Raw genomic sequence first — 72,089 nt, forward strand, 5'->3', positions numbered from 1 at the left:
AAGACATTTTTCGAGATTTTTGTGGTAATTTCTGAAGTGGCTCATTTTTACATTAATAGTATTGAGTGCGTTATAGGGTATTTTCTAATAATCGGTAAACAAAGGAACTTTTTGTTTACTGAACAAAAATGTGAAGCTTTTAGCAATGTAAGTGTTGTGTCATAGTTTAGCAAATTATAGGTTATGTTATATTGTGAGGACATAAAGATAAAATTATTATTTACAAAAATTGCTTTCACATGTGTATATATGCTTAATTCTGCTTGATTCAGAATAGAAATGGCAGATGCAGATACGTGAAAGAAGAAATGTAGGCAGTATAGCATTGAATACCTAAAATATGGATGCAGACCAGCACCACCAAACCAGCAACTGCTAATGCGTCCTTTATGTGAAATGGTCTTCTCTAATGACACCACGAAGTCTCCCAGAATAATTGAACATTTGAAGAAGGTACATCCAAACAAGGTAAATAACAAATCAACTTTCTTTCGATCCCTCCGAGAAAAATTTCAAAAGCGACCAACAGTTTCAAACATGTTTTGCAATGCTTCACAACAAAACAGCGATGGTTTGCGTGAGTCGTACAACATTCATTGCGGATCGCAAAGTCTGGAAAACCGCATGCTATTGGTAAGGAACTTTTCCTGAGTACTGTTTTATAGAAGTCACCATTTAACATAATTAAGACGATACCTCTCAGCAATCATTCTGTACAAAGGCGAGTAGATGAAATGGATGCTAATGTTGAAGAAACGCTAGGATTAACTGATTGGCTTCAGGTTGAAAAAGGAGTTAGGCAAGGATGTTTACTATCCTCATTGGTTTAGTATATATTCAGATGATAACATCCGTGAAGCCCTAGATAAGCTGAGCACAAGATTTAGGATAGGTGGTAGATTGATCAGTAATCTGAGATATACTTATGATACCGTACTCCTCTGAAATGAGAAAGAAGAAGTAGGACAAATTCTTGATAAAGGTATCAAGCTCAGTAATAAAAGTGGACTTGAACTCTATTCTAAGCAAGACAAAGATTGTGGTTCTCAAAGGAAATACAAATAAGGATTCTCGTTAGAAACAAGTTTGCATTTATAGAGAAAGAATAGACGTACTCAACAAGTTTGAGGACCTGGGATCCATTATTAATGTGAAGAATTGCTGTTCGGAAGATGTCAGAAGAAGATTAGGAGTAGCTAAAACAACAGTGTCAGAGATTTGTCTAAACCATACGGCGTCTGTGGATGCCCAGTGAACATATTACATATGACACATGTAAGAGAAAAGCAAATATAATTCATTACTCATATAAATATCGCTCAACATTAAATTAGTTATTCATCTATTCCCATTTTTTATCTCTAATAGTGTTTACTCGTACAAGACAGCTGCTATTGAGAAAAATGATATTATATGCATGTTGTATGACTCGTTGTTGAGAAACACGTGTTTTATTTCTGCCTGAAACTCATAACATATTGAGCGCAGTATATAGGGGAAATCAATTATATTTAGTTTTCTCTTACACCTAATTCGATGCTTGTTACGATTTTTCTTTCACTATTAATAAATATTTCAGAACAAAAATACATATAATTAAATTTTCAATTTTGGAAACTGCAGATGGGATACTGAATACTACATTTAAAAGTATGCTGGTGGAAATCGAAGAAGCACAGGATCTTTGAGTTATAGTGGATAGAAATTTGAAATTTATAGGACGTGTTACAAAAGTGATTAAGACAAGTCAGGGGACTGCTGCAGTATTAAGACGAACGTTGATCAGCAAAGATAAAATGATAATGATGCCAATGATTCCACGTGTACAAGGTCCTGAACAGGGCAAAATTTGGATTACTGTGCTCCAATCGGGTGACCGGGTTCAGAGGGGAACGAAGATACTTTGGAGAGGGTGCAGAGGCAGTTGACAAAAATGATTTCAGGACTGTGGAATGTTAGCTATGAGGAAAGATTGACATGTTTAATCTCTTGAACGGTATTCAACGGATGGATACCAGAGAGATTTTTCAGATAGTGGAAAATAAGCGCCTCCGAAGCAAAATTTGAAGAACGGTGGTACGTTACTCCTTTGAATTAGCAAAGGCCTAAGTTCGATTCTCGTCGTGAGGTGAGGGATCTTTATATGGACGTTTTCAATAGAAGTTGAGTTAGCGGGTCTCATGCAGTGGTATCAGCGTTTTTCTCACGGAAACTCGGGTTTTTCTTCCCTCATACACACAAATCGACACTTTAGAACACACGCAATTTACAGATAACAAAAAATTCTAATTTAGGAAGTGGTGAGCAGTAGATGGCGTTGTGTAGATGATTGGTAGTAGACGTTCGGTGTGGTGGTGAAGACAGAGTTGTACAGTATGAGTCATGTACAAGAATGATAATATCCATGGCGCAAGATTTATGCAGCAGTGACTCATCTAGTATGACTTTGACTTTCACCATCTTCCCTGGCTATTACAAATCCCAGATCTGAAACCTATTGAGAATGTGTGAGTCATGATAGAAAAAGAGATCTGCAAACAAGTCCACTTCCGTCGAAACTGAACCAGTTAAAGGACTGTATGGTGAATACCTGCTGTGTTGCCGATGTAGGTATTGTCGAACACCTTGTGGAATCTTTACGAAACCGAATATGTGCTGTTTTTCGAGGTAAAGGAAGTTCAACCCGGTATTAAATAAAAGTTTCTAATTCAGTTAACGGTGGGAATTATATTTTCATTTTTTGTGGTATTTTTATCACTTTAGCAATATATCCTTGAAACTTCAGTTCTCTATTCACTAATATCCTCAAATCCCTCGGCCCCCTCTCATCCTGTAATACAGCCTCCAATATGATACAGAGCATTACCTTTCCGAGATCCATGGTGCAAACCTTACATTTATTAACATTTACTTTTAATGTATAGTAAATCTTCACTTTTCTTCCCACATAGCCAATCTTTTCAAATTGCTCTTTACCACCGCCAGTACATCTGCATCATTCCTAATAATTTTTATAATTTTATCAACTTTTTATCATCTACGAACAGCTGAAGATCCATTTGCAAACTACTCGCAATATCATTAACAAACAATATAAACAAGTGTAAGACGTAGGACAGAACCACGTGGGGCTCCACTGGTAATTCTCTTCCTCAGAGACAAGGCGCCTCTGTACACCACCTTTTGATATCTATCAGAAAGCCATTTTCTTAACCAATCAACCTACTAATTATTCCAGTATACGAATAATTCAATTCCAGTATACGAATGACTCCTACCCAAAAATGTAGTCAGGTTATTATAATTAGCACAGAGGAGAAAAAAATTATCTTCGGGACTTGATATAATTTTTCATTGAACATACTGTATATATAGGCTGACCATACACACTACCGTGTTGAATGGGACGGTTCCATTTATTTATATTTCTTGGCCGTCCCGTTGTTTCAATAAAAATGACAATTGTGTCCCGTTTTAATAAAAGCTATAAATATATTTCAATATTGGACAATCATAACTTGTTATTCATAACCCATAATCGTACATCAATATCACGGATCCCAGTAATTTGTACACCCATGGATTCACATTGTTCGATACCAAATATCGATATCTTCAGTGATTTATTCAGAGAAATTAAAAAAATGCATATCGGCAACTTGAGCGTTTCTAAAACGGTGTCTGTTTTGCGGTAATGTTAGTTTTTGTTTTTCGTGTATGTTAACTGTTCGCTTTGTTATTCAATGCCGGTGTTTTAATTTCATATTTTTTTAAGGTTTTAAGTCTATCCTGGCAATTTCAAAGAGGAAAAGCTGCAGTTTTAATGACAATGTCCAGAAAGCATTCAAAATTATTAAATTGGACAATCTGTGTAGCAATGGAACAAAAGTGGTATGCCGACATTGTATTGTTCATTTTTCCGTTGCTCACGGAGGTAGAAGCAAGATCAAACAACATCCACGTAGCCAGAAACATAACAATTCTGGAAAGTCTTTGGCTGCAGTTAGCAACATCAGCTCATTTATGGTGAGAGATGATAGAGAAAGCGATAAACTTGCAGCAAGTGAAGCTCTTATTACGTTTCCTACTATGCGTCACGGCCAAAGTTTTTGCACAAATGATTGTTGGTAGACATTGACAAATAAAATTTATGAACCAAATTATCCTCAGCACGTAAGAAATCAGAAGCAGTGATTAGCAATGTTTTATCACCACACATATTGGGCGAAGTAATAGAGGATTTGAAAAAGAAAAAGAAGCATTTAAAGACTTCAAACGTTTTCTAATCGTTGTGCGGTACATTTTGCCTAATTGTGGAGTTCAAGACAAAATTATAGACTTTATTTCCTTACCTGAAATGCAGTCCCCCTGTACGTCCACCTAAATATTTGTATGAGTTCTGTCACTGAAGAATAATGGTAAGCTCAATATGTTTATGTAACATTTTTTTTTATCGTCTTACGTTTTCAGAATATAAAATATTACGTAACCGTTCGTCCCGTTTTTTCCATCCAAATGACCCGTTTTCATCTCATGGAAATATGGTCAGCATCTACAATTATGCATCTACAATATTATGCATCTACAATATTACAATGTAGATGCATAATAACTTTCGTACTTTGATGTAAAACAAGCACATTGCATACATGAATAATAAAGGTGCATAGTATATTCGTATTAAGAATAACGTTTCATTGAATAAAATTGTTACTAAAGAGATGCTTGTCAACGGTGAGTGATTACATGAGTGTTTATTTTTGTTTTGTTTTTAGAAAACTAACGAACACTAACTAACTAAAACTAACTACATATATTGAATAGGTGGGCTCGTTTAAGCCCTATGTTACTTTTGGAGACAGTTCGATTCTAGTCGCTGAGTAAAGGAATATTTTCAAAGTCTTTTTTTCGACCGGTTCCCGAATTTTTCGATCTCTGTCAGTGGCAAGGGTTTTTTTTATCCCGGAATGTTCTCCGGGTTTTGGTCAGTAAACTCAAACAAATCGACCGAAGAACCCAAACTATTTTTTTCAGACATTAAAAATATTGTGTTAGAGTTAGAGATCACGAGATGGCGGCACTAGTTACCGGTCTCTTCATTTCTTGCCGCTTAAATGAGTGCTTTCCCTGATCCACTTATCTCTGACTGGATACCAGAGGAGATTGAACTCGTCATTCAGTGTCCAATAAAAAGTAAGGTGGACTAAAACGGCCTCGCCTACTCCTTATAAGGAAATAAAAGGCGTTAGCTGATATATTATATATAAATACTGCAGTGATTCATTTAATACTGAATAAGTCACTGCATCCACTCACTTAGTTTACATGAAGCGAGTTTAATGGGTTTATTCTGGTTAAGTTACTAGATTCGAGTTGAGTAAGCTCTTAGCAATAAGTGTGGTTAATATTTCTGGTTAACATTCACGATTTCAGCATGCATTTTATAGTATTGCTGAGTCTTTTACCTCTCAGTTTTTCTACGAAGTCAGACCAAAGAAACATGAAAGAGTAGGCGGCAAGGAATGCATAGCAATTGACAACGAAGTACGAAAAGCAACTGAATTTGCTTTGCTAGAACTGAATGAGAAATCAAAATCACCAAATTGGAAGAAACTAGGACAGATTTTGAAGGCAGAATCTGAGGTAGGATGTTATTTATTGTTAGAATGTCACGTGTCGAAAATATCAGTCTACATGTAATTGTTTTTAGCTGCTAACATCTCTCTCTCTCTCACTTCACTACATGTACCCCCCATCCTATTTCTCGAACCAACGTTCTCTTTCTATGCAAAGTCTCATCCATGTTTGTTGAGTAGTTTTTCTTAATTTGTTGTATAAATGAATTCATTCTGAGACAATCCGAAGTTCTTTTCTGATTTCATTTAGCATTTCTCGACGGTTCTTCTCTAAAAATGCAATTCATCTGGAAACTTCTGTGCAATTGGACGAATGTTGCATTGTCTCGGTTTGTTACATTTTCATTGTATTTTATTTTCTGCTTCTATTTTTATTTTATTTTATTTATTTTTACTCCAAACGTTATCTTTCGCCCTGTTCTTCGACTCACGAATAGTAATTTAATTATGAATTGTTAGGACAAGAAATTGGCCTCCATACATTATATTGCAGTCGAATATTATAGCTTTATAATTGTATAGCGTTATAGTGTCTCAATATTTTTTATTTCAGTGTCTTTTAATAGCTTTCTATATTCTTAACTCCTGCTGAAGTCAATCCCGACGAAAGATGTTGCTTTTTGAAATAAATCTCAATTTGTTATAATTCTTGGATTTTTATTCAGTTTATATTACAATTAACATATCCAACCTGCCAGTTAATAGTGGTAGTATTCATATATATATATATATATATATATATATATATATATATATATATATATATATATATATATATATATATATATATATTGGTATCCAAAGTCAAACGACGAACTACAGTTTTACCTGAAAAAAATGTTCAAACCTGCTGCCAAATGTGGACATAAATTTATTGCCAGCTTACCAAGGAATTATGTTACTCAAAAATGTCTTATAAATTTTGTACAAATGTAATTGCAATAATTTACAATAATTTACGTACTTAACAATAATTTCTTAAGTACGTAGGTACGGAACTAATGTACATTGCTTACAGAAAACTATGCAAGGAGACTTTTTAGTATGGAATACGATCACCACAATTTGCGATGCAGTTCTCTCAACTTCGTACCATTCTTAGGACCACGTGATTCAGGGGTTCTTCAGGAAACTTAGACCACTCCACCTCCTTCAGAGAAAGGTTAATGCCTTGTTTTTCTGATTCGAGAATTTCGAGCAGCAATGCGTCCCAAACGCTCTATGGAATTGAGATCTGGGGAGCGTGCTGGACATTCGATTAGAATAATATTTGAATCCTTGGTCGGAAGAAGTATCTCCATTGCTCGTGTACATTGTGGTGTGGCGTGGCATTGTCATTATTAAAAATGACAGACTGCATCATGGAACAGTCCAACTCGACTTTGACGAACTTCGTTACTTTATCTTTAACCACCAAAATTTGTGGGCAGGTGCATTGTCCTGATGAAAGATGTTTTTTTTTCTTCAGCAAACCGATTTTTTTCTCAAGATTTTTTTTCCGTTTGGTCTGGTTAAAAGATCGGAATAATATTCCCGGTTATTGTTTTACCCTTTTCAAGATAATTAATAAACAAAATGCGTTTAGAATCCCAAAACACCGATGCCATGACCTTTCCTGCTGATGAAACCGACTTTGTCTTCTTTGGCGCTGAACAACCGATTTCTGTCCATTGTTTTGACTGCTGTTTGTATTCTGGTGTGTAATGGTGAATCTACGTTTCATCCATATTAATAAATTGACAAACAAAATCAGTTTTATTCTTGTTGAAACGCTCTAAACACGGTTCAGAGATTTTCAATTTCAATGATTTTGACTCGCCGGTCTTCTAATCAGATATCGTGCTCTTGATAAATGATTTCTGTTGTTGTTACACTTTGTGGACGACCTTTGCGTCGATCATCTCATCTTCAAGGCTGGTACGGCCACGTTTAGCTTGGCTGTACATTTTTTAATTGTCAAAAACAGAAGAGAAGAGTGCCCATAAACTTGTACGAAATTTGAATGAATTTCTTTTGGTATTAGACCATCTTTTACAAAGAATTTTCTACCTCTGCTGATTTGTTGGTTAAGCATAAATGCTTTTGATATTCCCCTTTCTTTTTGAGGGGAGAGTTCTTTGAGTGGAGAGTTATTGAGCTTTAAGCTCGCCCTGGAAAGACAGTGAGATTAGTTGTGTTCAGCGGAGCATAGAATTGACTTATGCCTTTTCTGTTTGTAGTAATTCTGCTTCATTGTAGTCTGAAGCTTGCTTGATCAGCGGGTTTGGATGATTGCTTTTCTTGGTGAAGACCGTTTCTGCTAGGTCATGGAGAAGGGATGTGATGTAGAGAATGTTGACTTTTCTTTGTATCTGGGAGTTTCTAATGGACAATGGAACATCCATAATCATTCTCAGGCATTTGTTCTCTATCCTTTGAAGCTTTTAAATATTTGTATTCGAGGGGTGGCTGCATGCAGGAGCTGCTTAATTGAAGACTGGACGTACTACTATCATGTATATGAGTAGTTTGTTCCCGGTATCCAGTTTACTTCTTCTGTTGATCATGGGATAAAGCTGAGCGATTGCTTTGAATGTCATCGAGATTATGTGTTTTATATGATTGATGAATCAAGTTGCCTACTAGGATATGTTTTTGCCGGTATTACAATTAATGAATCAGATGGGATAGAAAACTATTTTTAATGTTTGCTCGACTAGTTTAGTTAAAATTTTGGTTTAACATAAACTATGTGATGGAATTTACGTGAATAAGTTAAAAAAACTACACAAAGTTAAAAATAACTTAAAACGTTCACTCTGCGTCCTCTGTGAGGACGCAGAGTGAACGTTTGTTGATATATTTGTTCCTGTGTTATACTTCAAATGTAAGTAATTGTATTGATATAATCATCTTTAAAATGTGCTTCAATGATTTGTCTCAGTAACATAAAAAATTAGAGTGTATAAGTTATCGAAATTGATTCAGTGGTACCTGTAAACTAGTTCTTCAAAGAATTGAAGCCACGTGTTGCATCAACCGCCTTTCTCACCTTGAAGTTACCTATTAACCCTTCAAGGTCAACAGCCGAGATATGTCCACGGCTAATTGTAACAGCTGTAAAGACATTCCTAGGATAAATTAAGTTATTAATGTGGTACTGTAATGCTAAACTCTATAGAAAGTTAACCTCTGCGAGTAGTTTTAAAAAATCTCCTATCCAATCTGATGTTGTTCAACGGTCGCCATTGGGCTAGTATACAAGGTAAGTACATAGAATAAATAGGCTTAACGTTAAGCACTAAACTCTAACATAATGGGAATCCGCTGCAAAGTTTGTGAAGAGACATCTATTGATGTTACATCTATTATGAAGTGTGCACATTAGTGCAAAAGTAGTTATCATTTTCATTGTGCTGGTCTCAGTGAAAGGCAATTTAAAAGCTCTCCAAAGACAGGAAACAAAATTGGAAATGCGCTTCTTGCAAATGCCGCGATCAACAAACACCGGCCACTTCTTCCAGGGGTGATGACTCGTCCATTCTAGAGATTAGTCAGACGATACGTGTAACCGATTTAATGGGATTAATAAAAGAATTAAAAAAGACATCAACGACTTAAGAAGTTCGACAGAATATTCCTTGAACAAAATAGATGATTTTCTTGGTATCATTGCTGGCCTAACACAAGAAGTTAAGGAACTGAAAACAATGAACTATGAACTAGAAACCGCAAATATGGAGCTGAAAATAATTCATGAATCTGTGAATGACTTGAATTAACAGGCAATTAACTCAAACCTAAAAATTATTGATGTTCCTCACGAGCCACGTGAAAATGTGCATAAAATAGTAAAGAAAATTGCATGTAAAATCAAAATCAGCTATAATGAAGATGGTATTGAGGCTATATATCGTGTTCCCAATGGGCCGAAAAACAGACCAATGGTTATCATTATAAAATTTAAAAGTAAAATAATCAGAGACAAATGGCTGGACGGAAACAAAAGTATGAAATATACACTAAGTACAACTGATATATGTGACAGTTTTAAGGATAGTAAAATATATTTAAACGAGCACTTGACTGGAAACCTAAAACATCTACTATTTATAGCCAAGAAATGTAAAGAAGAAATCAACTACAAATATCTCTGGGTCAAACAGGGCAAACTTTTCATGAGAAAAGACGACACATGTAAAATATGGGGTATCAGATGTGAAGAAGACTTATCACTTTCTAATCGGTATTAAAGTGCACTTGCAAGTACAGCACAAAGATAGTATAACCGAAAATATTCCCCACACAGCAATTGACTCTAGAGTATTGAAACGTAATTTAAGCACTGTCTCCTGGGAAGATATAATGAGGGAAACAAATATTGATACCTCGTATCATTAATTTATTGCAATATTCAACAATAAAATGCAAGACTCGATTAAAGTTAAAATAATAGACAAAATGAAAGAAACAAAGCCCTGGATTACACAAGAAATCAGACGCTACATAAAAATTAGAGTAAAGTGTATAAAAAGTTTAAAAAATACCCGCACAATCAATATTATGAACACAGTTTCAAGTACTACAGGAATCTGATATACCATAAATTAAAAGAAAGTAAAAACGAATACTACAGAAATGAATTCCTAAAATGCCAAGGAAACCCCAGAAAACAATGGAAGTCTGTGAATAAATTAATCGGCAAAGATACATACAAACAAAACCTCCCCATACTTAAGATATCGATAGGAATAGAGAAAATAAAGACACGGGATTAACTGAAGAATTCAATAACAGTTTTGCCACAGTCAATGAAATCATTTTGAAAAATGCTAAATCCACCCCTCGGAATTGCACTCCCAAGAGACTTGAAAACTCCATATATCTTTTCCCCACTTGTGAAAACGAAATCAAAAATGTTATTGCTAGCCTAAAAACAACCAAAACTTCAGGATACGATGTTATTAACACAAACATTGTGAAAGAATGCCTATTGTACTTCATAGAACCCCTAATGTACATTTTACGTTATCACTGATGACAGGCACGTTTCCATCAGATTTTATGAAAGCGGTAGTTGTACCTATTTACAAAAGGGTAAACAAAAATAACTTGGAAAATTACAGGCAAACGTTTAGCACAGAACATTCTTTACTGAACTTCACAAACACAGTTTATACCTCCCTTAACGAACATAAATTAACACTAGCAGTATTTCTAGATATACACAAAGCTTTTGACTCTGTATCACATGAAAGTTTAATAAAAAAAATTTAGAAGTCATAGGAATACGAGGTACTGCCTTAAACTGGTCCAAAAATTACTTAAATGCCAGATCAAAAATTGTAAAAATAAACAACAGCTATAGCAGCTCCAAAAAACAGTAGCCTGCGGTGTACCGCACGGATTTGTCTTGGGACCAAATTTATTTAATATTTTTATCAATGATTTCTGCAATCTTAAACTAAACAGTAAAATAAATACTTTTGCAACTGATACAGTACTAATTTTCTCTACAGACACAGCGGAACAAATGAAAACCATCGTGAATGCTCATCTCTTGAAAGTAACAAATTGGTTCCAGTCAAACAAACTCAGTCTGAATGTCTCAAAAACTAAATACGTAAATTGTAACTTGCGAAATACAACTGGAAAAATGGACTTCACTGCACAATTAATTTTGCATGATTGGAATTGTAGGACAAATTCAAATTACAACTGCGAGAAAATAAAAAAAGTCAGTGTAATAATTTACTTGGAATTAAAAATTGATAGTAATTTAAGCTGGAAACCGCATACTACCGATGTCGTAAATAAAGTAAGGATTATGTTAAACAGACTTTACAACCTAAACAGATTCTTAAATTTAAATATGCTAAAAATATTATATTCTACCTGGATTCAATGCACACTACAATATGGTATATTAAGTTGGATTGGAACTATCGCACTACGCTGAAATCTTTAGTCTCGACTCAGCATAAAGTAATTAAAATCTTAACCAGAAACAAATATAAGGATACTGCAAAGTGTATTAAATACACCATACTAAACATACTACCGCTTAGATATTTAGATATCTATAGGGTACTATTATTCATACACAAGACAACGGATACGGAAATATCAAACAAGATACTTTCCTTAGTACACATAAGGGCCTGAAGTATTTAGTTCCAAAAGCAAAAATAAAGAACCAATATACAAACATTATACTTATTAAGCGCCAAAAGTATTCAACTCACTACCTTTAACAATAAGAAATGAAACTAAAGAGAACCCAAACAAATAAAAAACTCTAATCAAAGAGTATTTATTTTCCCACAGAAATGTGGAAGCTCTGTTCAAAATAATTGTATAAATTATTGGTTTTTAGCATATTTCTATTCAAAGATCCAGTCTTATGCGTAAAACGTAAAATTGAAATGTCATTTAACTGTTTTGTTTTATTTTGTTCATAAATAATTGTTATTCAACTTTCTCTGTATGATGAAATTTCATTTTTTCTGCGATTTTATTATGTAATTATATAATAATGATAATATGTAATATGTATATTATATGAATGTACATATGTGTATATAATGAAAATGTATTACATATATTTTTGTGACTTAATGAATGTCGAAACCGGGATGAGCTGTTGATCTTAGGTTACACATATGATTGTTCAACCTATTGTACTATTATAGGAAGCTTACAAATAAACAAGTTTTTTCTTTAAAAAAATGGACTAATTTGTCCAGCATAATACCGAGATATTTGACTCCGCTCTGCCATGGGATCTTGACAACTAGCAGGTGTATGTGTTCCTTGATCTGAAACTTCTTTTTGGAGAACAGGATGGCGGAACACTTCAGTGGATTTGTTTGGATCCTCCAGTCCATCAGCCATTTCACCAATGTGGGAATACTGTTTTGTAGACTTTTGGTAGCTAGTTTAGGACTGAGAGATCTTGCTAATAAAGCGGTATCATCAGCATATAATGCTGTGATTGGTGCACTTAGATTTTGTGGAATATCAGCTATGTAGATAGAAAACAGCAGGGGAGCGAGAAGAGAACCTTGCGGCACATCTGCCAGGTTCTTGCGCCTGGTTGATACGGTTTCATTTATTTTTACTTGCATGAATCTGTCTTTAAGGCAACTAGCTATGATTTTTATTAGATTAGTTGACATGCTAAATTTGATGAGTTTGTAGAGAAGACACTCGTGCCACACCTTGTTAAAAGTCTTCGCAGCGTCTATAAAGACCGCAGCAGTGTGGAGGTTCCAGTTAAATCCTGTGGTGATAAATTCAACCAGTCGGTGTATATGATGTGTGGTGCTATGGTTTTCTCTGAATCCGAACTGCTCATTAGGGATAATACCTAGTTTATCTGTTGCTGATTGAAGCCTTGTAAGGATGACTTTTTCTGCAACCTTACCTAGGCTGGACAGTAGGATGATAGCTCTGTAGCTTTTGTAATATCTGAAAAAAATTACAGTATGCCTTTCCCTCACCAACCTCTCTCGTTGTTGGTGTTGTTATGTGCTATTCAGTAATTTCAGCTCTCTCGGCATCTTGTTTGGGTAAATTAAACGTTCAAAGAAGAGTGTTATTGGTGTAAATGACGAGGTAGTTAATAAGAAGTATATATATCTAAGGATTATAAGGAAAATAATTTATTTTTAATTAATGTTTATTGAAAAATACAGTGTTTTTAATACATATATATTATTACAGGACGTAGCTGGAAAGAACTACTACATAACCATGGAAGTTATCGAAACAATTTATAAGAAAAGTAATGTCCCTGTTGAAAAAGCAAAAACCTGTGCTATTCAGAAAGATAAAGTAAGCATATTTATTTCCAGTTAATAATATTATTATATTTCTAAATATATATTTTGATGCTGCACTTCATCACTTGCATATCTGAACAAATAGATATTATTTTACATACATGAGAAACGTTAACAATATTATTATTTTTTCTTTTAAGTGATGCATCTAAGATTTGAATTTGATTGATTTGATCGATAAGATTTGAGTAGAATTTGAAATACGGAGCAATTAATGTTGATTAAGTTAAATATCACATCTGAATTCAGTTTTATTCTCTCTTCGATATATTACCATCATGATTACGGGATTTCCATTAAGTCATGGAACTCATTGCAGGAAGTCTGCAGTAGATCCCACAGTCTTTTAATTAACTTCCATCACTGCTAGTTTCTTTTCCTTCAATTATTTTTCACAGTGACATATCTCTTAGCTTTTAAATATCATAATCCAGCCTTGGAAACCCGCATTAATTTTGTTATCAGATATTTGTAAACTAACTCCCAAATTCTACTAATACATTTTTCTTCGTGTTCTATCAATGGTATCAATATCAAACTTCTAAACCAATTATAATCATTGGCCTTGAAATTTCACTTCAATTCCTTTCTTCTAGAAACTGTCATTTGCCCTCACACCATTCCTAATGACTCTCCATAAGTTAAGTGCGTCCTCATTTTTGTGGGAAAATAAATATTCTTTGATTAGAGTTTTGTATTTGTTTGGGTTCTCTTTAGTTTCATTTCTATTCTCTCTCTCTCTCTCTCTCTCTCTCTTTCTCTCTCTCTCTCTCCAGCTGATTTGGAGGTGACATCATTTCCACAATATTATCCTCTGATTCATTGATCAAATTTAAAACTATTTATCAAGATGTTCTCTCAACCACATCTTTATTGAGTTAATTATCCCTCAAGAATTTCAGTTTTTCTTATTCTGAGAATGAGGTCTCAGCATCTCTACATTACCTGCTTTTCACTACCAGACCTAATCTTCCAAAAGATCTCATGCACATCTTTCATCTTCATTCCGTGATCTATAGCAACACCTGACTAAGTATTCTGTATTTCAAATTCCACTTTACATCATACTCTTTTAAAACTTAATCACCCTTTTGTCACCATTTTCATTTCAGTTCTTCACTCTGAAAGAATACAGCCCATCTAAGCATACGTGTTAATTAGAGTGTAATTAAGATAAAAATTAAAAATTTGAAGAGTTTCGTTCATTGTAGAAATTGTAGAAATATGCATGTCTGTGTCTTTGTGTTCTTAACTTTAACGGCAACTTCATGTGTTGCCAGTAATGATGATTCTCTTTCGATTAAAAGTAAAAGAGTGGGAAAATTTCAAGGAGATGACTGCTTCTTCCTGCAAGAGAAAAACTTAGAAAACACAGCAGTGAATGTTAAAAAAAAGAAACAAAAAACCATTTCGTTTTGTAGATTTGATTTACAACTAAATATTTTACTGTTCGTAATCCTTTTGCTCTTTCAATTTATGTTTTTGGTGTTAGAGAATATATATATATTATAATGCAAAATTTTTGAACAATATTATTCAATAAAATACATCCCATTGTGTATACTCTTATCTTGAAGAGCGTCCCGTGGGTCAGTTGAAGAGACTACAATTGATGACAAAGCTGAGACCTCACATCCTTTTAATACAATATCACGGATGTGCTGTTCAGTGCATTGCTGAATTGATTTCGCTGTCTCGTGTGTATGTATATATATATATATATATATATTTAAAAGAATTGAATGATATAAACCGAGAGAAAAGGAAAAAGGTTTAAAAGTATCACACGACTAATTTCGGCTTTTGACAGCCTTCTTCAGGTGATTTTATAAAAACAAAAACATTAAACATTGAAGATAAAAATTGTGAACAGCACAGGAAGTCACTATACATGTTTAACGTGAAAACGTTGTAGTTAACGTATTCAAAGCTGTTCCTTCGTTGGCCACATTGTTGGGTGAGTGCGTGCGTATTGCATCTCGTGAGCGCCAGTATTTGATCACAGCAGAATGACAGTCTGAGAGGTTGTAGCTTAAATTATTATTTAAATGTACAGGGTTGAGGATGATTTCTCTAGATTCTACAGTTTTTCTCTCCAATTCGTCATGGCAATGGAAAATGTTGTTAGATCTTTCCCAAAAGGATTGTATGACCATGGTTTTCATCATCAGAATCGGCCGAAAAAAGGACATGGCTGGATAAAGCACTTGCTCGTGTTCTCTTGTAAGTGATGTCCTTCCTGTGCTCGTACATACGCAATTCAGTAAATTTATTCGTCTGGCCAAAGTAAGGAATGTCGCAGACTCACCATATCTTGTACACACCGGGATATTTTAGATTGTGATGACTAGGATTTGGACGGCTAACTAGAGAGCGGATTTTAGGAAGCGGAGTAAATTAAGTTCTAATGTTATATTTTTGAAAACCTTGACTACTTTTTGAGTAACTGAGCTTATGTATTGTATAGGTGTATTGCCTTTAGCATTATTCTATCTTCAGTATGGCGACTAGTAGGATTGAAAAGGTATTTTTCAGTAATTGTTTGAGAATAACCATTCAGTTTGAAAGTAGATCTAAGAAAATTGATTTCTTTACGAAGTTCATCTGAATCGTCAAGAAGAGAGCGAGCTCTATGTCACAAAGAAGAAATAATTCCAGGTTTCTGAGGAGGGTAAATGATTGGATTGACTATGGAGATATCTATTGGTGTGTTTGTAGGTTTTCTGTAAATTGAAATTTTATTGTTAAGAACTGGTCAGTTTCACCTCCTGGAAAGGCAGGGAACCATTAGTTTCAAACTCAGCCATGAATGAAACTAATTGAAACTAATGGTTCCCTGCCTTTGCAGGACGTGAAACTGACCAGTTCTTCTTAAAAACTTAAACTTTCGATGCACATGACTAATTGGAGAGAAAAATTGTAGAATCTAGGGAAATCATCCTCAACCCTGTACATTTAAATAATAATTTAAGCTACAACCTATCAGACTGTCATTCTGCCGTGATCAAATACTGTGTCTCACGAGATGCTATATGCACGCACTCATCCAACAATGTGGCCAAGGAAGGAACAGCTTTGAATACGTTCACTACAACGTTTTCACGTCAAACATGTATAGTGACTTTCCTGTGCTGTTCACAATTTTTATCTTCAATGTTTAATGTTTTTGTTTTTATAAAATCACCTGAAGAAGGCTATAAAAAGCCGAAACTAGTCGTGTGATAATATTAAACCTTTTATATATATATATATATATATACTATAAAAAGGCTATATATATATATATATATATATATATATATAGCCTTTTTATGTCACATTTGTATGTCACGTTTTTTTTTTAACGTTTAGAAACTTAGGGGCTAACTTGAGTGTCAAGTCTTAAAATCTTCAAAATTCGAGTCATCAGAATTCAAGAGAAACCGGCCTACCAGTCAGGAACACAAACTGTTGGGCGCCGTAGGTTCCAGTGGAATGGGGGGGGGGTAGCCACCTGATATGCACAAACACACACACACACACACACACACACACACACACACACACACACACACACACACATATATATATATGTGTGTGTGTGTGTGTTTTTAATCATAATTTTACTAATTTAATTTAAAACTGGACAGGGATAAGATAAGATAAAAATTTTAATTAAAATTCAACTAGTTTCCTCAGAACATCGACTTCTTTAAACGTATACATTATCACAAAAACTGGAAAACTAGCAAGAAAAAAATGGACTTCTCATAAAAACAAGTTACGAATAACAACAGTCAAGTTTGGATTGGTGTCCGGGTGGCAGGTCTAGCGTGAGGCGTTAGTGAGTGGCAACTATCTCGAGAGCACCAGAACTGAATCACTGCGCTGTGTGATTCAGGTAGGCTATAGCTTAAATTACTATTCATGTGTGAGAGATCCAAAACTATTTCTTTTGATTCTAAGATGCGTCATTCTAGTTCGCCAGCGCATTTATGGATATTAGTAGTAACATTGCAGTCTATCTGGTGTTGACACTCTTTTAAATTGGAGTCGGCAGAGAAACGGACATGAGTGGAGAGGGCACTTCCAAGGGTTCTGTTGTAAGAGATATCACGTTGATGCTCTTCGAGACGTAGTTAGACCGACTTATCGGTTTGCCCATAATACGGTTTTCCCCAAATGCAGATTATTCTATAAACTCCTGGGAACTGAAGTTGGTTGTGTTTATACCTCTTAAGCACTCTCCTCATTGTTTGGCCATGATTTCTGAAATTAAACACAATGTTTAAGAACTGAAAAAGTCATGTGATAGTAAATAGCTGGCTTGCAATCACAAATATGGACACCTTTTAAACTTTTGTACAGCCGTGCAGATGGCGCAGTGGAAGTCGTAGCCTTCTAATGGTTTTAAACCACCCAGACATGAGGTAGAATGTGAGGTGAGACACTAGCACCTAGAAATAATTGCTGTGATTGGCTATATTCTCAACCAATCCAATTTAACTTTGTGATTTGTCTTGAGTTGTTGTTTTTGTTTTCTGAGTTTCATCTGTTTAGTACGTGTGAAGTTCGAATTGATGTGTTTAGGCCTCCGATAAAGACAAGATTTTAATCTATAATATACTTTAAATAACTTATAATTTTTCGTCCATATTTAGAATGGGAAACAGTGTTGATGATCTACCGAATGTCCCATTTTCTACCAGAGCTTTTGGGTATTGTATGATTGTAATGAAAAGAGGTAAGCCTCGCCTTCCTCTTCAATATTTACTGAGTTAATAGGAAGATGCAAAATCTGAGTACATGTGACATTTGTCTATGTATTTCTCGTATTTCACAATGAGTGTTGAACACATTTCCCCCCACACTACAGAGATTTGTTTACAATCAATTCATAAATTAAAGTATGCAAATTTATCCTACAATTAATTACATTGGACCAATTAGGATGAGCGCTAATGGGCTATGCACTTCTAAGATTTTCATACAACGATCAAAATGGAATTAAATGGTCCAATTGACGTGAATATTCTATCACAAGTTGAAAAGCCACACAACAGCACAACCTAATGAAACGAGTATGCAACGCCATTGATATATATATATATATATATATATATATATATATATATATATATATATATATATATATATATATATATATATATATATATATATATATATATATATATATATATATATATATATATATATATATATATATATAAACAAACAAACAATAATATATATATAATATATATATATATATATATATATATATATATATATATATATAGAGAGAGAGAGAGAGAGAGAGAGAGAGAGAGAGAGAGAGAGAGAAAGTGAAGAGCAGCTGCATGAGAAATATGTCTCAAACTGAAAAAGTGACTACTACAGTAAAAAAGGAAAAATTGAGAATATAAGAGGATATTACGTTTTCTTTAAGAAACTTATCCCGGGTGATGCATGTTTTACTCATAGAGAATTTGAAAGGTAGAATATGAAAGAATGAAGAGGATATATTATCGTACAATATAACCTGTGTCATCAAGGTAGTGGGACTAGATCTGGTTTTGCTTCTTATGAAATAAATAATAAGCTGCCTGGTTGGCCGAGTGGTTAGCGTATCCGCTCTCCAGTCAAAAGGATGCAGGCTCAAATCCTGCCTTCGATGTGGTTGTTTGTGATGGTCTGTGTAAATACTAGTGGTGGTTTCACGCAGTAGATGGAGTTGATGTAGTTGTGGTTAGTTGCAGTCAGTGGATTGAGTGGTGCAGAGAGAGGTAGACTAGGTACCCTCCTTCGATGAGTCTTTGAACTCCCTGAAGGTGTCACGTAATAATAATAGTAATAATAATAATGAATATCAGTGCCATTAAGCTGAACAGTTCTTGAGTCTTGCCAGAATGAGCTCTTAACCGCAGTCTTAGAAAATCCACATTTGTGATAAGAAAGGGGGTCTGTGTGTTTCCAGGTATGACAGTAATGAGATGAGATGGAGAGCAAGAATTGTGAACGATGTGTAAGCAGAGATGTGTGAAGAGAATGGAAGGCAGTTTGTTAATGTTTAAAATGAGTATGAAGGAAGAATTGAATGGTTTTATTGTGAGCCATTTGGAGAGTCTTCAGCAGCAAATAAGAAGCCACGTGAACGCGCAGGAGAGTGACAATGGATCGTTTGAGTTACGAGATATCAAGAGAAGCTGCATGACGAATATAACTGAAGAGGAGTGAAGAAGAAATCTGAATGTAGAGAACAAGTGTGCAAGACAGATTAAAAATAAATACAGCAATGACATCTAATACTTATTTTCAATAACTTCACATACTGAAGGTGATACCTGGAAAGTGGTGATGTAAAAATACTCCTGATGAACACTACATGGTAGTTGGAGATAGCAGGTTGTGTGGAATGAATTGTCCTCCTGTAATCAAGTTCTTAGAGGTGCAAGATAATAATATATATTTTTAATATTTATTCTCCTTTAAAGAAATTACATATTCACAGAAGTATATAAACCAAATTAGCGCTGTAATTCAAACAAACAAACAAATAATAATGTGGCAAAGTATAAAAGTATGCACTTCGGTTTGAAAAAGTCCAATCTATGTACTATATTGATGGGGTTGATGAGTCCAGGGATTTGGGGATGATGAACAGGGAATTGAACTTTAAAAGGCACACATTCAAAAGTTGTAGAGGATTGAGAGGTGGGATGATATCAGAAATGTCATATAGTGAAGAATAAAAGAGATATAACTGAAGAAGTGTGCTGCTAAGACATAAAACGGATACATTTTTTTGTTCAACTTTCTTCATTTTATTAGACGGGATTTTGGAAGCTTTCTTTACCAATGAATACTACTATCAGACGAACTGAAATTTGTACTATTTTTGCATTGACGGCAGAGTTTGATTGTAAATACAAGAAAATCACGGAACTTTTGTCTGTCGTCTCCACTGAATATACTGCATAGCGAACATTTTTAATGTAAGATAACGCCATGGATTCCACGAACTTTTTTCCCGTTCTGCAGAAAGAAGACAAAACTGCTGCAATGCGTTTAAAGCGCACTTCAGTTTATGCTCATATTACTATGTTATGCGATATCCTAAAGATTTTATCTCCTTTCGTGAGAAAATGCACCTTCAGATGTTAGATCTCATCTTATTTCTAGTCGTTATATGAAGGGAGGAGTCAGAAATGTATTTTCACGTATTCAGAAGATGATACGGACCACGTCGTGTTAAATTCAAGTTATTAACGAAAACGCACGATCTTACTTCATGATGGAATTAAGATTTTGTAATTTTCTGATAATGTATATTACATTGCATTTTTTTAATGTTTTATGGAACTGTAAATGCTGATTAAAATTTGAAAAAATTTTACTTTTTAAGAGAAGGTGTTCACCCCCCTCCCAAAAACACCATCACAGAACCCAATTAAAAATCTAGAAATTAACTAATACGTTTATTAATTATATACCTTGAAAGTTAAGAAGATTGCAAATAAAATTATAAAGATCGATGGATATTTGATATGCAAAATTAATTCTATCCACAGTTGCTTTTGTATTCTCCTGTAAAAATTCGGGTAAAACGTCAATTAATACTCAAGATAAAATATATATACAACATTATACAATTTTTAATATATTTAAGAATAAAAAACTGTAAAATTACAAATATAGTTCTAATTAGTGTGGATCATATACGCATCCTGAAAGGCTTCGTATCCATTGTATATTTCAATATAATATCAATGGGATTACAATTTTAATATGCAATTCGCATCAATGGCAACTTGGAAGTATATACACAGCCTGTCGGGTAGCGTATTTAAAAAATTAGAAGTATTAATACACATTCGATTCTTTTAATTCAAAAATTACATCATTACTTCATGATAATGTGATCTTTGATTTCAGTACTCTGAGACCCGAAGTAATAATTACCGAAAACAAACTATAGTAAACGCCATGTGAAAAAGTGGGAAGAAGAAAACGACAAATGTGTGTATTCCGGGTATTTTATCCAATTCCTTGTAAATTAGTATTAAAAAAATTATTTTTCAATTTTACAAAGACCACTTTGGTATTGGAAAATACCTTAGTCATTTTTACACATTTCTTCACGAAATAACTTTCAGAATAGTCGTTCTAAACATTCAACAAGTAATCTGTCTCATTTATTTTTATTGGCGATTAATATGCTGACAAATATTGAAAATAGTTGTTTCAACATGCCGAAATCTCAACTGAAAGTGCAGAAAATGAGGAGGGAAATCGTAGATTCATTCAGGCACTGTACTATTGAAAACTCAACATGATCTCGATAATGTTGAATCTTGTGTGGCAGTCGTGTGGGATTTCCCTAACTTTTTCCACTCCCCTTAAGACCGGTTTCAAATTGTGACTTATTAGGAGGAACTTTTGAATATGTATTTTTAACTGTGTGTGTTCACGGTGCCGGTTTGCTTGTTCTGTGGGACATAAATTCGAGTTTGCGGAAGAAAAATTTGCTATGTGACTGATAACTCACCTTTAGTCGAATGAGACCAGATAAAGGATCCTCACGTCATGGACGGAAACGGAACTCAGTTCTTTCCGACCAACAGGCTTCGGTTATACCGACTAAGCTACGAAGGCTCTCCTTCGTTTAATTACAATCTGATATACAGTTTAATTGCAAATAAGCATTTCATTAACTGAATTACAAAGTCATCTAGATAACAAATAAGATCATTGCGTTAAGATATAAGTTCTGTCTTTTATATAATGATAAAGATTACTTATATACGAGGATGGTCTGAAAAGTTCTCGGCAAAACAATAAAAAAAAGAATTTATAATTTCGCCACTATTTTTATTTTTCAACATAATCTCCCTTAAGACTAATACATTTATTCCAGCGATGCTCCAGCGCCATTATCCAGTCCCTGTAGTGGTTCTCAGTAAGATCTGCAAAATACCTCTCTACAACTGCAATCAACTCTTGATTCGTAATAGAACGCTGACCAGTGAGGAAGTGTTTTAGTTTTTGGAAGCGATAGAAGTCGAAGGAAGGCAAATTTAGGGAATAGGATGGATGTTCCAACAATTCATAGTGCAGATCCCTTAATTTTCGCATTGCCAAAACACCTTTGTGGGCAGGTGCATTGCCCCCTGATGAAAGATGATTTTTTCTTCTGCAAAACAGGTCGTTTCACACGAATGTTTTCGTTTGTTCTGGTTAAAAGATGGGAATAATATTCCCTGGTATATCGTTTTTCCCTTTTCAAGATAATTAATGAAGAAAACGAAATGCCTTTAACATCCCAAAACACCGATGCTATGACCTTTCCTGCTGATGGAACAGTCTTTATTATTATTATTATTTTATATTTGTATTATATTATTATTATTAATATTATTTTTATCATTGTGTGTGTGTGCGTGCGTGCGTGCGCGCGCGCGCGAACGAATTTCTCAATCATAGATTTCGTAGCTTCCCAACACAGCAAAAAAAAAAAACAATACAAAATAACCAACTGTTGTCATTCTCAGATAAACTTACATATAAGCTTCGAGGATGAAAGCAGAGAAATTACTTCTCATCTAAGATCTATCATGTGTAACCAAATGCATGTAATGTACGTATCACATGTAAAGCAATGTATGTAATGTATGTAATGTAATAAAAAAATAATAATGTAATAATGAAATTATTATTATTATTATTAAAAAATATATATTTGATACCTCCAGGGAGTCCAAAGACTCATAGGGGGGAAGACACCTGCACTACAACTTTGTCTCCACTCAATCCACCATACGACTGCAACTACACCACGAAATCTACGGCCGATCACCACCACCACCACCACTACTGTTTCCACACGCAATCACAAACACCCATGCCCACGACGGGATTCGAACCCGCTGGACTTTGGCTGGAAAGGTGATACGCTAATCGCTAAGCGGATACGAGTGGTTAATTGCAATTAATTGTGCAAATTAGCTAAATAACAGTTACCGAAAAAAATTGAAATTGTCAAAAATATTTGAATTGAAATACTTCAGCTAAACGACAAGTGTTCCGTGGACGTGTATCATTTTAGTCATGTTGGGAATATTTTATTACCAATCAAACTTATGAAGAATTTAGATTTGTACAAATTTTTGAGCCTGAATGTGAGCATAACAACATTAAGTCATAGACATTTGTCTAGTTTTCACTGAGTAGCCAGTGCAACACACAATGCAGCACTTTTGATTGAAGACAAAAATGCTGAATTCTGTGTTTAAATAACACGTGTCATGATCTCATATTTCTGCGTCATATTGACATAATAGAGCTCTGCTGCAATTTGTAAACAAAAGGTACGTTTCGTCAAACATTCACAAATGTCATATTTTAATTTAATCTCGGCTCGTTTTAAGAGAGAGAGAGAGAGAGAGAGAGAGAGAATCAAATGTTCCTACCTATATATATATATATATATATATATATATACCTATATATATATATATATATATATATATATATATATATATATATATATATATATATATATATATATATATATATATATATATATATATATATGCAGATGAGGGTCCAGCGGGTATCGGACGTGGCGTTTTCAGCGTTCTGAACTTAAAGGGGGACACTGAGTGTCCCGCTTCACTTTAACTTCACGGGGACGACTATTCCTATTTCCACTTTTTTTTTCCTCTTGCAGTGACTTCACTCCAAAATGCTAATATGATTGTTCCTTATAATACATCTCATTCAGCATCGGTTGTCGCGCAGAGTAATCAGGACTACATTCAGGACTTAGGAAGAGGGTCCTCTCCGAGAAGTATATTACAGTCTCCATCAATAAGGAATTTTAAACAGGGAAACGGAATGTTCGGAGTCTGCAGATAGGTGCTCTTAAGTTGTCAGTAAAGAAATGGATTGGTATAAAATTGACATCTTTCTAATGACAGAGATCAGATGGAATGGAGTACACTTCAGAAGACAGGATAGTAAACTAGTTGTTCATTTTTGTTTGGTGTGGGAAGGAAGGTGCTTAATTATGATCATGTGGTAGCTGTGATACTGAAGATAGCTCAGGCAAGAGGTCTTCTTGGTTATAACCCCATTAATGATAGGATGCGTTCTATTAGTTTAAAGGGTCAGCCTACCAATGTATCGATGGTGGTTGTTTATGGGTCCCACATAGGTAGGCCTAATGAACAGAGCAAGGAATTCTATGAAAACGTACAGACTGTTTTCGACTCCCTACTAAGGAGAGACATAATTTACATCTTGGTGATCTTACATACAAAAGTGGAAAGAGTAGGAGAGTTAGGCTGGAGTGTTGCATGTTTTGGCTTGGTGAATGAAATTCCCGTGGTGACACATTTTTGGAATTTGCCCACACGTACAGATTAGTTATTACCAATACCTGCTTCCTGAAACACCAACGACACACCTATATTTGGATATCTAAAATTAATAGATCAAGTCAGCAGATTCATTACATTCTGACTCTCGACCGGTGGAGGAAAAATATCTCTGATGTGCATTCTTGTCGTGGAACAGGTTGTGGTACAGATCATCAGCTAATAACAGACAAAGTAAAACTAAGACTCTGAAACGTCTCAGTCAGGCACATTCCACTATACTGGATGTTAGAGTAATTCCTAGCAGATTCACAGATGAAACATCAATTCGGTTAGATGATTGTTTGGAGATCAATGAGGAGAATTCACCTAAAATGCTTTGGAAAGGAGTCAGGATTATAATACAACATGATACAGCCAAGAATTATCTCGGTTCAATAAGAAGGCCAAGAGACCCATGGATATCAGATTCACCATAGGAACTACTCAAAAGAAGGTGCTTGGAAAATCAAAGAGACACAGGGAGTGAAGAATATAAGAGATCGCATAGAGAAATCAGAATAGCCATCAAACAGGACAAGGAAACGTTTTATATAATAAATGTGAAGAGGAAGAGTTCCACAGGATGAAACCCAATTATTCAAGGACGTTTTGTTTAGTTCGTGACCTAAAGCACAGGTTTAAGCTCATGTCATGAAATACAGGAATGAAGCATTACTAACAGAAGAATTGGAAATCAAAAACAGATGAAAAGAATACTCTGCTGAACTGTACAAATGAGTGGATAAAGAAACTTTCAAGGAGCCCTATCACCCAGAAAAATTCCGATTTTGGATCCTCCTTTACTTACTTATGAAATAGAAAGAGCAGTTAAGCAGCTTAACAGCAATCAGGCCTCAGGTACAGATGGAATCCCAGCAGGGTTAATTAAAGTCACGGGAGATGGAGGGATAAGCATGTTTCATAGATTGATTGCAATAGTATGGGAGACAGCATTATGGCCTAGAGACTGGAAAAAATCGATTTTCATACCACTACATAAGAAGGGCGATATGAAGGCTTGCAAGAACTATAAAACTACCAATTACAGTATATATTTGGTTTAATCCTTTATCCAAGTGTAAACAAACAAAGTTTGCACCTGAAGTATTTTCGGGACTGGGGCAACTCGTGATAAACGTGGAGCCAGTTCTGATCACTTATCTTAGTATCTCCAATAATGCAAAGCACATCTCCTTGCAGGCATGTATAATACTATGCATTAAGGGAAGGGCCACTAACCAGACCTATTTCGACCTTTATTGAGGTCTCATCAGTAGGAGCCAGACCGAGAGGTGATGATAATAAGGTGGAATTAAGGTGGAACTAAAATTACAGATAATTTTGATTCTTTTAAACTCATGGTGAAAGACTTATTAAATGCACACATTGAACAAATTATCAAAAAATTCGAGAAGTATGAACATTATATACAGTTCAATAACGAGACCTCTAAAAAATATTAGGAACTGTGCGAGAACTAAAGACGAAATTAACGGTAGCGATAGAAACCCAAGAAACACTCCAACGAGAAAATCAAGAATTGCGGAAAGAAGTAAACACATTCAAGTGTCAAATGGAACACATGCTACAAAAAGAAAGAAGAAAAGAACTTCAAATTGAGGGAAAAACGAAAGAAAATACAGAAGACTTAAGCAACAGAATGCAACTGATAGGCAGAAAAAGTGGAATTCAAATCGTAACCACAGATATCACCTATATCAAACGAGGGCTCACAAAAAAATAAAGAGAGACTGCCACCAATCATCGCTCGTTTTACCAACAGAAATCTGAGAGACCCCATTCTTATAGCAAGCAAGAAAACAAGGCCGATAACAACGATCCTAACTGATAAGAAACTCCCAACACCGATCAATATAACGGAACACTGGATTCCATACTTAAAAATCTTCTATGCCAGGCAAGGAAGACAAAAACAGAGAAAATCTACAAGTTCCTGTGGACAAAGAATTCCCAGATATTTTTGAGAAAGAATGAAAACACTCGAGTATACATAATTACAAGTGAATTCGACTTACACAGCCTACAAATACAAAACACTAACTTTTCACATACTTAAGAATAAGATTAGAACTCATTTAAAAACTATATAATGCAGATCTCAAACATAGGCGAACATATCTAGTCAGACAACATAAACTTCAAGGTCATTGACGCTAGGAAGAAATGGTCAGACAACATTTCCACCAACACCAACTTCACTATCATACACACAAACATAAGAAGTATAAAAAAAACTGGCTTAGATTGATAACACAGCTCAATTATATCATGATAAACATAGATGCGCTAATACTGACCGAAGTTGCAATAAACGACACAGAAATTTACACATACAACATAAATAATTATCAAACCTACAACTTATGTAGACCAAACAAAAGAGGAGGTGGCATTGTAGCATTTATCAAAGAAAAATACAATGTGACAGTGAAACAAACTCACTTCGAACATGCGGAAACACCAATTTTGGAACTCACGAATAGCCAGAATAGTATAAATACACAATAAACACAATATACAGACCCCCGGATAATAATCCACTCTGTTTTCTTCACGAATTAGAAACATGGCTAAGCGGCATCGAACCTCCTACAACACACAGGCTCATCCTAAACGGAGACATTAACATAAATACTCTTGACCACGCTTCTTCAACTACTAACACATACGCTGATATACTAAGTCAGTACAACATAAACCCTACCATTAACTCCCCAACAAGAGAAGAAATACTCAATAACTCACTAACACAATCATGCATTGATCATATCAACACACGGGCTCCCATCCATACATATACATCATAAGTAATTAACCTCAAAATTGCCCATCACTACTTTGTCTCAACTTCGTTCTATTACGTTTTCTACCCCCCCCCTCCCACCACCACAAAAGTCAACAAAACTCGATTATACTAAAGAGCATTGTCGATAACCAATAAAAAAATACAGACTGGAATTTTCTACTTAAAATAAACGATCCTCTAACATTATACGAGAATTTTCAACTAAAGTTCACAGAAATATACAAAAAAGCAACAAAACCTGCACAAACGAGGCGACAAACAGACAACAACCCGTGGATAAATGATGTCATACTAAATAATATTACTGTAAAAGAAAATCTATGGAAAAAACTTATAACGTCACCTAGTAACACACATTTACAAACCTTATACAAAAACACAAGAAATAAACTAATAAATTCGTAGGACAAAAAAAAGACGCTACTACTTCCAAAAATTCATGGAATATAACAGCAACAGTAAGCAAACATGGGCTACACTCAACGAACTAGTAACTCGAAAAAAGAAAACTTCAGCACCAGATTTTGTTGCAAAAACCTTCGGTAAGGACACAAAGCAAGAGGAACTAACAGACTCATTCAGCCATGCTTTCAAAAACAACATCACACAGCTCAAAAAAGACAAACTACAAACTAAATCAACAAAAATCTACCGACACAAAGTCAACAACAAACGATGTATTTCCACCTATAACAAAACAGGAACTGAAAGAAGCAATCGTAAAACTAACACCAATGACCACTGCAGGAATAGACAAAATAAGAACAACAGACCTTATAACACACTTTCACCAAATAAATCCAATACTCTTGAAACTCGTGAACATAATATTCGACACAGGCATTATTTTACAACAACCAAAAACTGCAGTAATTACGCAAATATACAAACACGGCAAAAGAAACGATACTCAGAACTATAGACCAATAGCGACACTACCAGTCATCTCAACAATTCTAGAAAAAATAACACGAACCAGACTACAGAACTATTTACAGTAGTACAAAATCATCTCACAAAACCAACATTACTTTCAGAAAATAAAAAGCACCATTACTTTATTAGAAGACATCGCCGACACAATAAACAAAGCTCTCAACAAAAAAAAGTACGCCGTCCTCATACTGCTGGACCTAACCAAAGCATTTGACACACTTGAACATGACATACTATTCACCAAACTGTACTCAATAAGTATCAGAGGAACTACCTCTCAAACACAACACAAGTAACAAAAATAGGTATATGTCACAGTCGGAGTATACAAGTAAAACACGGTGTACCTCAAGGTGCCATATTATCACACACTCTATTCAACATATACATTAACGATGTTCATAACATATCCATAAGAAGTCAAATATTTCAATACGCAGATGACACTGCACTACTAGCAATCCACACAGACATTAACACAGCTCTCTGCAAAGCACAAGACCTAAACGAAATGACAACATACTTGCACCAAAACGCAATTCTAATCAAAGGCACTAAAACACAGATGTTGATAATACACAACCCAAGAATCATACGCCCTGCATCACTATCGATACATTGTCACACACCGCTGCATTAACAACAAAAATACCTGCCGTTGTTCCGAAATCAAACCTGTAACACACGCAAATCATCTCGGTCTCTATATAGATTCCCACCTGAAATGGACAAAACATATAGAATACCTACAAACTAAACTCCTGATCATCGCAGTAAAACTCTTCCAAGTTAAAAACAAGGTATTTGCAAATCCCTACTCAGCGATACACAGAATAACAATCTATGCAAATACATCAAACAACCACGTAACAAAATTAGAAACATTACACAGGATAATCGTGTCAACTAATATCCGACAAGCACATGGCGATACACAGAATTCTGAGGATTAAAAACCTGAAACACTAGATGACATTAACTAGGAATTACTTCTACACCATCTATCGAAACAACAGAGATACATATCGTATAACATGACCTCCACAATTCTGTACATCCCTACACCCTTCAACAACTCATACCGTTCTTTTGTGAGATCACATCAGATACCCACGCAACTCAACAACCTCCCAAGAAAGTTAAAACACGTAGATAACTAAGAACATTCAAATACGAACTCTGGAAAATATACCAACAAAGTTAAGAAACCATTAACACTAATATCGACGTCACCAATCATTAGCATCCAATGCCTACATCCCATACATAAATAAACAGTAGCAACAACACAAATAGTGAAGGCTAAATCCCACCTTCTTCATAAAAGCTAACCCAAGCTTCCAAGTAGGTGGGATTAACTTGCCTCACTCATCTACAAATAACCCTTATAAGCAAATGCGGAAATTTGTATGAATAATCACTCTTTCTCAAACTTTATAAAAAAGATATAAAAAAAGTTGATTTGATTTAAAAAATTCAGAAAATTATTAATATTAATACATATTTCCAATAATTAAAAAAAACAAGTTGTTTTCAAGACATTTTTCCAGATTTTTGTGGTAATTTCTGCAGTGCCTCATTTTTACATTAATAGTATTGTGTGCGTTATAAGGTATTTTCTAATATTCGTGTTTACTGAACAAAAATGTGAAGCTTTTAGAAATGTAAGTGTTGTGTCACAGTTTAGCAAATTATAGGTTATGTTATATTGTGAGGATATAAAGATAAAGATTATTATTTACAAAAATTGCTTTCACATGTGTATACACGCTTATTTCTGCTTGTTTCAGAATAGAAATGGCAGATGCAGATACGTCAAAGAAGAAATGTATACATATAGCATTGAATACCTAAAATATGGATGCAGACCAGCACCACCAAACAAGCAACTGTCAATGCGTCCGTTATGTGAAAGGGTCTTCTCTAATGACACCATGAAGCCTCCCAGATTAATTGAACATTTGAAGAAGGTACATCCTGACAAGGTAAATAACATCAACTTTCTTTCAATCTCTCCGAGAAAAATTTCAAAAGCGACCAACAGTTTCAAACATGTTTTGCAATGCTTCACAACAAAACACCGATGGTTTGCGTGCGTCGTACAACATTCATTGCTGATCGCAAAGTCTGGAAAACCGCATGCTATTGGTGAGGAACTCTTCCTGAGTACTGTTTTATAGAAGTCACCATTTAACATAATTAAGACGATTCCTCTCAGCAATCATTCTGTGAAAGGCGAGTAGATGAAATGGATGCTAATGTTGAAGAAATGGTAAGAACAGGTGTTGGATTAACTGATTGGCTTCAGGTTTGAAAAAGGAGTTAGGCAAGGATGTTTACTCTCCTCATTGGTTTAGTATATATGCAGAAGATTTCACGCTTGAAGACAGGAATTAGGATAGGTGGTAGGCTGATCAGTAATCCGAGGTACACTGATGTTACAGTACACCTCTCTAATGACAAGGAAGAAGTAGGACAGATCATTGATAAAGGTAACAAGATCAGTAATAACAGAGGACTTGAACCCAATCCTAAGCAAGACAAAGATTGTGGTTCTCAAAGGAAATACAAACAAGGAAGCTCTTGAGAAAGAAGTGTACATTTATAGAGAAAGAATAGACGAAGCCAACAAGTTTGATAACGGGGATCCATTATTAATGTGAAGAATTGCTGTTCAGAAGATGTCAGAAGAAGATTAGGAATGGCTAAAACAAAAGTGTCAAAGACTTGTCTAAACCATACGGCGTCTGTCGGTGCCCAGTGAACATATTACATAGCCAATCTTTTCAAACTGCTATTTACCACCAGTACATTTGCATCATTCCTAATAATTTTTATAATTTTATCAACTTTTTATCATCTACGAACAGCCGAAGATCCACTTGCAAACTACTCGCAATATCATTAATAAACAAAATAAAAAACTGCGGTCGTAGGACAGAACCACGTGGGGCTGTACTGGTAATTCTCCTCCTCAGAGACAAGACGCCTCTGTACACCACCTTTTGATATCTATAAGAAAACAATTTTCTTATCAAATCAACTAACTAATTATCCAATCCATTTGCGGTAACTTGCAAACCCAAAAAAATCCAGAACAATTCCAGTATGCAAATCACTCCTAGCTAAAAATGTAGTCCCGTTATTATAATTAACCCAGAGAAGAAAAATATTATCTTCGGGAGTTGATGTAACTTTTCATTGAGCATACTGTATATAAAGGCTGACCATACACACTACCGTGTTGAATGGGATGGTACCATTTTTTTCATATTTCTGGGCCGTCCCGCTGTTTTACTAAAATTGTCAATTGTGTTCCGTTTTAATAAAAGCTATAAATATACTTTAATATTGGACAATCATAACTTATTATTCATAACCCATAATCGTACATCAATATCACGGATCCTCGGTAATCGTACATCAATATCACGGTAATTTGTACAACCATGGATTCACATTGTTCGATACCAAATATCGATATCTGCAGTGATTTATTTAGAGAAAATAAAATAAAAATGCATATCGGCAACACGTGAGCCTTTCGAAAGCGGTGTCTGTTTTGCTGTAGTGTTAGTTTTTGTTTTTCCTGTATGTTAACTGCTGGCTTTGTTATTTAATGCCAGTGGTTTGAATTTCATATTTTTTTAAAGTTTAAGTCTCTCTTTGCAATGTTAAAGAGGAAAAACTGCAGTTTTAATGACAATCTCCAGAAAGCATTCAAAATTATTAAATTGAACAATCTGTGTAGCAATGGAACAAAAGTGGTATTCCGACATTGTACTGTTCATTTTTCCGTTGCTCACGGAGGCAGAAGCAACTTCAAACAACATCCACGTAGCCAGAAACATAAGAAAGCTGAAAAGACTCTGGCTTCAGTTAACAACATCAGCTCATTAATGGTGAGAGATGATAGTGAAAGCGATAAACTTGCAGCAAGTGAAGCTTTTATTACTTATCGTACTGTGCGTCACGGCCAAAGTTTTCGCGCAAATGATTGCCTCTAGACATTGTCAAATAACATTTATGAACCAAATTTTCATCAGCACGTAACAAATCAGAAGCAATGATTAGCAATGTTTTATCACCACACATATCGGGCGAAGTAATAGAGGATTTGAAAAAAAAAAAGAAGCATTTAAAGACATCAAACTTTTTCTAGTCGTTGTGCGGTACGTTTTGACATATTGTGGTGTTCAAGACAAAATTATAGACTTTATTTGTTTACCTGAAATTCCGACCCCCCTACGTTCACCTAAATTTTTGTTGGGTTCTGTTACTGAAGAATAATGGTAAGCTCAATATGTTTATGAAATAATTTTTTTTATCGTCTTACGTTTTCAGAATACAAAATATTACGTAACCCTGCGTCCCATTTTTTCCATCCGAATATCCCGTTTTCGTCTCAAGGAAATATAGTCAGCCTATGTATATACAATATTTCAAAGTAGATGCATAATAACTTACGTTCTTCTATGTGAAATATGCACATTTAATACATGTATAAAAGCGCATAGTATATACTTATTAATAATAACATTTCGTTGATTAAAATTGTTACTAAGAAGATGTTGTCAATGGTGAGTGATTCATTTAATACTGAATAAGTCACTGCATCCAGTCGCTTAGTTTACATGAAACGAGTTTAATGGTTTTATTCTGGTTAAGTTACTAGATTCGAGTTGAGTAAGCTCTTAGCAATAAGTGTGGTTAATGTTTCTGGTTAACATTCACGATTTCAGCATGCTTTTTATAGTATCGCTGAATCTTTTACCTCTCAGTTTATCTACAAACTCAGACGAAATTTTAGACAACACAGGCGAACGGAAACCCATACCAATTAACAAAGAAGTACGAGAAGTAGCTGAATTTGCTGTGCAAAAAATCAATGAGCAATCAAAATCACCAAATTGGATGAAACTGGGAAAGATTTTAAAGGCAGCTCAGGTACGATATCATTTATTGTTAGAATGTCATTTGTCGAAAGTATCAGTCTACATGTAATTGTTTTTAGCTGCTAACATCTCTCTGTCTCTCTCACTCTCTCTTTCTGTCTATCTCACTTCAATATATATCCCCTATTCTAATTTTTCCCCAATGTTCTCTTTCTATACAAAGTCTCATCCATGTTTGTTGAGTAGTTTTGCTTAATTTGTTGTAGAAATGAATTCATTCTCAGACAATCCGAAGTTCTTTTCTGATTTCATTTAGCATTTCTCGACGGTTCTTCTCAAAAAATGCAATTCATTTGGAAACTTCTGCGCAATTGAATGACTGTTTCATTGTCTCGGTTTCTTACATTTTCATTGTATTTTATTTTCTGCTTCTATTTTTATTTTATTTTATTTATTTTTACTCCAGGCTTTATCTTTTGCCCTGTTCTTCGACACAGGAATAGTAATTTAATTTTGTATTGTTAGGAGAAGAAACTGGCCTCCATACAATATATTGCAGTGTCAAAAATCAAACGACGATCTATTTTTACCACAAAAAATATACATACTTGCAGCGAAATGTGGACCGAAATTTATTGCCAGCTCACTAATAAATTATGTTACCCAAAAATGTGTTATTAAGTTTGTACAAATGATATTGCAATAATTTACAATAATTTATGTACTTAGCAATAATTTGTTAAGTGCGTACTAACGGAATTAATGTACAGTGCTTAGAAAAAAATATGCAGAGAGACGTTTCAGTATGGAATACGTCCACCACAAACTGGGATGCAGAGCTCAGATTGTCGTACCATGCTTACCACCAAGTGATTCAGAAGTTCTTCAGGCAAACTGGACCACTCATCCTCCTTCAGGGTAAGGGAATAATGCCTTGTATTTCTGAGTCGATAATTTCCAGCAGAAATGCGTCCTAAACATGCTCTATGGAATTGAGATCTGGGGTGCGTGCTGGACACTTGATTCGAATAATATTCGAATCCTTGTTCATCAGTATCTCCACTGCTCGTGTACATAGTGGTGTGGCGTGGCATTGTTAAAAATGAAACACAATATCACGAAACAGTCGAACATGACATTGACGAACTTCGTTACATTATCTTTAACCAGTCAAACTTGGTTTTCCCATCACTTGTAGCTAGGTGCGTCTATTAAATATAATGGCTCAGCACACCATGACCCCTAGCGCCGCTGTATCTATTCCTTTCAAGAACTTTCTTGAGAACATGAGCAGTACCGCTTTCACGCCAGATCAAGTTCCGTCTGAGAATTCGGATGAAAGTCTAAAACGACCTTGTCTGTAAAGAGTACATTAACCAATCGGTGGCTCGTCCAATTTTTATGAACACACACACCACAGAAAATGTGCTCTACGGAGAGCTGTGGATAAACGAACACACACACACACACACACACACACACACACACACACACACACACACACACACACACACACACACACACACACACACACACACACACACACACACACACACACACACACACACACACACACACACACACACACACACACACATACACACACACACTACAAGCCCCTCAGTGTATAAGCCTACATTTTGCAGATGTCTTACCACAGTCTGTCGAGAGATTGGCGCACCTGTGCTTTAATCGAGCCAACTTGCAAGCTGACCTCCCGTGATGCGTCGATTACGTTTTGGTGTTATAGAAAAAGCTCTGTAGTAGAGCGAGAACAACCTCTTAGCAAACGTCTGGAACACGCTACATTGGTTTGAAATGCTACCATGAGCCCGGATACAATGCTATGTGAGATTCCAAACTGTCTGGCAATATCAGTAATTCTGCGGTCTTCAAGCTTTCACTTAATTCTTCCCCGCGTGATATCATCTAGATATCTTTGAGGAACTACATTTGCATCCAAGTTTGCAACTTTATTTTTTCACGAAAACAGCTTCCTTCAAACACAATTTGCTTAGCACAGCCTTTAATACTGTTGATATTTAACATTATTATTATTATGATTATTATTATTATTACTTGACTCCTCCAGGAGTCCAAAGTAGAGTAATTGCCCTCCCTCATTCAGGTAATTACTCTACAACCCTCCATCTCCACCACTCACTCCATCAACTACAACGGTTGTAAATAGCATCATCATTATCTACACCAGCGCCATCTACCACCCACCAACACCAGTATTACAAAAAAAAATCACAAAAATCAATGCCCACGGCGCGATTCGAACCCGCAGTGTTTTGGCTGGAGAGTAGATACAGTAACCACTTAGCCAGACAGGCCGGCTATACGTCATTCCTTCACGGTCTGTTCGAAAATTTCAATGTGTACACGTTTTGATAGAAGCAGAACTGACGAAACCTTCATTTTAAGGCAAGTCTTTCAGAAATCTTGGGAATATGCTGAGAATGTCTACACATGTTTTATAGACTTGGAAAAGGCATATAACTGGATTCCTCGTAATTAGCTTTGGCAAGTAGTATCGGAATATGGAGTGGATGGCCAACTATTAGCTGTCATTAAGTGTCTGTATGAATGAGATTTGTGTCAGGGTAAACAGCACAAAGTCTGAATCTTTCAGAGTCTCCGTTGACCTCCGCCAAGGTTGTGTTCTGTCACCTCTCCTTTTCATAATATTTATGGACTGGATTGATAGGCGCAGCCGAGGCAGTGCGTGTGTCAGAATTGGATGGACGTCTGCTTTTTGTAGGTGACCTAGTTCTGCTTAGCTCTTCCACAGATGACCTCCAGCAGACCTTGGATAGGTTTGTAGCTGTTTGTACAGAAGCCAGAATAAAGATCAGTGTGGCCAACACCGAAACATTTCTGGTCTGAAGACAACCATCTCTGTCCATCTCAGTACAAAATGTATGCAGGATCGTTGCACTTCCAATCTCAATTCTGCCTTTATAAAAAAATTTGTAATAAATAATTCTTCCCATCCACTTTCAACAGCTGAAGAAAGTGTACTTGATAAAGGTCTCAATTTAGTAATAGCTCCTACTTCGATACCTAAAGAGCTATTCTTAACGAAGATACAAAATGCAGCATCCTTATTACCAAACCAAGAAGTAAAACTTCTTCGTAGGGAAGCTATTTTCTCCATAAATCATGCAAGACCGCTTTCTGATAACATTTCTCATTCTGAGAGATCAGCTATTAAAAGATTGAGATACAATAATGACATCATTATTCTTCCTGCAGACAAGGGGAATGCTACTGCCATCTTAAATAGATTGGATTACCATAACAATTTTAGAACTACTAAACACTGACACTTACTCTGAACTAAATAGTGATCCTACAAAAGAACTGCACAAAGAACCAACAATTTACTGAAACCATCTCAGAGTTACCAAGCAACATCCGTCTTTCCCTTAGGTCGATTCATCCTCTAATCCCTAGATTATATGACTCCCTAAGATCCATAAATTAAACTCTCCACTAAGACCTATCGTTGAGGGCATAAACTCCCCTACTTACAACCTTTCAAAATACCATGCATCCTTTTTAAAAAAAACCTTTGTGGTACTTCCTTTTCTCATGTAAAAAATTCAGCTGATTTTGTCTCCAAAATAAAAGACATCAAACTCAACACATCAGATTTAATTGCAAGTTACCGATATTGTTTACCTCTTCACGAATGTACCTACACAAGAAGGTCTAAACCTTCTTCAGAAGAAACTATCCAAGAAATTGTTATCCTTATTTTCTCATTTTGTTTATTTTTTATTTTTAGTAATCTGCCCATTTAGGTATGGGCAGACTGCTCTCACCGATTCTTGGTGACATATTTCTTAAGGATTTTGAAGAAAAAGCAAAAAATAATTCCTCGACTCAAACTTAAAGTATGGTATCGTTATATTGATGATTTATTTCTCTTCTGGGAACACGATGTCGACAAACTCAACTTTTTTCTGGACCAACTCAACAAGTTTCATCAGAAAATCAATTTCACATGAGAACTGGAATCCGACGACTGTCTTCCTTTCTGAACTTAAATCTTACGAGATGTGCTGAAGATATCAAAATCTTAATATTTAGAAAACCCACTCACACAGACAGATACCTTCATGCTTCTTCACATGACTACCCTCCACAACCGTTTGGTATTATTTCAACGCTGTCACATCGAGCCCGATCTTTATTAACAGATGAAAGAGAAATTGAGTATGAAATCAATTTTCTTAAAAGGTCTTTTGTTAACAATGGATTCTCTATTAAAAAGATTAATAAATTTCTCTATGTACACCGCTCAACTGCTTTTGAAGATTCTTCTCCACGAAGAGCTTTTATTTCATTATCATACATCAGCTCTCTCTCCCCAAAGTTTGCCAAAATACTTCAGAAATTCAACATTAGAACTTACTTCACTACGTTTCCTAAACTTCGATCCATACTAAGTAGATCTAAAATGAAACATCTTCCTACTCAGTATCCAGGAGTCTATAAGATTTTGTGTGATTGGGGTAAACCATACTATGGCCAGAGAGCTAAATCCATCCTTTTTCGCATAGAAGAACACCGAACAGACATTTCCATTAACAGAAGCAGGGCCAGCGCTCTCTCTAGCCATGTTCACTTCTCTATCAACTCGGACGAAGGCCGCCAACACCTCCTAGACTGGCCCAAACTTCTAATACCCATGTGTGCTATGATGAACCAAGTTAAAGGCATTATTCTACCTAACATAAAAAAAACTCCTATATCACGGTATCTGCGAATTCCTACTCAGATACAAAATAACAGTGTATGCAAATACATCCAATAGCCACCTAACAAAATTAGAAACACTACACAGGAAAATCGTGTCAACAGTGATCTGAACACCTTACACGCAACAACCAATATCCGACAAGCACATGGCGATACACAGAATTCTGAGCATTAAAAACTTGAAACACTACATGACATTAACAAAGAATTACTTCAACATCAACTATCGAAAAAACAGAGACACATTTTGTATAACACCACCTACAACAAATCTCTACGTCCTCACACACTTCAAGAACTCATACGATTCTTTTGTGAGATCACATCAGATACCCACGCAACTCAACAACCTACCAAGAAAGTTAAAACAGTAGATAACTACAGAACATTGAAAAACGAACTCTGGAAAAACATATACCAACAAAGTTAAGAAACCATTAACACTAATATACACATCACAAATCACTAGCATCCAATGCCTACATCCCATACATAAACAGTAGCAACACAAAGGCTAAATCCCACTCTCTTCATAAAAGCTAACCCAAGCTTCGAAGCAGGTGGGATTAACTTGCCTCACTCATTTACAAGTAATCATTATAAGCAAATACAGAAATTTGTATGCATAATCATTCATTATTATTATCATCATTATTACCCCATGGAGTCAACGAACCGTCTCGGCGATCCTTATGAAAATCCTTCTGAAAATTTCTCATTTCTGCACTATCACTAATAACTCTTCTCAACTTTATATCATCTGAAACAACTGAATATCCCTCTGCAATCCACTGTACATCAATTTCAAATTCGTTGGTATACAGGTGCGAGTACTGAGAACTCCAACTTGCAACCTTCTGCTTCTTTCATACTGCTCCCTTGTATATAAATGTCTCATATGTATTAGTAGCCAATCCCTAACTCACTAACCCAACATCTAAACCAATACTGTACCTTAAATATCAACTTATCTTTTACATCCTGCTTCAAATGCTTTTGTAAAATCTGAATAAAATGAGAGTTTGTGCCTTTCCCTCACCAACCGCCTTTGTTGTTGCTGACATAATATGTGATAACCAGTCATTTCAACTGTTACTCGGCCTCTTGTGTGGGAAAATTGAACGTTTAAAGAAGAGTGTAATTGGTGTAAATGACGAAGAAGTTAATAAGAAGTATATATCTAAGGATGATAGTGAAACTGATTTATTTTTAATTAATGATTCATTGAAAAATACAGTGTTTTTAATACATATATATTATTACAGGGGCTAGTTAGAAAGATGTACTACATAACCATGGAAGTTATCGAAACAATTTGTAAGACAAGGGATGTCCCTGTTAATAAAGCAGAAACCTGTGCTGATACGAAAGATAAAGTAAGCATATTTCTTTCCAGTTAATAATATTATTATATTTCTAAATATATATTTTGATGATACACTTCATTATTTGCATATCTGAACAAATATATATTATTTTACGTACATGAGTAAAGTTAATAATATTATTTTTTTTTCTTTTAAGTGATGCATCTAAGATTTGAATTTGATTGTTCGATAAGATTTGAGTAGAATTTGAAATACGGAGCAATTAATGTTGGATAAGTTAAATATCACATCTGAATGTAGTTTTATTCTCTCTTCAAGATGTCACCATTATGATTACTGGATCTCCATTAAGTCAAGGAACTCGTTGCAGGAAGTCTGCAGAATATTCCACAGTCTTTTAATTACCTTCCATCACTGCTAGTTTCTTTTCCTTCAATTATTTTCAACATTGACATATCTCTTAGCTCATAAACATCATAATTCCACCTTGGAACCCAGCATTAATTTTGTTATCAGATATCTGTTAACTAACTCCCAAATGCGACTGATGTCTTTTTCTTCGTGTGCTATCAATGGTGTGGTTTCTAAACCAAATATAATCAGTTACCTTGTAATTCTATATTTCTTCATTTCTTATAGAAACTTTCATATGCGTACTCACACATTAATGACTGTGCATTAGTTAGGACCACACAATTGCTCTCTCTCGATCTCCAATTGATTTGGAGGTGACATCTTTTTCACAATATTATCCTCTGATTCATTGACCAAAATTAAAACTGTTCATCATGATGTTCTCTCAACCACATCTTTATTGAATTAATTATCCTTTAAGAATTTCAGTCTTTCTTATTCTGAGAATGAGGTCTCAGCATCTCTACATTACCTGCTTTGCACTACCAGACCTAATCTTCGAAAACATCTCATGCACATCTTTCATCTTCATTCCTTGATCTATAGCAACACCTGACTAAGTATTCTGTATTTCTCCTTCCACTTTACATCATACTCTTTCAAATCTTAATCACAATTCATCATTTTCATCTCAGTTCTTCACTCTGAAAGAATACAGTCCAACTAATCGTAAGTGTTAGTTAGAGTGTAATTAAGATAAAAATTAAAAATTTGAAGAGTTCCATTCATTGCAAAACAATTTAGAAAAATGCATTTCTCTGTCTTTGTGTTCTTAACTTTAACGGCAACTTCATGTGTTGTCAGTAATGATGAATCTCTTTAGATTAAGAAATTTGTATTATTCATATCTTGTTTTATACATGAGGGACATATTTTAAGACCCTTATCGACTGCAGGTGAATTAACTAGTCCTATCAAAAATTAAGGTTTTTTGCTCCTGAAATTTGAGTTTCGTGTTTTCACAAAACAGATAAATAAGCCAGAGCACCCGAATACTTATGGCTATAGTAGGTTATGAATGAGAGGATAAATGTTCCCATTATTAACAGAAAAATAAAAATTAAAGAATTGATTAAATTTGACAAATGAAAGAATTCTTTGGGATATTCTGGGATTGCAGTGCTAGTTTCTTCTCATATTCCATTTTTGGAGTATGAGAGTAGATTCTCAAGTTTTATATTCCTCATGCATCTACCTACTTTCCTTCCCATTCTCTATACTTTATTTGCATAACTTTTTCATATGCAGTTCCGATCACTGTCCTTAGTATTTTTGCATAATCGAAAACACAACTCCTAGGAAATGCATGTTGTTATACATTATGGCAGAAGGTCACTACCCAGACCGGTTTCGACCTTTTTCGAGGCCTCATCAGTGAGCAGGTAGACCCACTTGCCGAATGCGAAACTCAAATATGGAAAATCTAAGAGTTTCATGACGAATATAGAAAATTATAAACGTTCGACGAGTCCAAACATAAGCCAACACCTGGTGCAATGCTGGGGCTAAGAAATAATGTTGGATTCAATGTCCTCTTAATTTGAATAATTCTGTCATATTTTCACCAGTGACACTCATCATAATTCAGCCTTTTATCTATAATAAATAAATAATTATATGTTATTTTAACAAAATAAAATAAGATTTACAAAAAATAGTTCACCCTCATCACGAACACGCACCAGTAATAAGAGTTTCGTTTCTCACAGAAACAACGCGCGCAAGCACACGATATACTGCTTAAGGCTAAGAGCCTTAACACGGCGCAAACGAGCAGTGTCGGCATGACTTGTAACGTGGCAAGCGCAAACGAATATCCGCCATTCTGGCTGCAATTGGTCGAACGTGATAATATCGACACTGCCTTAGCTCGCAATGTATTTGATTCTTAATCTAAAGCGTTAATCGAACAATTCCAATTATCAGCTATTCAATCACTGTCGAAAGATAAGCTGTAACCTTTAACATCTTGTATTGCATTTATATAATGTTGTAAGAATTGTTATTATTTACAAATACAAACAAAATTAAAATTTTTTATTTTTTATTTGGGGATGGAACAGTGTCTTCTTCTTCTTCTTCTGCAGCTTCTCCCACTTAAGTGGGGTCACTGTTCATAATGAGTCTCCTCCACACCTTCCTGTCTTGGGCTGTCACCACATCCAAGTTCTTCATCTTCAAGTCCTCTTCTACCAGCTCCCTCCATCTCTTCTTTGGCCGCCCACGCTTCCGCCTTCCTTGCACATCCATCTGCATGACCCTTCTTCTCGCATATTCGTGCTCCCTCCTCATCACATGACCAAACCATCTCAACCTTGCCTCCTGTATTTTCGCTCCTAAGTTCGTAACTTTTACTGTTCCCCTGACATAGTCATTTCTCAGACGATCCTTTCTGGTCACACCGCACATCCACCAAAGCATTCTCATCTCTTCTACTTCCATCCTGCTGATGCTATTTTTCCTCAGGGCTACAGTTTCTATAGCATATGTCATAGCTGGCTTCACTACTGTCCTATAAATTTTGCCTTTAAGATTGATCGGCACCCTCTTATCGCATAACACTCCAACCATCTCCCTCCAGTTTCTCCATCCCGCTTGGATGGAGATGGAGATGGAGATGGAGAAGGAGCAGTGTCTCAGTGCTTATGTACGTGCCACCACTGCTTGGCAGCTAGTGGGACTGATGTTTCGGACATGACGGTCTGTCAAAGATTCTTGGAAGCAGGGAGTCCTGTACACAGACCAAAAAAGACACAACTATTGATCGACGCTATGCAGAAAAAAAGGCTGAAGTCGGCATTAGTACACAAATATTGGACTGTTGAGACATGGAAGAAGGTCATCTTCTCAGATGAGGGCCAGTTCTTTGTCCAAGTAGAGCGAGTATCCTATGTTCGCAAATCAGCAGCTGAGAATACTTCTCGCGCCCACCTTTAATAAGCTCCTAAACACCCAACTGAAAGGTTCTTGGGCTGTTTTACACACGACAGTCCACGTTCACACCTGCATGTCGACGGCATGATGAAAAGTGCTCCGTACATAAAAGTATTATCGGAGAAAAGAGTGGTCCCACTGCTCCAGAAAAACAAAGAACTGATCTTCAAACAGGATCTCATTCGATGCCACACTTCAAAAAAAGTGAAAGAGTTCATCAAAAATCACAACATTCAATTGTTTCAGTGGACCGGTAATTCTCCAGACATTACCCCAATAGAAAATTTGTGGGTCAAAGTGAAAAAGAGACTTGAAGATTAAATTGTGGTGCAAAGGATAACTTAATCAATCCATCATAAAAGTATGGATTCGAGACGAAAAAATGAGAAAAATATTCTGCTTTGGTAAAGCGAATTAATGAGCTTACTAGAACACACGAACACATAAATTATTATGTAAAATTGGAAATTAATTTTTGTATTTATTTTCTTACGAAATTAAATTTTTTTCTTTAAAATTGGGAATGTTCTGATTAATTTTCTTCGTACTATAATATTATGAAATAACCGTTTGTTTATTATAGGGCAAGGGCAAAGAAATATGTGAAGTCACTGTATGGGTAAAAGAGTGGGAATATTTCATGGAGTTGACTGCTTCTTCCTGCAAGAAAAAAAACTTAGAAAAGACAGCAGTGAATGTTAAAAAAATAGAAACAAAAAACCATTTCGTTTTGTAGATTTGATTTACAACTAAATATTTTACTGTTCGTAATCTTTTTGCATTTTCAATTTATGTTTTTGGTGTTTGAGAAAATATATATATTGAATGTAAAACTTTTGAACATACATATTTTTGAAAAAAAAAAAATATATATATATATATATTTATTTAAAAGAATTGAATGATATAAAAACATTAAAAATTGAAGATAAAAATTGTGAGCAGCACAGGAAAGTCACTATACATGTTTAACGTGAAAACGTTGTACTTAACGTATTCAAAGCTGTTTCTTCGTTGGCCACATTGTTGGGTGAGTCCGTGCGTATAGCATCTCGTGAGACACAGTATTTGATCACAGCAGAATGACAGCCTGAGAGGTTGTAACTTAAATTATTATTTAAATGTACAGGGTTCAGGATGACTTCTCTAGATTCTACAATTGTTCTCTCCAATTCGTCATGGCAATGGAAAATGTTGTTAGATCTTTCCCAAAGGATTGTATGACCATGGTTTTCATCATCAGAATCGGCCGAAGAAAGGACATGGCTGGATAAAGCACTTGATCGTGTTCTTGTAAGCAATGTTACTCCAGTTCATCTGAGTCGTCAAGAAGAGAGCGAGCGCTATGTCCCAAAGTAGAAATAATTCCAGTTTTCCGAGGAGGGGAAATGATGGGATTGACTATGAAGATATCTATTGGTGTGTGTGTAGGTTTTCTGTAAATCGAAATTTTATTTTTAAGAACTGGCCAGTTTCACCTCCTGGAAAGGCAGGGAATCATTAGTTTCAAACTCAGCCATGAATGAAACTAATTGAAACTAATGGTTCCCTGCTTTTGCAGGACGTGAAACTGACCAGTTCTTAAAAACTTAAACTTTCGATGCACATGACTAATTGGAAGAAAAATTGTAGAATCAAGTAAATCATTCTCAACCCTGTACATTCAAAAAATAATTTAAGCTACAACCTCTCAGACTGTCATTCTGCTGTGATCAAATACTGTGTCTCACGAGATGCTATACGCACGCACTCGCCCAACAGTGTGGCCGACGAAGCAACAGCTTTGAATACGTTAACTACAACGTTTTCACGTTAAACATGTATAGTGACTTTCCTGTGCTGTTCACAGTTTTTATCTACAATGTTTAAAGTTTTTGTTTTTTATAAAATCACCTGAAGAAAGTTGTAAAAAGCGGAAACTAGTCATATGATACTATTCAACCTTTTTCCTTTTCTTTCGGTTTATGTCATTCGAATCGTTTAAAAAATATGTTTAGCAACCACGTAAATGAACCTTGATGCATATATATATGCATATATATATATATATATATATATATATATATATATATATATATATATATATATATATATATATATATATATATATATATATATATATATATATATATATATATATATATATATATATATATATATATATATGTGTGTGTGTGTGTGTGTGTGTGTGTGTGTGTGTGTGTGTGTGTGTGTGTGTTTAATCATAATTTTACTAATTTAATTTTAAACCGGACCGGGATAAGATAAGATAAAAATTTTAATTAAAACGCAACTAGTTTCTTCAAAACACCGACTTCTTCAGGCATATTCATTATCACATAAACTGGAAAAATAGCAAGATAAAACATGTACTTCACATATAAACAAGTCAGGAATAGCAACAGTCAAGTTTGAACTAGTGTCCGCGTGGCAGGTCTAGCGTGAGGCGTTAGTGAGTGGCAACTATCTCGAGAGCGCCAGAACTGAATCACTGCGCTGTGTGAGTCAGTTAAGCTATATCTTAAATTACTATTCATGTGTGAGGGGTCCAAAACTACTTCTTTTGATTCTAAGATGCGGTGTTATAGTTCGTCATCGCATTTATGGCTATTAGTAGTAAGATTCCAGTCTATCTGGTGTTGACACTCTTTTAAATTGGAGTCGGCAGAGAAACGGACATGAGTGGAGAGGGCATTTGCACAGATTCTGTTGTAAGAGATATAACGTTGATGCTCTTCGAGACGTAGTGAGACCGATTTATCGGTTTGGCCATAATACGTTTTTCCGCAAATACAGATGATTTTATAAACTCCTGACAACTGAAGTTGGTTATGTTGATGCCTGTTAAGCACTCTCCTAATTGTTTGCTGCCATGATTTCTGAAATTAAACACAATGTTTAAGAATTGAAAAGGTCATGTGATAGTAAATAGCCGGCATGCAATCACAAATATGGACACCTTTTAGACTTTTGTACAGACGTGCAGATGGTGCAGTGGAACAACGTCGTAGCGTTCTAATGGTTTTAAACTACCCAAACGTGAGGCAGAATGTGAGCTGAGACAATAGCACCTAGAAATCGTTGCTGTGATTGGCTATATTCTCAACCAATCCAATTTAACTTTGTGATTTGTCATGAGTTGCTGTTTTTGTTTTCAGAGTTTCATCTGTTTAGTACGTGTGAAGTGCGAACTGATGTGTTTAGGCCACCGATATAAACAAGTTTTTAATCTATAATATACTCTAAATAACTTACAATTTTTCGTCCATATTTAGAATGGGAAACAGTGTTGATGATCAACCTAATGTCCTATTTTCTTCCAGAGCTTTTGCGTATTGTATGATTGTAATGAAAAGAGGTAAGCCTCACCCTCCTCTTCAATATTCACTGAGTAAGTAGAAAGATGCAAAATCTGAGTACATGTGACATTTGTCTACGTATTTCTCGTATTTCACAATGCGTGTTAAACACATTTCCCCCAACACTACAGAGATTTCGTTACAATCACTTCATAAAATAAAGTATGCAAATTTATCCTACAATTAATTGCATTGAACCAATTAGGATGAGCGCTAATGGGCTATGCACTTTTAAGATTTTCATACATCGATAAAAATGGAATTAAATGGTCAAATTGACCTGAATATTGTAGCACAGTTTGCATAAGCCACACGACAGCACAACCTAATGAAACGAGTATGCAACGCCATTGGTTATATATATATATATATATTTCAAAAAATAGATTTAATGACTCCAAGACCGAGATAACATTTTACAAGATTTTAATGATAAATACTACTAGTTTCGGCATATAGCAGCCTTCTTCAGGTATTTATAAAGGAAAGGAATACTAATAAACATTGAATTATTTAAATAAACAAACTGGAAATTACAGGTACAAATTGCCTCACATAATCGATACATAAAAACGTTGTATTTTTCAAGTTGTTCCAACTGGCGTGCCATTGTTTGTTGCAATTGTGCGTGTAAGTTCACGTGAACGCCAATATTGAATAACTGCAGCATGGCTATCTGGGATGTTATAACTTAAATTATTATTTAAGTGGACCGGGTTCAGTAGGATTTCCCTTGATTCTACGATTTTTCTTTCAAACTCATCTTCACAGCGAAAAATATTTTCTGATCTATTCCAGCATACAGAGTGGCTTTGTTGGTCATCATTAGGATTATTTGAAAAAAGAACATGACTGGATAATGCAGTTGCATGAGATCTTTTGTATGAGATGTCTCTCTTATGCTCTTCTATGCGTTGTTCAATAGATTTGTTAGTTTGACCAAAGTATGGGATATTGCAATCACACCACAATTTATATACTCCAGGGTACTTAAGGTTGTGATGAGTAGGTTTTGGATGGCTGATTAGAGAGCGGATTTTTGGAAGTGTGGTGAAGAAGGTCCTGATATTATATTTTTTAAGGACTTTAGCTATTTTCTTAGAGACTGTGCTAATGTATGGAATAGAGATGCTACCTTTAAAATTAATAGTCTCTGTTGTGCACTGCTTAGGAGGGTTCAGAAGAAGTTTCTTAATTGTTTTTTCAGAGTATCCATTTTGTTTAAAAATAAGAGTGAGGTGATTCATTTCTTTTTGTAGTTCATCTTGTTCATTTAAGAGAGAACGTGCTCTGTGTCCTAAGGTAGATATAATTCCAAGTTTTTGTGGTGGAAAATGATGAGAAAGATTATGCAGATATCTATTGGTATGCGTAGGTTTTCTGTACATAGAGATTTTTAATCTTTCAGAGTATCGTGTAAGCATAACATCCAAAAAAGGTAAAGAGTTATTATTTTCTATATCAGCAGTAAATTTTATATTAGGATGTTGGATGTTTAGATGACGAAGAAAATCTGTGAGAGCTGTGTGCCCGTGATTCCAAATAATGAATATATCATCAACATATCTTTTCCAAACTTTTGGTTTAAATGAGAAGGAAGATATGGCTTTCTTTTCAAAGTCTTCAAGGAAGATGTTAGCTAGCACAGGGGACAAAGGGTTGCCCATTGCCAGGCCTTGTTTTTGTTGGTAAATGGAGTCCTTATATCTGAAGTAACCAGAATGAATGCAATGCTTTAATAAAGTGAACATTTTTTTGGATAATTTATCCTGTAGTAGTGTAAGTACCTCGTCCGTAGGAACGTTAGTAAATAAAGATATAATGTCCAAACTAGCTAGAATATCATTATCATCGATGGGAATATCTTTAATATGAGAAACAAAATCTGTGGTGTTTTTGATGAAAGATGAAGATTTATTGGAGAAACACTTGAGGTACTTTGCTAAATATTTTGAAAGTTTATATGTAGGTGAATCAATTCCTTCCACAATTGGGCGAAGAGGGATGTTTTCTTTATGAATTTTTGGAACTCCATAGATGCGTGGGATAAGAGGATGTAGAGAGCGTAATGAGAGGCGAATATTATGAGGAAGCTCACTCGCAGTCTTTAACAAGTTGTTTGTACGGTTTTGTAATTCTCTTGTAGGATCTTCCTGAAGAATTGAATATATTGAACTATCTTCAAGTAATTGAAGCATTTTGTTGTGGTAATCTTCAGAGTTGAGGATGACCGTAGAGTTGCCTTTATCTGCAGGTAAAATAATAATGTTACTGTTCTGTTTTAGATTAATAATATTCGCCTCTCATTACGCTCTCTACATCCTCTTATCCCACGCATCTATGGAGTTCCAAAAATTCATAAAGAAAACATCCCTCTTCGCCCAATTGTGGAAGGAATTGATTCACCTACATATAAACTTTCAAAATATTTAGCAAAGTACCTCAAGTGTTTCTCCAATAAATCTTCATCTTTCATCAAAAACACCACAGATTTTGTTTCTCATATTAAAGATATTCCCATCGATGATAATGATATTCTAGCTAGTTTGGACATTATATCTTTATTTACTAACGTTCCTACGGACGAGGTACTTACACTACTACAGGATAAATTATCCAAAAAAATGTTCACTTTATTAAAGCATTGCATTCATTCTGGTTACTTCAGATATAAGGACTCCATTTACCAACAAAAACAAGGCCTGGCAATGGGCAACCCTTTGTCCCCTGTGCTAGCTAACATCTTCCTTGAAGACTTTGAAAAGAAAGCCATATCTTCCTTCTCATTTAAACCAAAAGTTTGGAAAAGATATGTTGATGATATATTCATTATTTGGAATCACGGGCACACAGCTCTCACAGATTTTCTTCGTCATCTAAACATCCAACATCCTAATATAAAATTTACTGCTGATATAGAAAATAATAACTCTTTACCTTTTTTGGATGTTATGCTTACACGATACTCTGAAAGATTAAAAATCTCTATGTACAGAAAACCTACGCATACCAATAGATATCTGCATAATCTTTCTCATCATTTTCCACCACAAAAACTTGGAATTATATCTACCTTAGGACACAGAGCACGTTCTCTCTTAAATGAACAAGATGAACTACAAAAAGAAATGAATCACCTCACTCTTATTTTTAAACAAAATGGATACTCTGAAAAAACAATTAAGAAACTTCTTCTGAACCCTCCTAAGCAGTGCACAACAGAGACTATTAATTTTAAAGGTAGCATCTCTATTCCATACATTAGCACAGTCTCTAAGAAAATAGCTAAAGTCCTTAAAAAATATAATATCAGGACCTTCTTCACCACACTTCCAAAAATCCGCTCTCTAATCAGCCATCCAAAACCTACTCATCACAACCTTAAGTACCCTGGAGTATATAAATTGTGGTGTGATTGCAATATCCCATACTTTGGTCAAACTAACAAATCTATTGAACAACGCATAGAAGAGCATAAGAGAGACATCTCATACAAAAGATCTCATGCAACTGCATTATCCAGTCATGTTCTTTTTTCAAATAATCCTAATGATGACCAACAAAGCCACTCTGTATGCTGGAATAGATCAGAAAATATTTTTCGCTGTGAAGATGAGTTTGAAAGAAAAATCGTAGAATCAAGGGAAATCCTACTGAACCCGGTCCACTTAAATAATAATTTAAGTTATAACATCCCAGATAGCCATGCTGCAGTTATTCAATATTGGCGTTCACGTGAACTTACACGCACAATTGCAACAAACAATGGCACGCCAGTTGGAACAACTTGAAAAATACAACGTTTTTATGTATCGATTATGTGAGGCAATTTGTACCTGTAATTTCCAGTTTGTTTATTTAAATAATTCAATGTTTATTAGTATTCCTTTCCTTTATAAATACCTGAAGAAGGCTGCTATATGCCGAAACTAGTAGTATTTATCATTAAAATCTTGTAAAATGTTATCTCGGTCTTGGAGTCATTAAATCTATTTTTTGAAATGTATAACAACCGAGTAAAAACTAATCGCCACATATATATATATATATATATATATATATATATATATATATATATATATATATATATATATATATATATATATATATATATTATATATATATATATATATATATATATATATATATATATATATATATATATATAGAGAGAGAGAGAGAGAGAGAGAGAGAGAGAGAGAGAGAGAGAGAAAGAAAGTGAAGATCAGCTACATGAGAAATATGTCTCAAACTGAAAAAGTGAGTACTACAGTGAAAAAGAAAAATTTGAGAATATAAGAGGATATTACTTTTTCTTTAAGAAACTTATCCCGGGTGAAGCATGTTTTACTCATAGAGAATTTCAAAGGTAGAATATGAAAGAATGAAGAGGATATATTATCGTACAATGTAACCTGTGTCATCAAGGTAGTGGGACTAGATCTGATTTTGCTTCTTATGAAATAAATAATAAGCTGCCTGGTTGGCCGAGAGGTTAGCGTATCCGCTCTTCAGCCAAAAGGATGCGGGCTCGAATCCTGCCTTCGACGTGTATGTTTGTGATGGTCTGTGAAAATACTAGTGGTGGTTTTACGAGGTCGATGGCGTTGATGTAGTTGTGGTTAGTTGCAGTCAATGGATTGAGTGGTGCAGAGAGTGATAGACTAGGTACTCTCCCTCGATGAGTTTTTGAACTCCTTGAAGGTGTCACGTAATAATAATAATAATAATAATAATAATGAATGACAGTGCCACTAAGCTGAACAGTTCTTGAGTCTTGCCAGAATGAGCTCTTAACCGAGTCTTAGAAAATCCACATTTGTGATAAGAAAGGTGGTCAGGGTGTTTCCGGGTATGACAGTGATGAGATGAGATCGAGAGCAAGAATTGTGAATGATATGTAAGCAGAGATGTGTGAAGAGAATGCAATGCAGTTTTTTAATGTTTAAAATGAGTCTGAAGGAAGAATTGAATGGCTTTATTGTGAGCCATTTGGAGAGACTGCAGCAGGAAATAAGAAACCACGTGAACGCGCAGGAGAGTGACAATGGATCGTGTGAGTTACGAGATATCAAGAGAAGCTACATGAGAAAGATAACCGAAGAAGAGTGAAGAAGAAATCTGAATGTAGAGAACAAGTGTGTAAGACAGATTAAAAAAAATAAAGCAATGACATCTAATACTTATTTTCAATAACTTCACGTATTGCAAATAATACCTGGAAAGTAGTGATATAAAAATACTCCTGATGAACACTACATGGTAGTTGGAGATGGCGGGTTGTGTGGAATGGATTGTCTTCCTGTAATAAAGTTCTTAGAGGTGCAAGATAATAATATATATTTTTAATATTTATTTCCTTTAAAGAAATTACTTATACACAGAACTATATAAACCAAATTAGCGCTGTAATGCAAACAAACAAACAAATAATAATGTGGCAAAGTATAAAATTATGCACTTCGGATTGAAAAACTCCAATCTATGTACTATATTGATGGGGTTGATGAGTCCAGGGATTTGGGGATGATGAACAGGGAATTGAACATTAGAAGGCATTCATTCACAAGTTGTAGAGGATTGAGAGCTGGGATGATATCAGAAATGCCATATAATGAAGATTAAAAGAAATATAACTGAGAAGAGTGCTGCTAAGATGCGACACTAATCACGATCCACAAGATTTATGTATATCTTTTGGATCATGATTAGTGTAGGCTTCCCACAATAAAGCTGGACTCCATGAAGATGACCTGTTAATAATAATAATAGTTCGTGACACCTGTCAATGTGACAGCTAGAGATATTGCCGCCTGGGGAGGTGGTTCCTGAGATTGCGCCCTCTCAATACACACCAAAAATACTACAAAAAGTCGAAACGACATATAGAGAAATAAATTAGAAAAACTACGTTTATTTTTGTATTGAAACTATAATTCCAACATTCTAAAATATTTTTTTTCTTGCTTTTCCGTTAGCAAAGTTGTCAAAGTCTATTTCATCAGTCAGTTCCTGTTCTATAGACAGTATGGCCAGATTCTTAACGCAAAGTGCTGCACAAAGCAGACCTCTCCCTCACGCCACTGATACTTGTAAAATGACAGGAAACATTAATTTGCTAAAGAAGGGTGTGAATGATCGTCATTGGAATATTTTATCGATTATCAAAATGTCTTCGTGAACATCATAATGAGTGAGTTTACAGTTCAATTGCTCATAAGGAAGTGAGTGAGCTAGATGCAGCAATTGCCGAAATGTAGCAGACTATGTAATAAGACACAGAACGGATACATTTTTGTTCAAGTTTCTTCATTTTAATAGACGGGATTTTGGAAGCTTTCTTTACCAATGAATACTACTATCAGACGAACTGAAATTTGTACTATTTTTACAGTGACGGCAGAGTTTGATTGTAAATACAAGAAAATCACGGATCATTTGTCTGTCGTCTACACTGAATATACTGCATAGCGAACACTTTTAATGTAAGACAACGCCATGGATTTCAAGAACTTTTTTCCCGTTCTGCAGAAGGAAGACAATGCTGCAATGCGTTTAAAGCTCACTTCAGTTTATGCTCATATTACTATGTTATGCGATATCCTAAAGATTTCACCTCCTTTCGTGAAAAAATGCACCTTCAGATGTTAGATCTCATCTTATTTCTGGTCGTTATATGAGGGGAGGAGTCAATTGTTCTTGCCAGGAATCAGAAATGTATTTTCACGTATTCAGAAGATGATACGAACCACGTCGTGTTAAATTCAAGTTATTAACGAAAACGCACGATCTTACTTCATGATGGAATTAAGATTTTGTAATTTTCTGATAATATATATTACATTGCATTTTTTTAATGTTTTATGGAACTGTAAATGCTGATTAAAATTTCAAAAATTTAAGTGTTTACCAGAAGATGTTCACCCCACATCGAAAAATACCATCACAAAACCCAATTAAAAATCTACAAATTAACTAATACGTTTAATAATTATATACCTTGAAAGTTAAAAAGATTGAAAATAAAATTATAAAGATCGATGGATATTTAATATATAAAATGAATTCTATCGACAGTTGCTTTTCTATTTTCGTGTAAAAATTCGGGTAAAACGTCAGTTAATACTCAAGATAAAATATATGTACAACATTATACAATTTTTAATATATTTAAGAATAAAAAACTGTAAAATTACAAATATAGTTTTAATTAGTGTGGATCATATACGCATCCTGAAAGGCTTCGTATCCATTGTATAATTCAATATAATATCAATTGGATTACAATTTTAATATGCAATTCGCATTCATGGCAACTTGAAAGTGTATATACGGCCTGTCGGGTAGCGTGGTTAAAAAATTAGAAGTATTAATAGACATTCCATTCTTTTAAGTCAAAAATTACATCATTACTTCATGATAATGGGATCTTTGATTTCAGTACTCTGAGACCTGAAGTAATAATTAAGGAACACAAAATATAGTAAACGCCATGTGAAAAACGGAAAAGAAAACGACAAATGTATATATTCCTTGTAAATTAGTATAAAACAAAACTTTTTATTTTTCAATTTTACAAAGACCACTATGGTATTGAAAATTCCTTAGTCATTTTTACACATTTCTTCACGAAATAACTTTCAGAATAGTCGTTGTAAACATCACCCATTCACCAAGTAACCTGACTCATTTATTTTTACTATTGCAAGGATTGGCGATTAATATGCTGACAAATATTGAAAATAGTTGTTTCAACATTCCGAAATCTCAATTGAAAGTGCAGAATTGATGAGGAGGGAAATCGTAGATTCATTCAGGCACTCTACTATTGAAAACTCAACATGAATTCGGTAATGTTGAATCTTGTGTGTCAGTCGTTTGGAATTTCCCTAACTTTTTCCACTCCCCTTAAGACCGGTTTGAGATTGTGACTTATAATGAGTGACTTTTGAATATGTGTTTTTAACTGTAGATCCGTGTGTGTTCACGGTTCCGGTTTACTTGTTCTGTGGGACACAAATTCGAGTTTGCGGAAGAAAAATCTGCTATGTGACTGGCTGACTCACCTTTAGTCTAAAGAGACCAGATAAAGGTTCCTCACGTCATGGACGGAAACGGAACTCAGCTCTTTCCGACCAACAGGCTTCGGCTATACCGACTAAGCTACGAAGGCTCTCCTTCGTTTAATTACAATCTGATATAGAATTTAATTGCAAATAAGCATTTCATTAACTGTAATTACAAAGTCATCTCGATAACAAATAAGATCATTGCGTTAAGATAGGGGTTCTGTCTTTTATATAATGATAAAGATTACTTATATACGAGGATGGTCCGAAAAGTTCTCGGCATAACAATAAAAAAACGAATTTATAATTTCACAACTATTTTTATTTTTCAACATAATCTCCCTTAAGACTAATACATTTATTCCAGCGATGCTCCAGCGCCATTATCCAGTCCCTGTAGTGGTTCTCAGTAAGATCTGTAAAATACTCAGTAAAATACCCCTCTACAACTGCAATCACCTCTTGATTCGTAATAAAACGCTGACCAGTGAGGAAGAGTTTTAGTTTTCGGAAGCGATAGAAGTCAGAGTAAGCCAAATTTAGAGAATAGGGTGGATGATCCAACAACTCATATTGCAGATCCCTTAATTTTCCCATTGCCAAAACACCTTTCTGGGCAGGTGCATTGCCCACTGATGAAAGATAATTTTTCCTTCTGCAAACCCGGTCTTTTCACACGAATGTTTTCGTTTGGTCTGGTGAAAAGAATGGAATAATATTCCTTGCTTTATTGTTTTTCCTTTTTCAAGATAATTAATAAACAAAACGAAATGCGTTTAATATCCCAAAACACCACACCGATGCTATGACCTTTCCTGCTGATGGAACCGACTTTATTATTATTATTATATTATATTTGTATTATATTATTATTATTATTATTATTATTATTATCATTATGTGTGTGTGTGTGTGTGCTTGTGTGCGTGCGTGCATTCGCGCGTGCGCGTGCGCGAACGAATTTCTCAATCATAGATTTCGTAGCTTCCCAACACAGCAAAAAAAAACAATCTGGTGTCATTCTCAGATAAGCTTACTTATAAGCTTCGAGGATGAAAGCAGAGAAATTACTTCTCATCCAAGATCTATCATGTGTAACCAAATGCATGTAATGTACGTATCACATGTAAAGCAATGTATGTAATGTATGTAATGTAATAAAAAAATAATAATGTAATAATGAAATTATTATTATTATTATTAAAAAATATATATTTTTTATACCTCCAGGGAGTCCAAAGACTCATCGGGGGAGGGCACCTGCACTACAACTCTGTCTCCACCACTCAATCCACCATCTGACTGCAACTACACCATGAAATCTACCGCCGATCACCACCACCACCACTACTGTTTCCACACGCAATCACAAACATCCATGCCTACGGCGGGATTCGAACCCGCAGACCTTTGGCTGGAAAGCTGATACGCTAATCGCTAAGCGGATACGAGTGGTTAATTGCATTGGACCAAAGCAATTAATTGTGGAAGTTAGCTAAATAATAGTTACCGAAAAAAATTGAAATTGTCAAAAATATTTGAATTGAAATACTTCAGATAAACGACAAGTGTTCCGTGGACGTGTATCATTTTAGTCATGTTGGGAATATTTTATTACCAATCAAACTTATGAAGAATTTAGATTTGTACAATTTTTTGAGCCTGAATGTGAGCATAACAACATTAAGTCATACACATTTTTCTTCACTAAGTATCCAGTGCAACACACAATGCAACACTTTTGAACGAAGTCAAAAATGCTGAATTCTGTGTTTAAATAACACGTGATTTAATGAACTCATATTACTGCGTTATATTGACATCATGAAGCTCTGCTGTAATTTGTAAACAAAAGGTACGTTTCGTCAAAACATTCACAGATGTCATATTCTAACTTAATCTCGGCTCGTTAAAAGAGAGAGAGAGAGAGAGAATCAAATGTTCCTACCAAAAAAATTAACTTACATTTCTCTCCAGAATGAGAACATCTTGGTACTGTGCTTTACTGAATAATTTAATTAAATGGTGCTGTCCCTACGGTATTTTTAAATAAATAAATTAAAATAAACGCACAGTTAAATGGATTACAAAACCATTTCTATGTATTCTAGAGATTCTAATGATAATTTAAAATTACTTACAGCTTTCCAGAATGGCTCTTCTAAATACAAATATTCCAAAAAAAAAAAAAATTCCAAAATTGTTGAATTTCATATCCACACCACAACACAAACATAAAACCACAAAGAACGAAATTTCTGTAAATACTGCAACCTCAAATAGATGAGTAGTTCCTCCTTTAGATTATAGACCGTAGATGCTACGTCATGTACAATATCCCCAAGCGAGCGGTTTTCTTCAAAGGTTCTTTCATGAAGATGACATGAGTCACATCCGTATTGTTCAAAAGGTAGCATTTTCTCAACTTTGGATATTTCTCAAATACTTACATATGACTAATTGTTTAGCCTTGACATGTTTGCGATGACACCTATCCTAAAATTATTCATTCTTCATTACCGTCTGTATTTATTGGTGTAGTAAATTAATGCTTATATTTTAATTTTTTAAAACCAATATTGACTCTTAATTTTACCTGCAATTTCTTGTGCTCTTAACCTATTTCTGTAACTGAATTTATTTTATTCCTTTCTTTCTTTAGCATTAGTAATTTTAAGTAATGGATATTTGCGAGAAACAAAGTTTTTGAACTTGCCCTTGCGTTTTTTTTAGAAATTTCTTTTATCAGCACAACAAATAAATAGTTATTTCTTATTATTTCAAATGAATATTAGCTCTGTAATATATACTTTGTTAATTTCTATGTTACTTTTATTTGACTGTAATATTATTAACCAATGGCTGTGTAAAATAAAATAGCCAAATTCTTACAGTATTGTAACTTTTCAGGTGAAATCTTCTACACTAAAATTCTGGCTATTAATTTAATACCCGATTATTCCTATTGCTTCCAAGAGTTGACAGTTTCTTGAAATATTTGATGGCTTGCATGAACAAATAAGACTATTAATTCAGTGAGTCAAAAAATGTTATCGTCTTTCTTAAATTTGTATAACACATTAACGACACCCAATTTGTAAATTTAAATTTACACATTTTACACATTTCCTTATAATACTGTTTACCTGATCCTTAACCCTGACCGTTCCTTCCAAAATGAAACTTTTGTGCAGATGATTTGCGGACATGTTTCTACATGCTGTTGGATAAAACATGACAACAATGACGGATGTGTGTCACCCTTGGAAAATTCCAAGATATCTTATCTCAAAAACATCGTCCACAATTCCATAGCCAAACAAAACATGACAACAATGACGTTATGTGTTTGGAAATTTCTGGGGAACATATATCTCTCTTTCTGTGATATCACAGAGGGTGACAGATGTCTTCCCTACAATGCTCCCCCACTTAACCCCATCACCCTAGTCTCTCCCCTCTCCTCCAGAAGATGTCTGCTCAGCTCTTCACCTAGCTCTAAAAGGATGGAAACCGATTATTATTTTAGAAGACACGTACATTGTGATGTATTTATCCAGGACCACTTGAGAAAAATTATGCAGGAAGTGGTCTAATAACCTCGGCTACTTGCAAAGAAGAGTTGACTATGAAATGGACCTTGGTGAATGTTATATTCTGAAATGCCAAGATGAGGAACTAATACTTGATGATACAGGAGCTGATGGAAGTAAAGTTTTTTCTATTAGTTGTGAAGAAGCTGAGAGATTTTCACCAAAAATGTACGACATTGATAATCATTTACTATTTTTGGAAACTGAATTACCATCTGTTCGTATAATGGGGAAAATTATCGCTAATCATTTAAATTCATCAATGGTAAAATTAGACTTTCAAGATTTTATCCAATTCGATAAAGATTCTTAATTTTGGGACATTAACAAACATTTTACAAAAACTGTTTGTTTATATTTGCTGACAAAAGAATACACAGAATGTTTAGGGAGGGATGGTGTCATTTCCAGACTGACACAATATCAAATGTATGGAAGTGTGGTTACCATGGTATCTGATTTAAAAATTCTTTTGCGTGACCAGCTATTTTGATGTAATGTAACCAAGAAACAGTGAGTAACAAAAATTTTATTCATTGAACTCTTTGGAAAATATTAAGAGTCTAAACTGAATATTGTGAAATATTTTTAGGTAATTACGTGTTTCGAATTTTTCTCAGTGAATATACTTGTAAATAGTATTTCAGCAAAATAAAATGTGCACTTGTAAACTTAAATGAACAAAGATGTGTGTTTTTGTTGTTGTGTTTTTCCACAGTGAATTTTTACTCATTTATTCTGATTAGATCTTGATATTTAAATCCACAACTTTATATCTTAATGCAATTCTGTTTAATTATTTAAAAAAAACAACTGTGAAATTAATGCCAGGATGGGGAAAAAGTGTTGAAAACTAATATCCATGTATTGATTATTTTAGAAATTGTCTAATGCTACCTATTGAAATTATTTGAGTTATCTGAAAACAAATCGTTCACATAATCGAAAATCCGAACTGTTAGAATTTGGTTATTTTACAGAGAGAGAGAGAGAGAGAGAGAGAGAGAGAGAAGCACCTAATTAACCCAACAAAACGTGACTTTAACTCTTCTTTAAAGTTTGGCATAGAAAAAATGTTTGTACTCTCCAGATAACACATATACAAATTTTACCTTTCTCTACACAAAGTAAGATAAAAACACACCAACAATATATCCAACAGCATGTGAAAACATGTTGTTGAGTCATCTGTGCAAAAGGCTCATTTTTGAAGGAACAGTCAGGGTAGGACATGGTAAGTGTAAACAATACTATAAGAAAATATCATAGAGTCGAGTGACTTTGGACTTAAGGTAATCGTTCATCCACTGCAGCTGTTGATTTGTGATTTGTGTTTGGTAATGTAAAAATAATGGGTGAGCCACAAATTATTTGAAAGTTTCTTTGTGAAAAGTTCTAATTGTTTAGAATTTTGTAAACGAAAGTTACCATAAACAATACGATCAGAACTAATAATCAGTGAAATAATAATAAATAACTATTTATTTGTGGTGGCATATGAAGTAATCGAAGAAGAAGAAGAATGAAGGAAAACGATTATGAAAAATACATTGGGTGAAAAATACAAATTTTTAGTTATCATTGGAACAATTGACTGCCAATTTTGTTTTGAATAAGAGTTCCAATTTATTTCCTAAAGAAATTTGTATTTCTGATGGAATTGGTGTAAAATATGCATTGACAAAATCACCTTGTAGTTGGAAAGAATTACCTGAAAGAGTTAAAAAACAGAATTCTGGGTTAATAAAATATATCCATCAGCTGAAGTGGGAAATTGGTTCACTATCTTTGGACACACTAAGAAATTGGATGATAGAATCAACATGCAAATATCATATATTACTTGCGAAAGGAAGAGAAAAATCAAAAACAATAACGAAGTTAATAGGGAGGCCTGTTCTTGATTTAAATGAAATTGGATGCCCAAAACGTGAAAACATAACATGTACTTTTAAGTGCTTTTGGAAACATAATGAAAGATTCTATGCTTTTAATAATTCTCAGAATTATACGTATCGGATTCAAAGAAATAAATATACAACACTTAATTTTAGTACAGTAATAAATTCCCAACGAACACCAAATGAAAAATAAACTTTCTGATGAAAGTCACATTGTCAAAAACCATATGATGGCAATTACACAAGCATGGGAAGAACCTTTGATGTATTTTTCAGTTTATTTGTTTAATTTCTGTATTGTTAGATTCAGTAAATACAATTTGTATATAATATTTCATGCAAATAAAATGTGTAAATTTAAATGAACAAATTGGGTGTCGTTCATGTGTTATACAAATTTAAGAAAGACGATAACATTTTTTTTTGACTCACTGAATTAAAAGTCTTATTTGTTCATGCAAGCCATCAAATATTTCAAGAAACTGTCAACTCTTGGAAGCAATAGGAATAATCGGGTATTAAATTAATAACCAGAATTTTAGTGTAGAAGATTTCACCTGAAAAGTTACAATACTGTATGAATTTGACTATTTTACAGAGTCATTTGTTAATAATATTACAGTCAAATAAAAGGTAACATAGAAATTAGCAAAGTGTATATATATATATATATATATATATATATATATATACTTTGCTAATTTGAGCGCCTATGTAGCTCACTGGATGTGGCGTTTGCCAACCAGGGCGCTTGGCCGCACGAAGGAAGACTTGGTTTCGAGTCTAGTCAGCGACTAGAGCAAATTTTTCTAAACCTTTTTTCGACCGGTTCCCGAGTTAGGCGATCTCTGGCATGGTTAAGTGGATTTTTTCTCCCGGAAACTCGGGTTTTTCGTCCTGTAAACTCAAGAAAATCGACCGTAGAACCCACATTATTTCAGACATTAAATATATTGTGTTAGGGTTAGGGACCACGAGATGGCGGCACATTTGAGCCGTCTCTCTTCACTGAGTACTGCTTAATTAGTGATAGCCTTGGGCCATCTATCTCTGATTGGTACCAGTGGAGATTGAACTGCCAACTCAGTCTCCAAAAGTTAGATAGGGCTAAATGGCCTCGCCTACTCCCCGTATACGGGAATAAAAAAAAAAAGGCGTTAGCTGATTTTTATATATATATATATATATTACAGAGCTAATATTCATTTGAAATAATAAGAAATAACTATTTATTTGTTGTGCTGATAAAAGAAATTTCTAAAAAAAAACGCAAGGGCGAGTTCAAAAACCTTGTTTCTCGCAAATATCCATTACTTAAAATTACTAATGCTAAAGAAAGAAAGAAAGAAATAAGATAAATTCAGTTACAGAAATTGGATAAGAGCACAAGGAATAATCGCAGGTAAAATTAATAGTCAATATTGGTTTTAAAAAATTAAATGTAAGCATTAATTTACTACACCAATAAATACCGACGGTAACGAAGAATGAATAATTTTAGGATACTTGTCATCGCAAACATGTCAAGGCTAAACAATTAGTCATATGTAAGTATTTGAGAAATATCCAAAGTTGAGAAAATGCTACCTTTTGAACAATACGGGTGTGACTCATGTCATCTTCATGAAAGAACCTTTGAAGAAAACCGCTCGCTGGGGGATATTGCACATGACGAAAACGTAGAATCTACGGTCTATAATCTAAAGCTCTCGACAAAAACGAGTACACCTTCCTTATACTGCTGGACCTAACCAAAGCATTTGACCCACTTGAACATGACATTCTGCTCACCAAACTATACTCAATAGGTATAAGAGGAACACTGCATACATGGTTCAAGAACTACCTCTCAAACAAAACACAAGTAACAAAATTAGGTATATTAGAGTCGTAGTATACAAGTAAAACACGGTGTACCTCAAGATGCCATATTATCACCCACTCTATTCAACATATACATTAAGGATGTTCATAACATATCTATAAGAAGTCAAATATTTCAATACGCAGATGACATTGCACTACTAGCATTCCACACAGACATTAACACAGCTCTCTGCAAAGCACAACAAGACCTAAACGAAATCACAACATACTTCCACCAAAACGCAATTCTAATCAACGGGACCAAAACACAGATGTTGATAATACACAACCCAAGAATCATACGACCCGCATCGCTATCGATATATTGTCACACATACCGATGCATTAATAACAAAAATACCTGCCAATGTTCCGAAATCAAACCAGTAACACACGCAAAATACCTCGGTCTCTATATAGATTGCCACCTTAAATGGACAAAACATATAGAATACTTACACACCAAACTCGGGATCATCGCAGTAAAACTCTTCCAAGTTAAAGACATTATTCCACCCAACATAAAAATCCTATATCACGGTATTTGCGAATCCCTACTCAGCGATACACAGAAAAACAATCTATGCAAATACATCAAACAACCACCTAACAAAATTAGAAACATTACACAGGAAATTCGTGTCAACTTATATCTGACAAGCACATGGCGATAGACAGAATTCTTAGGATTAAAAACCTGAAACACTACATGACATTAACAAGGAATTACTCAACATCACCTATCGAAACAACAGAGACACATATCGTATAACACCACCTACAACAACGCTCTATATCCCCACACCCTTCAACAACTCATACGGTTCTTTTCTGAGATCACATCAGATACCCACGCAACTCAACAACCTAACAGGAAATTTAAAAGACGTAGATAACTACAGAACATTAAAAAACGAACTCTGGAAAATATACCAACAAAGTTAAGAAACCATTAACACTAATATACACATCACAAATCACTAGCATCCAGTGCCTACATCCCATACATAAACAGTAGCAACAACACAAATAGTGAAGGCTAAATCCCACTCTCTTCATAAAATCTAACCCAAGCTTCGAAGCAGGTGGGATTAACTTGCCTCACTCATCTACAAGTAATCCTTATAAGCAAATGCAGAAATTTGTTTGTATAATAACTCTTTTTCAAACTTTAAACAAAATATAAAAAAAAATTAATTTGATTAAAAATATTCAGAAAGTTATTAATATTAATACATATAAATACAATAATCACTACGGAAAGGCCACGCGAAACTTCTACATTCCAGACATGATAAACAAATTACCTTTTGAATACAGAAACTTTACAAACTACAATAGCCTGAAAAGAGCTCTAAGCACATACTACAAACAAGAGATACGCTTCCAAAATACCATACAAACATAATAATTATTATTATTATTATTATGGCCTCCATGGAGTCAAAATACTCATCGTGGAAACACAATATATTCGTTCAGGCTTCCAGTTCGGCGATGCATCAGAACATTCCAAGTTATTGTGTGTGTGTGTGTGTGTGTGTGTGTGTGTGTGTGTGTGTGTGTGTGTGTGTGTGTGTGTGTGTGTGTGTGTGTGTGTGTGTGTGTGTGTGTGTGTGTGTGTGTGTGTGTGTGTGTGTGTGCGCGCGCGTGTGGGTGTGTGTGGGTGTGTGTGCGCGTGCGTGCGTGCGTGTGAGTGCGCGCGCGCGCGCGAATTTCTCAATCATAGATTTCGTAGGCTCAAAACAACACAGCAAAAAAAAATACATAATAACCAACTGGTGTCATCCTCAGATAAGCTTACTTATTAGCTTCGAGGATGAAAGCAAAGAAATTTGTTCTCATCCAAGATGTATTATATGTAACTAAATGCATGTAATGTATCACATGTAAACAATTGTATGTAATGTATATAATAACTGTAACAAATGTATGCAATGTAAAAAAAATTCTTTTAAATGTAAATGATGAGTTTACACTGTATGTTTGTGAGAATAAGGAAATATAATATTTAGATTGCATATGTGTAAATACTGTCGTATAATCACACCTTTCCAAACTTGAAAAAAAAATAGTAAACCACAACATGTAATATTCTACAACTTATGTAACTCTGAACAATATAATTGTAAATTGTTATTATGATTGTTACTTAAAAAAAACTGTTATCAGCATTACTATTTAAATCTCATTATATGTAACACAAAGAGCTGAATCTTGTAAAATAATGTACTGAATAGACGATCATTGTACATATGTAAATATTTGAAAGAACAATAAAAAAAATTAAGAAACAAAAAAAAAAATAAAAAATAAAAAATAAAAAAATATTTCCAATCATTAAAAAAAAAAAACCAAGTTTTTTTCAAGATATTTTTCGAGATTTTTGTGATAATTTATGAAGTGGTCCATTTTTACATTAATAGTATTGAGTGCGTTATAATGTATTTTGTAATATTCGTGTTTACAGAACAAAAACGTGAAACTTTTAAATATGTGTGTCACAGTTTTGCAAATTATTGGTTATGTTATATTGTGAGGATATAAAAATAAAGATTATTATTTACAAAAATTGCTTTCACGTGTGTATATACGCATATTTCTGCTTGTTTCGGAATAGAAATGGCAGATGCAGATACGTCAAAGAACAAATGTAGGCAGTATACCATTGAATACCTGAAATATGGATGCAAACCAGCACCACCAAACCAGCAATTGCCAATGCGTCCGTTATGTGAAAGGATCTTCTCTAATTTAAACCATGAAGCCTCCCAGAATAACTGAATATTTGAAGAGGTAAATAATAATTTCACTTTCTTTCGATCTCTCCGAGAAAAATTTCAAATGCGACCAACAGTTTCAAACATGTTTTGCATTGCTTCACAACAAAACACCGATGGTTTCCGTGAGTCGTACAACATTCATTGCTGAATCGCAAAGTCTGGAAACCACATCCCATTGGTGAGGAACTTTTCCTGAGTATTGTTTTACAGAAGTCACCATTTAACATAATTAAGACGATTCCTCTCAGCAATCATTCTGTGCAAAGGCGAGTAGATGAAATGGATGCTAATGTTGAAGAAACTGTAATAACAGGTGTTGGATTAACTGATTGGCTTCAGGTTGAAAAAGGAGTTAGGCAAGGATGTTTACTCTCCTCATTGGTTTAGTATATATGCGGATGATAACATCCGTGAAGTCCTAGATAAGCTGAGGACAAGAATTAGGATAGGTGGTAGATTGATCAGTAATCTGAAATGAGAAAGAAGAAGTAGGACATATTCTTGATAAAGTTAACAAGTTCAGTAATAACAGTGGACTTGAACTCTATCCTAAGCAAGACAAAGATTGTGGTTATCAAAGGAAATACAAACTAGGAAGCTGTTGAGAAGCAAGTGTACTTTTATAGAGAAAGAACAGACGTAGTCAACAAGTTTGAGGACCTGGGATCCATTATTAATGTGAAGAATTGCTGTTCAGAAGATGTCCGACGAAGATTAGGAGTAGCTAAAACAACAGCGTCAGAGACTTGTCTAAACCATACGGCGTCTGTGGATGCCCAGTGAACATATTACGTATGACACATGTACGAGAAAGGCAAATATAATTTATTACTCATATACCTATCGCTCAACATTAAATTAATTATACATCTATTCCCATTTTTTGAACTCTATTAGTGCTTACTCGTACAAGAAGACAGCTAAGCGACTGAGAAAAATGATATTATATGCATGTTGTATGATCGTTGTTGAGAAATACGTGTTTTATTTCTGCCTGAAACTCATGACATATCAAGCGCAGTACATAGGAGAAATCAATTAAGTCTTATATGTGCGAAGCCGTTATTCAAAAAAAAAAAAAAAGCTATGAAAATTACGACATACTCGTCTGGTATGAAATTTAAAATTAACAGGACGTGTTACAAAAGTGATTAAGACAACTCAGAGGATTGCTGCAGAATTAAGACTAACATTAATCCGCAAAGATAAAATGATAATGATTCTAATGATTCCACGTGCACAAGGTCCTGAACAGGCAGCATCTGGACTACTGTGCTCCAATCTGGTGACCGGGTTTAGAGGGGGAAGAAGATACTTTAGAGAGGGTGCAGAGGCAGTTGAAAAAAATGATTTCAGGACTGGGGAATGTTAGCTATAAGGATAGATTGACGCATTAAGCTCTTGAGAGGTATTTAACGGATTGATAGAAGAGAGATTTTTCAGATTTTTCAGCGCCTCCGAAGCACAATTTGAAGAACGGTGGTACGTTGCGCCCTTCGATTAGCAAAGGCCTAAGCTCAATTCCCGTCGTGAGGGGAGGAATCTTTGTATGGACTTTTTCAATAGAAGTTGAGTTAGCGGGTCTCATAGGGTGGTAGCAGGACGTGTTTTTCTCAGGGAAGCTCGTGTAATTGATCCCTCATACACACAATTCGGTCCATCAGAACACATGCAATTTACAGATAACAAAAAATTCTAGTTTTGGAAGTGATGAGCAGTAGATGGCGTTTGCGTAGATGATTGGTAGTAGAGGTTCGGTGTGGTGGTGAAGACAGAGTTGTACAGTATGAGTCATGTACAAGAATGATACTATCCATTGCGCAAGATTTATGCAACAATGACACAGCTGGGATGAGAGTGGCTTTCACAATCTTCCCTGGCTATTACAAATCGCAGATCTGAAACCTATTGAGAATGTAGGGGTCATGATAGAAAAATAGATCTGCAAACAAGTCCTCTTGCGTAAAATCTGAACCAGTTAAAGGACTGTCTGGTGAACACTTGCTACGTTGTAGATGTAGGTGCAATCCAACACCTTGTGGAATCAATGCAAAACCGCTTATTTGCTGTTTTTCGGGGTAAAGGAAGTTCAACCTGGTATTAAATAAAAGTTTCTAATTCAATGGCAGTTGGGAATTATATTTTCATATTTTTGTGGTGTTTTATCACTTTTGCAATATATCCTTGAAACTTCAGTTCTCTATTCACTAATATCCTCAAATCCCTCGCCCCCTCTCCTCCTGTAATACAGTGCCTTCAATATGATACACAGCATTGCATTTCCGAGATCCATGGTGCAAACCGTACATTTATTCACATTTACTTTAAATGTATAGGAAATCTACATTTTTCTTCCCACATAGCCACTCATTTCAAACTACTCTTTACCAGCAGTACATCTGCATCATTCCTAATAATTTTTGTAATTTTATCAACTTTTTATCATCTACGAACACCTGAAGATCCACTTGCAAACAACTCGCAATATCATTAACAAACAAAATAAACAAGTGTGTGTCGTAGGACAGAACCATCTGGGATTGACTGGTAATTCTCCTCCTCAGAGACAAGGCGCCTCTGTACACCACCGTTTTTCATCTATTAGAAAGCTAGTTTCTTATCTTATCAAACAACTAATTATCCAATCCGTTTGCGGTAATTTGCACACCAATGTATTATGTGGTGGTGTGTCAAATGTCTTTGCAAAATCCAGAAAGATTCCAGTATACGAATTACTCCAACCCAAAAATGTAGTCACGTTATCATAATTAGCACAGAGGAGTAACAAATATCTTCGGGACTTGATATAACTTTTCATTGAGCATACTGTTTATATAGGCTGACCATACACACTACCGTGTTGAACGGGACGGTACCATTTTTTTTCATATTTCCTGGCCGTCCCGTTGTTTTAATAAAAATGACAATTGTGTCCCGTTTTAATAAAAGCTATAAATATACTTTGATATTGGACAATCATAACTAATTATTCATCACCTATAATCGTACATCAATATCACGGATCCCAGTAATTTGTACAACCATGGATTCACATTGTTCGATACCAAATATCGATATCTGCAGTGATTTATTCAGAGAAAATAAAAAAATGCATATCGGCAACTTGAGCGTTTCGAAAGCGGCGTCTGTTTTGCTGTAGGGTTAGTTTTTGGTTTTCCTGTATGTTAAATGTTGGCTTTGTTATTCAATGGCGGTGTTTTAATTTCATATTTTTTAAAGTTTAAGTCTCTCTTTGCAATGTCAAAGAGGAAAAACTGCAGTTTTAATGACAATCCCCACAAAGCATTCAAAATTATTAAATTCAACAATCTCTGTCGCAATGGAACCAAAGTGGTATGCCGACATTGTATTGTTCATTTTTCCGTTGCTCACGGAGGCAGAAACAAGTTCAAACCACATTCACTTAGCCAGAAACAAAACAATGCTGAAAAGACTCTGGCTTCAGTTAACAACATCAGCTCATTTATGGTGAGAGATGATAGTGAAAGCGATAAACTTGCAGCAAGTGAAGCTCTTATTACGTTTCCTACTATGCGTCACGGCCAAAGTATTCGCACAAATGATTGCTGGTAGACATTGACAAATAAAATTTATGAGCCAAATTATCCTCAGCACGTAACAAATCAGAAGCAATGATTAGCAATGTTTTATTACCACGCATATTAAGCGAAGTAATAGAGGATTTGAAAAAAAAAAGAAAAAAAAAAAGAAGAAGCATTTAAAGACAGGTAAATTTTGCCAAATTGTGGTGTTCAAGACACAATTATAGACTTTATTTCCTTACCTGAAATGCAGCCCCCCCCTCTAAGTCCAACTAAATTTTTGTAGGGTTCTGTTACTGAAGAATAATGGTACGCTCAATATCTTTATGTAATAATTTTTTTTTATCGTCTTACGTTTTCAGAATATAAAATAATACGTAATCCTGCGTCCCGTTTTTGCCATCCGATTATCCCGTTTTCGTCTCATGGAAATATCGTCAGCCTATGTACATACAATATTACAATGTAGATGCATAATAACCTTCGTACTTTGATGTAAAACACGCACATTATATACATGAATAATAAACGTGCATAGTATATACGTATTAAAAATAACGTTTCGTTGAATAAAATTGTTACTACGAAGATGCTTGTCAACGGTGAGTGATTACATGAGAGTTCTTTTTGTATTTTTTTTTTAAAACTAACTAACACTCTATATTCACTTATACTGACTAGCTGCGCTCGTTTAAACCCTATGTTACTTTTGATAACAGTTCGATTCTAGTCGCTGAGTAAAGAAATATTTTCGAATTCTTTTTTCGACCGGTTCCCAAATTAGTCGATCTCTGTCAGTGGCAAGGGGCTTTTTATCCCGGAATTTGTTTAGGTTTTGGTCAGTAAATAAACTCAAAGAAATCGACTGAAGAACCAAAAAACTTTTTAAGACATTAAAAATATTGTGTTAGAGTTAGAGACCACGAGATGGCGGCACTAGTTACCGGTCCCTTCATTTCTTGACGCTTAAATGAGTGCTATCCCTGATGCACTTATCTCTGACTGGATACCAGTGGAGATTGAACACGCCAATCAGTGTCCAATAAAAAGTAAGGTGGACTAAAACGGCCTCGCCTACTCCTTATAAGGAAATAAAAGGCGTTAGCTGATATATTATATATAAATACTGCAGTTATTCATTTAATACTGAATAAGTATCTGCATCCAGTCACTTAGTTTACATGAAGCGAGTTTAATGGTTTTATTCTGGTTAAGTTACTAGATTCGAGATCAGTAAGCTCTTAGCAATAAGTGTGGTTATTGTTTCTGATTAACATTCACGATTTCAGCATGCTTTTTATATTATTGCTGAGTCTTTTACCTCTCAGTTTTTCTACAAAGTCAGACGAAGAGGAACATGTAATACTAGGCGGCAAGGAATGCATAGCAATTGACAACGATGTACGAGAAGCAGCTGAATTTGCTGTGCTAGAACTGAATGAGCTATCAAAATCACCAAATTGGAAGAAACTGGGAAAGATTTTGAAGGCAGAAGCTGAGGTATGATGTCATTTATTGTTAGAATGTCACGTGTCGAAAGTATCAGTCTACATGTAATTGTTTTTAGCTGCTAATCTCTCTCTCTCACTTCAATACGTATTCCCCCATCCTATTTCTTCCCCAATGTTCTCTCTCTATATGCAAAGTCTCATCCATGTTTGTTGAGTAGTTTTTCTTAATTTCTTGTAGAAATGAATTCATTCTCAGACAATTCGAAGTTCTTTTCTGATTTCATTTAGCATTTTTCGACGGTTCTTCTCAAAAATTGCAATTCATCTGGAAACTTCTGTGCAATTGGACGAATGTTTCATTGTCTCGGTTTCTTACATTTTCATTGTATTTTATTTTCTGCTTCTATTTTTATTTTATTTATTTATTTTACTCCAAACCTTATCTTTTGCCCTGTTCTTCGACACAGGAATAGTAATTTAATTATGAAATTTTAGGACAAAAAATTGGCCTCCATACATTATATTGCAGTGTGTAATAGTTTTATATATATACATATAAACACTATCAACATGTTTCCATAAACACGAACAACGAAAGCCACCAACATGAAGTAAATTGGACAACAAATTCAAACCTGCACATTTGTCACGATGAAGTAGAACGCCGCATTGTCGAGTCAAAAGAAATCACCTTTGGACCCTCTTCACATGAACAATAATCTCAGCTATAATTTACCTGACTCTTTCAGCTCTACTTCAGAAACTGGAGATCGCGTGGTTCCACACACGCAGAAGTGTACAACAATAGAACTTTAACACGGACTATAGCACAAGTTCATAATAACTGTAATTTACAGTCGAATATTATAGTTTTATAACTGTATAGCTTTAGAGTGTATCAATGTTTTTTTAAGTGTATTTTAATAGCTTTCTATATTCGTAACGCATACACAAGTCAATCCGGACGAAACATGTTGTGTTTTCAAATAAATCTCAATTTGTTATAATTCTCGGATTTTTCGTCAGTTTATATTAAAATTAACATATCCAAGCTCCGAATTAATAGTAGTAGTAATAGTATGTCCACGGAGGGATTCGAACCCGTAGTGTTTTGGCTGGAGAGTAGATACAATAACCACTTTGCGAACCAGGCCGGCCATACATCACTCCTTTGGCTCCTTTGGCTCTGTTGAAAAATTTCAATGTGTACCCAATTTGGTAGAAGCAGAACTGACCAAATCTTCACTTTAAGACAAGTCTTTGAGAAATCTTGAGAATATGCTGAGAATGTCTACGCATGTTTTATAGACTTGGGGAAGGCATATAATGGGGTTCTCGGGAAAAGCTTTGGCAAGTAGTACCGGAGTATGGAGTGAATGGCCAACTATTAGCTGCCATTAAGTGCCTGTATGAATGCCCAGAGGTTTGTGTCAGGGTAAACAGCACAAAGTCTGAATCTTTCACAGTCTCCGTTGACCTCCGCCAAGGATGTGTTCTGTCACCCCTCCTTTTCATAAAATTTATGGACTGGATTGATAAGGCAGCCGAGGCATTGGATGTGTCAGAATTGGATACACGTCTATATTTTGCAGGTCACCTAGTTCTGTTTAGCTCTTTCACAGATGACCTACAGTGGACCTTGGATAGCTGTTTGTGCAGAAGCCGGAATGAAGATCAATTGGCCAAAACTGAAACATTTGTGGTCTCAAGACAACCACCTCAGTGCACTCTACATGTGACTGGAGTCTGACTGAGGCAGGTGGAGAAGTTTAAATACCTTGGGTCCATATTCACGAGTGATGGAAAGTGGTAGGTAGAGTTAGATAATGGAAATGGTTCAGCAAGCGCAATATTGCAGGAGCTTGGCCGTTCAGTAGTATTGAAGCGGGAGTTAAGCCAGAATGCAAAGCTGGCTGTCTTCAATACACTCTATGTCTCCATCCTCACCTATGGTGATGAGAGTTGGGTAATGACCGAAAGAAGGCGGACACTCATCCAAGCAGCTGTAATGAGGTTATTTTGAGGGGGTGCGGGCTGATAAGACTCGACAGAGTCAGAAACTCAGCAATTCGGGTAACCCTCAATACTCAACCGTTACTTCTGCCTATTGAGAGATCACAGTTACGTTGGTACGGGCACCTGGTCAGAATGCCACGAAAGAGGCTCCCTCAGTAGGCCCTCTTTGTGAAGTCACAGGGTCGGAGGCCACGTTGAAGGCCAAGGACTCGCTGGATAGATTATATCCAAAACCTTGGGTGGACAGGTTTAGGAATCCCACCGGAACAGCTGAGCTTGGTGGCGGAGGATCGTGAGCACTGGAAGTTTCTCTTGCAGCTGCTTCCCATACAACCCACTTAGTAAAGGTGGGCCTTGAAGATGTATGTATGTACTCGTTTTGTACTCGAAATCATTTCTTATACAAATTGTGACACGCTGATTCGTCTGAATTTGTGGTTTGCGATCCTCAGAAATAGCGTTCATCCTTAGAATATATATATATATATATATATATATATATATATATATATATATATATATA

The 72,089-nt window shown here is 35.0% G+C and overlaps 2 protein-coding genes across 3 annotated transcripts in view; both read left to right on the plus strand.

The window, feature by feature from the left end:
• The first annotated feature begins 5,320 nt into the window (after positions 1-5,320).
• On the plus strand, positions 5,321-43,736 carry LOC150102341 (uncharacterized). Of its 2 annotated transcripts, XM_090399104.1 has the most exons (5): positions 5,321-5,643; positions 13,341-13,451; positions 30,412-30,606; positions 39,555-39,665; positions 43,549-43,736. In XM_090399104.1, exons 2-5 carry the CDS (start codon positions 13,371-13,373, stop codon positions 43,699-43,701), a joined length of 540 nt encoding a protein of 179 aa, XP_090255230.1. In that variant the 5' UTR covers positions 5,321-5,643; positions 13,341-13,370; the 3' UTR covers positions 43,702-43,736. The 2 variants fall into 2 exon arrangements, with proteins under 2 accessions (XP_090255230.1, XP_090255231.1); XM_090399105.1 differs by lacking the exon at positions 5,321-5,643 and having other exon boundaries at positions 13,386-13,451; positions 30,417-30,606.
• Positions 43,737-69,243: 25,507 nt separating this feature from the next.
• The window catches only part of LOC150102342 (L-cystatin-like), a 21,932-nt gene continuing 19,086 nt past the window's right edge, over positions 69,244-72,089 (plus strand). Inside the window, exon 1 of the mRNA XM_090398970.1 lies at positions 69,244-69,599. Coding sequence (XP_090255096.1) covers positions 69,390-69,599 — 210 coding nt within the window. The 5' untranslated portion in view covers positions 69,244-69,389. The remainder of the gene's footprint in view (positions 69,600-72,089) is intronic.

Source organism: Typopeltis vanoorti, chromosome 10, assembly GCF_054136105.1.
Source record: "Typopeltis vanoorti isolate ZY-2024b chromosome 10, IOZ_Tvanoo_1.0, whole genome shotgun sequence".
In the NCBI taxonomy this organism is placed as follows: Eukaryota; Metazoa; Arthropoda; class Arachnida; order Uropygi; family Thelyphonidae; genus Typopeltis; species Typopeltis vanoorti.

Excerpts from the sequence above, each read along its gene's own strand:
- LOC150102341 (XM_090399104.1), top strand. The coding sequence starts at position 13,371 with ATGGAAGTTATCGAAACAATTTATAAGAAAAGTAATGTCCCTGTTGAA. Across the intron at positions 13,452-30,411 it reads GTGCTATTCAGAAAGATAAA|AATAGAAATGGCAGATGCAG; the intron begins GTAAGCATATTT and ends TGCTTGTTTCAG. Across the intron at positions 39,666-43,548 it reads GTGCTGATACGAAAGATAAA|GGCAAGGGCAAAGAAATATG; the intron begins GTAAGCATATTT and ends TGTTTATTATAG.